This window comes from Pseudorasbora parva, chromosome 14 (genome assembly GCF_024679245.1).
Source record: "Pseudorasbora parva isolate DD20220531a chromosome 14, ASM2467924v1, whole genome shotgun sequence".
Taxonomy (NCBI): domain Eukaryota; kingdom Metazoa; phylum Chordata; class Actinopteri; order Cypriniformes; family Gobionidae; genus Pseudorasbora; species Pseudorasbora parva.
The window spans coordinates 14,788,116-14,860,204 of record NC_090185.1 but is presented as its reverse complement, the minus strand read 5'-3'; the positions used below and the strand labels follow the sequence as shown (position 1 = coordinate 14,860,204).

Below are 72,089 nucleotides of genomic sequence, written 5' to 3'. Positions count from 1 at the left end.
AAAATTGGTATCTATGTTCTCGGCATGAGCCAATGAATGTATTATGACCAGTCTCATTACAATAGGCTAATTTAATCAAAAGTTATTAGCATTTTTGTACATTTTATTACAACTTTTGACCACAAGGTGGCGCTGCCCCGAAACTTTTTGAATATCTTCGGGACATAGAGCGGAAGACACATACCGAGTTTTGTAATGATACACTAGTGCATTCTTAAATTATAGCATTAGCATTTTAAACCGTAATACTGCATTGAAGTCAATGGGAATTTCATGTTTTGTTTTATTATAGCGCCACCAAGAGGCACAATCCCACCAATTTTTTTATGTGTCCTCGTAGTGAGCCCATACATATGTGTGTCAAGTTTGGTGAAAATATTTCATTTTGTTTTGGAGTTATAGACATTTATATGAAAAAACACGTAAAAAATGACTGACACCTGACTTTGATTGGATTTTACTACCCCTTACTATCAATATTTTGAGATTTGGGCATTAGCGTATAGCTATCGACCTATGTTTCCGAACTTCTGAGGCTGGTTTCGTCTCGATCGGACTAGCGGTTTCGAAGATATCAGCAAATGTTTTTTAAGCACTAAATTACAACTCTGCGCAAACCATATGCCGAAACCTGGCAAGTCTGGTATCGTTGGAGTCGGCAAGGATTCAGGAGACCAAAAAACACACTCCCATCAAAATATGTCAACCACACCCAAAGTTATAAGCGTTTGAAAAAAAAAATTCTCCACTAGGTGGCGCTGTTTCGAAACTTCTCAGGCTACTTCAGGGCATCGTGGTGATGACCCATACCAAGTTTCATAACAATCTGTTCATGCGTTCATAAAATACAGCATTTTTGCACATAATTCAAAATGGCCGACATCCAAAATGGCCGACATGGTAAAATTGGATATCAGTCGACTCGGCATGACGCCCTGAATCTAATGAGACCAATTTTATGATTTTTGGATAAACGGTTCAGAAGTTATAAGCCAAAATAGGCATTTTTCATATCTCCGGACAGGTAGGTGGCGCTGCGCCGAAACGCTGCATGTTGCTTCAAGTCATGCTTGTGATGACATGTACCAAGGTTGGTTTGAATACGATAAAGCGTTGCGGAGATATAGCCTTTAGTGTGTTTTTGCAACCTCCACGTAAAATTTGTTTGTGCGTTTATTGAAAACGATTGGACGAATCAACTTGAATTCCATAACTTTTTGTCAACATGCTCTGAAGATGATCTGTTTCAATTTTCGTGAAAATCGGAGCAACGGCCTAGGAGGAGTTCGAAAAAGTAGGTTTTTCAGAAAATTCAAAATGGCGGGAAAATTTGCATACCGGAAAATGACATCATAGGGTGAAATCGAATCGGCTTGAGCCAAGGAATCCGATGAAAAAAGAATTTTGTTTCTAGCCCTTAGGGGTCAAAAGTTATAAGCATAAATATGAGTGAAACTTTGGACAGGTGGTGGCGCTAGAGGGATTGAGTTAGAGGCACCAAATTTGCTATAGTGACAGCTCAGACTGGCCTCTATGAGTGTGCCAAATTTCACAACTTTTTACCATACGGTTCTATGGGCTGCCAGAGACTCCTATGGCGGAAGAAGCAGAATAATAACAAGCAGCCATTATCGGGGCCAAGCGCAAAGAAGAAGACAAGACATGCCAGCATGCCTGGAAGTCTCAAGCCAACTGCAACAATGAGCCATTAAGGACCTATTAAGTTGATTTTAGGCAAAATAGCAGTCAAATTTTAAATACAGTCAATAATAATGGTTTAATGGTTTATCACTTTCGACCAATAGGTGTCACTGTTACGAAACTGATGTGGTTTAGTCAGATTGAGATGACAATGACACATGCAAAGTTTGGTGTCAATATGTCAAAGCATTGCAGAGATACAGCCTCAAGAGTAATTTTTGCATCATGGCTCAACTCTGTTGCAGTGGTATATGAAAACTGTTTTGTCTATCAATCCGAAATCCATAACTATTTGTCAGCATGGTCTGAAGACGATACGGATCAATTTTGGTGAAAATCGGACAAACGGTCTAGGATGAGTTTGAAAAAGTAGGTTTTTAACAAATAACAAGACGGAGGACAGATAGGTTTGCAAAATATGGCACAATTGGTATCCATGTTCTCGGCATGAGCCATTGACTGTATTATGACCAGTTTCATTACAATGGGTTAATTTAATCAAAAGTTATTCGCATTTCTGTACATTTTATTACAACTTTTGACCACAAGGTGGCGCTACCCCGAAACTTTTTGAGTATCTTCAGGACATGGAGCGGAAGACACATACCGAGTTTTGTAACGATACGCTAATGCATTCGTAAATTATAGCATTAGCATTTTAAACCATAATACTGCATTGAAGTCAATGGGAATTTCATGTTTTGTTTTATTATAGCGCCACCAAGAGGCACAATCCCACCAATTTTTTTATGTGTCCTCATAGTGAGCCCATACATATGTGTGTCAAGTTTGGTGAAAATATCTCATTTTGTTTTGGAGTTATAGACATTTATATGAAAAAACACGTAAAAAAGGACTGACACCTGACTTTGATTGGATTTTACTACCCCTTACTATCAATATTTTGAGATTTGGGCATTAGCGTATAGCTATCGACCTATGTTTCCGAACTTCTGAGGCTGGTTTCGTCTCGATCGGACTAGCGGTTTCGAAGATATCAGCAAATGTTTTTTAAGCACTAAATTACAACTCTGCGCAAACCATATGCCGAAACCTGGCAAGTCTGGTATCGTTGGAGTCGGCAAGGATTCAGGAGACCAAAAAACACACTCCCATCAAAATATGTCAACCACACCCAAAGTTATAAGCGTTTGAAAAAAAAAATTCTCCACTAGGTGGCGCTGTTTCGAAACTTCTCAGGCTACTTCAGAGCATCGTGGTGATGACCCATACCAAGTTTCATAACAATCTGTTCATGCGTTCATAAAATACAGCATTTTTGCACATAATTCAAAATGGCCGACATCCAAAATGGCCGACATGGTAAAATTGGATATCAGTCGACTCGGCATGACGCCCTGAATCTAATGAGACCAATTTTATGATTTTTGGATAAACGGTTCAGAAGTTATAAGCCAAAATAGGCATTTTTCGTATCTCCGGACAGGTAGGTGGCGCTGCGCCGAAACGCTGCATGTTGCTTCAAGTCATGCTTGTTATGACATGTACCAAGGTTGGTTTGAATACGATAAAGCGTTGCGGAGATATAGCCTTTAGTGTGTTTTTGCAACCTCCACGTAAAATTTGTTTGTGCGTTTATTGAAAACGATTGGACGAATCAACTTGAATTCCATAACTTTTTGTCAACATGCTCTGAAGATGATCTGTTTCAATTTTCGTGAAAATCGGAGCAACGGCCTAGGAGGAGTTCGAAAAAGTAGGTTTTTCAGAAAATTCAAAATGGCGGGAAAATTTGCATACCGGAAAATGACATCATAGGGTGAAATCGAATCGGCTTGAGCCAAGGAATCCGATGAAAAAAGAATTTTGTTTCTAGCCCTTAGGGGTCAAAAGTTATAAGCATAAATATGAGTGAAACTTTGGACAGGTGGTGGCGCTAGAGGGATTGAGTTAGAGGCACCAAATTTGCTATAGTGACAGCTCAGACTGGCCTCTATGAGTGTGCCAAATTTCACAACTTTTTACCATACGGTTCTATGGGCTGCCAGAGACTCCTATGGCGGAAGAAGAAGAAGAAGAAGAAGCAGAATAAATATAGCTGCAAGCAGCCATTATCGGGGCCAAGCGCAAAGAAGAAGACAAGACATGCCAGCATGGCTGGAAGTCTCAAGCCAACTGCAACAATGAGCCATTAAGGACCTATTAAGTTGATTTTAGGCAAAATAGCAGTCAAATTTTAAATACAGTCAATAATAATGGTTTAATGGTTTATCACTTTCGACCAATAGGTGTCACTGTTACGAAACTGATGTGGTTTAGTCAGATTGAGATGACAATGACACATGCAAAGTTTGGTGTCAATATGTCAAAGCATTGCAGAGATACAGCCTCAAGAGTAATTTTTGCATCATGGCTCAACTCTGTTGCAGTGGTATATGAAAACTGTTTTGTCTATCAATCCGAAATCCATAACTATTTGTCAGCATGGTCTGAAGACGATACGGATCAATTTTGGTGAAAATCGGACAAACGGTCTAGGATGAGTTTGAAAAAGTAGGTTTTTAACAAATAACAAGACGGAGGACAGATAGGTTTGCAAAATATGGCACAATTGGTATCCATGTTCTCGGCATGAGCCATTGACTGTATTATGACCAGTTTCATTACAATGGGTTAATTTAATCAAAAGTTATTCGCATTTCTGTACATTTTATTACAACTTTTGACCACAAGGTGGCGCTACCCCGAAACTTTTTGAGTATCTTCAGGACATGGAGCGGAAGACACATACCGAGTTTTGTAACGATACGCTAATGCATTCTTAAATTATAGCATTAGCATTTTAAACCATAATACTGCATTGAAGTCAATGGGAATTTCATGTTTTGTTTTATTATAGCGCCACCAAGAGGCACAATCCCACCAATTTTTTTATGTGTCCTCATAGTGAGCCCATACATATGTGTGTCAAGTTTGGTGAAAATATCTCATTTTGTTTTGGAGTTATAGACATTTATATGAAAAAACACGTAAAAAAGGACTGACACCTGACTTTGATTGGATTTTACTACCCCTTACTATCAATATTTTGAGATTTGGGCATTAGCGTATAGCTATCGACCTATGTTTCCGAACTTCTGAGGCTGGTTTCGTCTCGATCGGACTAGCGGTTTCGAAGATATCAGCAAATGTTTTTTAAGCACTAAATTACAACTCTGCGCAAACCATATGCCGAAACCTGGCAAGTCTGGTATCGTTGGAGTCGGCAAGGATTCAGGAGACCAAAAAACACACTCCCATCAAAATATGTCAACCACACCCAAAGTTATAAGCGTTTGAAAAAAAAAATTCTCCACTAGGTGGCGCTGTTTCGAAACTTCTCAGGCTACTTCAGGGCATCGTGGTGATGACCCATACCAAGTTTCATAACAATCTGTTCATGCGTTCATAAAATACAGCATTTTTGCACATAATTCAAAATGGCCGACATCCAAAATGGCCGACATGGTAAAATTGGATATCAGTCGACTCGGCATGACGCCCTGAATCTAATGAGACCAATTTTATGATTTTTGGATAAACGGTTCAGAAGTTATAAGCCAAAATAGGCATTTTTCGTATCTCCGGACAGGTAGGTGGCGCTGCGCCGAAACGCTGCATGTTGCTTCAAGTCATGCTTGTGATGACATGTACCAAGGTTGGTTTGAATACGATAAAGCGTTGCGGAGATATAGCCTTTAGTGTGTTTTTGCAACCTCCACGTAAAATTTGTTTGTGCGTTTATTGAAAACGATTGGACGAATCAACTTGAATTCCATAACTTTTTGTCAACATGCTCTGAAGATGATCTGTTTCAATTTTCGTGAAAATCGGAGCAACGGCCTAGGAGGAGTTCGAAAAAGTAGGTTTTTCAGAAAATTCAAAATGGCGGGAAAATTTGCATACCGGAAAATGACATCATAGGGTGAAATCGAATCGGCTTGAGCCAAGGAATCCGATGAAAAAAGAATTTTGTTTCTAGCCCTTAGGGGTCAAAAGTTATAAGCATAAATATGAGTGAAACTTTGGACAGGTGGTGGCGCTAGAGGGATTGAGTTAGAGGCACCAAATTTGCTATAGTGACAGCTCAGACTGGCCTCTATGAGTGTGCCAAATTTCACAACTTTTTACCATACGGTTCTATGGGCTGCCAGAGACTCCTATGGCGGAAGAAGAAGCAGAATAATAACAAGCAGCCATTATCGGGGCCAAGCGCAAAGAAGAAGACAAGACATGCCAGCATGGCTGGAAGTCTCAAGCCAACTGCAACAATGAGCCATTAAGGACCTATTAAGTTGATTTTAGGCAAAATAGCAGTCAAATTTTAAATACAGTCAATAATAATGGTTTAATGGTTTATCACTTTCGACCAATAGGTGTCACTGTTACGAAACTGATGTGGTTTAGTCAGATTGAGATGACAATGACACATGCAAAGTTTGGTGTCAATATGTCAAAGCATTGCAGAGATACAGCCTCAAGAGTAATTTTTGCATCATGGCTCAACTCTGTTGCAGTGGTATATGAAAACTGTTTTGTCTATCAATCCGAAATCCATAACTATTTGTCAGCATGGTCTGAAGACGATACGGATCAATTTTGGTGAAAATCGGACAAACGGTCTAGGATGAGTTTGAAAAAGTAGATTTTTAACAAATAACAAGATGGAGCACAGATATGTTTGCAAAATATGGCAAAATTGGTATCTATCTTCTCGGCATGAGCCAATGAATGTATTATGACCAGTCTCATTACAATAGGCTAATTTAATCAAAAGTTATTAGCATTTTTGTACATTTTATTACAACTTTTGACCACAAGGTGGCGCTGCCCCGAAACTTTTTGAATATGTTCGGGACATAGAGCGGAAGACACATACCGAGTTTTGTAATGATACACTAGTGCATTCTTAAATTATAGCATTAGCATTTTAAACCGTAATACTGCATTGAAGTCAATGGGAATTTCATGTTTTGTTTTATTATAGCGCCACCAAGAGGCACAATCCCACCAATTTTTTTATGTGTCCTCGTAGTGAGCCCATACATATGTGTGTCAAGTTTGGTGAAAATATTTCATTTTGTTTTGGAGTTATAGACATTTATATGAAAAAACACGTAAAAAATGACTGACACCTGACTTTGATTGGATTTTACTACCCCTTACTATCAATATTTTGAGATTTGGGCATTAGCGTGTAGCTATCGACCTATGTTTCCGAACTTCTGAGGCTGGTTTCGTCTCGATCGGACTAGCGGTTTCGAAGATATCAGCAAATGTTTTTTAAGCACTAAATTACAACTCTGCGCAAACCATATGCCGAAACCTGGCAAGTCTGGTATCGTTGGAGTCGGCAAGGATTCAGGAGACCAAAAAACACACTCCCATCAAAATATGTCAACCACACCCAAAGTTATAAGCGTTTGAAAAAAAAAATTCTCCACTAGGTGGCGCTGTTTCGAAACTTCTCAGGCTACTTCAGGGCATCGTGGTGATGACCCATACCAAGTTTCATAACAATCTGTTCATGCGTTCATAAAATACAGCATTTTTGCACATAATTCAAAATGGCCGACATCCAAAATGGCCGACATGGTAAAATTGGATATCAGTCGACTCGGCATGACGCCCTGAATCTAATGAGACCAATTTTATGATTTTTGGATAAACGGTTCAGAAGTTATAAGCCAAAATAGGCATTTTTCGTATCTCCGGACAGGTAGGTGGCGCTGCGCCGAAACGCTGCATGTTGCTTCAAGTCATGCTTGTGATGACATGTACCAAGGTTGGTTTGAATACGATAAAGCGTTGCGGAGATATAGCCTTTAGTGTGTTTTTGCAACCTCCACGTAAAATTTGTTTGTGCGTTTATTGAAAACGATTGGACGAATCAACTTGAATTCCATAACTTTTTGTCAACATGCTCTGAAGATGATCTGTTTCAATTTTCGTGAAAATCGGAGCAACGGCCTAGGAGGAGTTCGAAAAAGTAGGTTTTTCAGAAAATTCAAAATGGCGGGAAAATTTGCATACCGGAAAATGACATCATAGGGTGAAATCGAATCGGCTTGAGCCAAGGAATCCGATGAAAAAAGAATTTTGTTTCTAGCCCTTAGGGGTCAAAAGTTATAAGCATAAATATGAGTGAAACTTTGGACAGGTGGTGGCGCTAGAGGGATTGAGTTAGAGGCACCAAATTTGCTATAGTGACAGCTCAGACTGGCCTCTATGAGTGTGCCAAATTTCACAACTTTTTACCATACGGTTCTATGGGCTGCCAGAGACTCCTATGGCGGAAAAAGAAGAAGAAGCAGAATAATAATAGGAACACTAACGATTTCAATAGGTGCCTCCGCACCTTCGGTGCTTGGCCCCTAATAATAGGAACACTAACGATTTCAATAGGTGCCTCCGCACCTTCGGTGCTTGGCCCCTAATAATAGGAACACTAACGATTTCAATAGGTGCCTCCGCACCTTCGGTGCTTGGCCCCTAATAATAATAACAAGCAGCCATTATCGGGGCCAAGCGCAAAGAAGAAGACAAGACATGCCAGCATGGCTGGAAGTCTCAAGCCAACTGCAACAATGAGCCATTAAGGACCTATTAAGTTGATTTTAGGCAAAATAGCAGTCAAATTTTAAATACAGTCAATAATAATGTGGTTTAGTCAGATTGAGATGACAATGACACATGCAAAGTTTGGTGTCAATATGTCAAAGCATTGCAGAGATACAGCCTCAAGAGTAATTTTTGCATCATGGCTCAACTCTGTTGCAGTGGTATATGAAAACTGTTTTGTCTATCAATCCGAAATCCATAAGTATTTGTCAGCATGGTCTGAAGACGATACGGATCAATTTTGGTGAAAATCGGACAAACGGTCTAGGATGAGTTTGAAAAAGTAGATTTTTAACAAATAACAAGATGGAGCACAGATATGTTTGCAAAATATGGCAAAATTGGTATCTATCTTCTCGGCATGAGCCAATGAATGTATTATGACCAGTCTCATTACAATAGGCTAATTTAATCAAAAGTTATTAGCATTTTTGTACATTTTATTACAACTTTTGACCACAAGGTGGCGCTGCCCCGAAACTTTTTGAATATCTTCGGGACATAGAGCGGAAGACACATACCGAGTTTTGTAATGATACACTAGTGCATTCTTAAATTATAGCATTAGCATTTTAAACCGTAATACTGCATTGAAGTCAATGGGAATTTCATGTTTTGTTTTATTATAGCGCCACCAAGAGGCACAATCCCACCAATTTTTTTATGTGTCCTCATAGTGAGCCCATACATATGTGTGTCAAGTTTGGTGAAAATATCTCATTTTGTTTTGGAGTTATAGACATTTATATGAAAAAACACATAAAAAAGGACTGACACCTGACTTTGATTGGATTTTACTACCCCTTACTATCAATATTTTGAGATTTGGGCATTAGCGTATAGCTATCGACCTATGTTTCCGAACTTCTGAGGCTGGTTTCGTCTCGATCGGACTAGCGGTTTCGAAGATATCAGCAAATGTTTTTTAAGCACTAAATTACAACTCTGCGCAAACCATATGCCGAAACCTGGCAAGTCTGGTATCGTTGGAGTCGGCAAGGATTCAGGAGACCAAAAAACACACTCCCATCAAAATATGTCAACCACACCCAAAGTTATAAGCGTTTGAAAAAAAAAATTCTCCACTAGGTGGCGCTGTTTCGAAACTTCTCAGGCTACTTCAGGGCATCGTGGTGATGACCCATACCAAGTTTCATAACAATCTGTTCATGCGTTCATAAAATACAGCATTTTTGCACATAATTCAAAATGGCCGACATCCAAAATGGCCGACATGGTAAAATTGGATATCAGTCGACTCGGCATGACGCCCTGAATCTAATGAGACCAATTTTATGATTTTTGGATAAACGGTTCAGAAGTTATAAGCCAAAATAGGCATTTTTCATATCTCCGGACAGGTAGGTGGCGCTGCGCCGAAACGCTGCATGTTGCTTCAAGTCATGCTTGTGATGACATGTACCAAGGTTGGTTTGAATACGATAAAGCGTTGCGGAGATATAGCCTTTAGTGTGTTTTTGCAACCTCCACGTAAAATTTGTTTGTGCGTTTATTGAAAACGATTGGACGAATCAACTTGAATTCCATAACTTTTTGTCAACATGCTCTGAAGATGATCTGTTTCAATTTTCGTGAAAATCGGAGCAACGGCCTAGGAGGAGTTCGAAAAAGTAGGTTTTTCAGAAAATTCAAAATGGCGGGAAAATTTGCATACCGGAAAATGACATCATAGGGTGAAATCGAATCGGCTTGAGCCAAGGAATCCGATGAAAAAAGAATTTTGTTTCTAGCCCTTAGGGGTCAAAAGTTATAAGCATAAATATGAGTGAAACTTTGGACAGGTGGTGGCGCTAGAGGGATTGAGTTAGAGGCACCAAATTTGCTATAGTGACAGCTCAGACTGGCCTCTATGAGTGTGCCAAATTTCACAACTTTTTACCATACGGTTCTATGGGCTGCCAGAGACTCCTATGGCGGAAGAAGAAGAAGAAGCAGAAATATAGCTGCAAGCAGCCATTATCGGGGCCAAGCGCAAAGAAGAAGACAAGACATGCCAGCATGGCTGGAAGTCTCAAGCCAACTGCAACAATGAGCCATTAAGGACCTATTAAGTTGATTTTAGGCAAAATAGCAGTCAAATTTTAAATACAGTCAATAATAATGGTTTAATGGTTTATCACTTTCGACCAATAGGTGTCACTGTTACGAAACTGATGTGGTTTAGTCAGATTGAGATGACAATGACACATGCAAAGTTTGGTGTCAATATGTCAAAGCATTGCAGAGATACAGCCTCAAGAGTAATTTTTGCATCATGGCTCAACTCTGTTGCAGTGGTATATGAAAACTGTTTTGTCTATCAATCCGAAATCCATAACTATTTGTCAGCATGGTCTGAAGACGATACGGATCAATTTTGGTGAAAATCGGACAAACGGTCTAGGATGAGTTTGAAAAAGTAGATTTTTAACAAATAACAAGATGGAGCACAGATATGTTTGCAAAATATGGCAAAATTGGTATCTATCTTCTCGGCATGAGCCAATGAATGTATTATGACCAGTCTCATTACAATAGGCTAATTTAATCAAAAGTTATTAGCATTTTTGTACATTTTATTACAACTTTTGACCACAAGGTGGCGCTGCCCCGAAACTTTTTGAATATCTTCGGGACATAGAGCGGAAGACACATACCGAGTTTTGTAATGATACACTAGTGCATTCTTAAATTATAGCATTAGCATTTTAAACCGTAATACTGCATTGAAGTCAATGGGAATTTCATGTTTTGTTTTATTATAGCGCCACCAAGAGGCACAATCCCACCAATTTTTTTATGTGTCCTCGTAGTGAGCCCATACATATGTGTGTCAAGTTTGGTGAAAATATTTCATTTTGTTTTGGAGTTATAGACATTTATATGAAAAAACACGTAAAAAATGACTGACACCTGACTTTGATTGGATTTTACTACCCCTTACTATCAATATTTTGAGATTTGGGCATTAGCGTATAGCTATCGACCTATGTTTCCGAACTTCTGAGGCTGGTTTCGTCTCGATCGGACTAGCGGTTTCGAAGATATCAGCAAATGTTTTTTAAGCACTAAATTACAACTCTGCGCAAACCATATGCCGAAACCTGGCAAGTCTGGTATCGTTGGAGTCGGCAAGGATTCAGGAGACCAAAAAACACACTCCCATCAAAATATGTCAACCACACCCAAAGTTATAAGCGTTTGAAAAAAAAAATTCTCCACTAGGTGGCGCTGTTTCGAAACTTCTCAGGCTACTTCAGGGAATCGTGGTGATGACCCATACCAAGTTTCATAACAATCTGTTCATGCGTTCATAAAATACAGCATTTTTGCACATAATTCAAAATGGCCGACATCCAAAATGGCCGACATGGTAAAATTGGATATCAGTCGACTCGGCATGACGCCCTGAATCTAATGAGACCAATTTTATGATTTTTGGATAAACGGTTCAGAAGTTATAAGCCAAAATAGGCATTTTTCATATCTCCGGACAGGTAGGTGGCGCTGCACCGAAACGCTGCATGTTGCTTCAAGTCATGCTTGTGATGACATGTACCAAGTTTGGTTTGAATACGATAAAGCGTTGCGGAGATATAGCCTTTAGTGTGTTTTTGCAACCTCCACGTAAAATTTGTTTGTGCGTTTATTGAAAACGATTGGACGAATCAACTTGAATTCCATAACTTTTTGTCAACATGCTCTGAAGATGATCTGTTTCAATTTTCGTGAAAATCGGAGCAACGGCCTAGGAGGAGTTCGAAAAAGTAGGTTTTTCAGAAAATTCAAAATGGCGGGAAAATTTGCATACCGGAAAATGACATCATAGGGTGAAATCGAATCGGCTTGAGCCAAGGAATCCGATGAAAAAAGAATTTTGTTTCTAGCCCTTAGGGGTCAAAAGTTATAAGCATAAATATGAGTGAAACTTTGGACAGGTGGTGGCGCTAGAGGGATTGAGTTAGAGGCACCAAATTTGCTATAGTGACAGCTCAGACTGGCCTCTATGAGTGTGCCAAATTTCACAACTTTTTACCATACGGTTCTATGGGCTGCCAGAGACTCCTATGGCGGAAGAAAAAGAAAAAGAAGAAGAAGAAGAAGCAGAATAATAAATATAGCTGCAAGCAGCCATTATCGGGGCCAAGCGCAAAGAAGAAGACAAGACATGCCAGCATGGCTGGAAGTCTCAAGCCAACTGCAACAATGAGCCATTAAGGACCTATTAAGTTGATTTTAGGCAAAATAGCAGTCAAATTTTAAATACATTCAATAATAATGGTTTAATGGTTTATCACTTTCGACCAATAGGTGTCACTGTTACGAAACTGATGTGGTTTAGTCAGATTGAGATGACAATGACACATGCAAAGTTTGGTGTCAATATGTCAAAGCATTGCAGAGATACAGCCTCAAGAGTAATTTTTGCATCATGGCTCAACTCTGTTGCAGTGGTATATGAAAACTGTTTTGTCTATCAATCCGAAATCCATAACTATTTGTCAGCATGGTCTGAAGACGATACGGATCAATTTTGGTGAAAATCGGACAAACGGTCTAGGATGAGTTTGAAAAAGTAGGTTTTTAACAAATAACAAGACGGAGGACAGATAGGTTTGCAAAATATGGCACAATTGGTATCCATGTTCTCGGCATGAGCCATTGACTGTATTATGACCAGTTTCATTACAATGGGTTAATTTAATCAAAAGTTATTCGCATTTCTGTACATTTTATTACAACTTTTGACCACAAGGTGGCGCTGCCCCGAAACTTTTTGAATATCTTCGGGACATAGAGCGGAAGACACATACCGAGTTTTGTAACGATACACTAGTGCATTCTTAAATTATAGCATTAGCATTTTAAACCGTAATACTGCATTGAAGTCAATGGGAATTTCATGTTTTGTTTTATTATAGCGCCACCAAGAGGCACAATCCCACCAATTTTTTTATGTGTCCTCGTAGTGAGCCCATACATATGTGTGTCAAGTTTGGTGAAAATATTTCATTTTGTTTTGGAGTTATAGACATTTATATGAAAAAACACGTAAAAAATGACTGACACCTGACTTTGATTGGATTTTACTACCCCTTACTATCAATATTTTGAGATTTGGGCATTAGCGTATAGCTATCGACCTATGTTTCCGAACTTCTGAGGCTGGTTTCGTCTCGATCGGACTAGCGGTTTCGAAGATATCAGCAAATGTTTTTTAAGCACTAAATTACAACTCTGCGCAAACCATATGCCGAAACCTGGCAAGTCTGGTATCGTTGGAGTCGGCAAGGATTCAGGAGACCAAAAAACACACTCCCATCAAAATATGTCAACCACACCCAAAGTTATAAGCGTTTGAAAAAAAAAATTCTCCACTAGGTGGCGCTGTTTCGAAACTTCTCAGGCTACTTCAGGGCATCGTGGTGATGACCCATACCAAGTTTCATAACAATCTGTTCATGCGTTCATAAAATACAGCATTTTTGCACATAATTCAAAATGGCCGACATCCAAAATGGCCGACATGGTAAAATTGGATATCAGTCGACTCGGCATGACGCCCTAAATCTAATGAGACCAATTTTATGATTTTTGGATAAACGGTTCAGAAGTTATAAGCCAAAATAGGCATTTTTCGTATCTCCGGACAGGTAGGTGGCGCTGCGCCGAAACGCTGCATGTTGCTTCAAGTCATGCTTGTGATGACATGTACCAAGGTTGGTTTGAATACGATAAAGCGTTGCGGAGATATAGCCTTTAGTGTGTTTTTGCAACCTCCACGTAAAATTTGTTTGTGCGTTTATTGAAAACGATTGGACGAATCAACTTGAATTCCATAACTTTTTGTCAACATGCTCTGAAGATGATCTGTTTCAATTTTCGTGAAAATCGGAGCAACGGCCTAGGAGGAGTTCGAAAAAGTAGGTTTTTCAGAAAATTCAAAATGGCGGGAAAATTTGCATACCGGAAAATGACATCATAGGGTGAAATCGAATCGGCTTGAGCCAAGGAATCCGATGAAAAAAGAATTTTGTTTCTAGCCCTTAGGGGTCAAAAGTTATAAGCATAAATATGAGTGAAACTTTGGACAGGTGGTGGCGCTAGAGGGATTGAGTTAGAGGCACCAAATTTGCTATAGTGACAGCTCAGACTGGCCTCTATGAGTGTGCCAAATTTCACAACTTTTTACCATACGGTTCTATGGGCTGCCAGAGACTCCTATGGCGGAAAAAGAAGAAGAATAATAAATATAGCTGCAAGCAGCCATTATCGGGGCCAAGCGCAAAGAAGAAGACAAGACATGCCAGCATGGCTGGAAGTCTCAAGCCAACTGCAACAATGAGCCATTAAGGACCTATTAAGTTGATTTTAGGCAAAATAGCAGTCAAATTTTAAATACAGTCAATAATAATGGTTTAATGGTTTATCACTTTCGACCAATAGGTGTCACTGTTACGAAACTGATGTGGTTTAGTCAGATTGAGATGACAATGACACATGCAAAGTTTGGTGTCAATATGTCAAAGCATTGCAGAGATACAGCCTCAAGAGTAATTTTTGCATCATGGCTCAACTCTGTTGCAGTGGTATATGAAAACTGTTTTGTCTATCAATCCGAAATCCATAAGTATTTGTCAGCATGGTCTGAAGACGATACGGATCAATTTTGGTGAAAATCGGACAAACGGTCTAGGATGAGTTTGAAAAAGTAGGTTTTTAACAAATAACAAGACGGAGGACAGATAGGTTTGCAAAATATGGCACAATTGGTATCCATGTTCTCGGCATGAGCCATTGACTGTATTATGACCAGTTTCATTACAATGGGTTAATTTAATCAAAAGTTATTCGCATTTCTGTACATTTTATTACAACTTTTGACCACAAGGTGGCGCTACCCCGAAACTTTTTGAGTATCTTCAGGACATGGAGCGGAAGACACATACCGAGTTTTGTAACGATACGCTAATGCATTCTTAAATTATAGCATTAGCATTTTAAACCATAATACTGCATTGAAGTCAATGGGAATTTCATGTTTTGTTTTATTATAGCGCCACCAAGAGGCACAATCCCACCAATTTTTTTATGTGTCCTCATAGTGAGCCCATACATATGTGTGTCAAGTTTGGTGAAAATATCTCATTTTGTTTTGGAGTTATAGACATTTATATGAAAAAACACGTAAAAAAGGACTGACACCTGACTTTGATTGGATTTTACTACCCCTTACTATCAATATTTTGAGATTTGGGCATTAGCGTATAGCTATCGACCTATGTTTCCGAACTTCTGAGGCTGGTTTCGTCTCGATCGGACTAGCGGTTTCGAAGATATCAGCAAATGTTTTTTAAGCGCTAAATTACAACTCTGCGCAAACCATATGCCGAAACCTGGCAAGTCTGGTATCGTTGGAGTCGGCAAGGATTCAGGAGACCAAAAAACACACTCCCATCAAAATATGTCAACCACACCCAAAGTTATAAGCGTTTGAAAAAAAAAATTCTCCACTAGGTGGCGCTGTTTCGAAACTTCTCAGGCTACTTCAGGGCATCGTGGTGATGACCCATACCAAGTTTCATAACAATCCGTTCATGCGTTCATAAAATACAGCATTTTTGCACATAATTCAAAATGGCCGACATCCAAAATGGCCGACATGGTAAAATTGGATATCAGTCGACTCGGCATGACGCCCTGAATCTAATGAGATCAATTTTTTGATTTTTGGATAAACGGTTCAGAAGTTATAAGCCAAAATAGGCATTTTTCGTATCTCCAGACAGGTAGGTGGCGCTGCGCCGAAACGCTGCATGTTGCTTCAAGTCATGCTTGTGATGACATGTACCAAGGTTGGTTTGAATACGATAAAGCGTTGCGGAGATATAGCCTTTAGTGTGTTTTTGCAACCTCCACGTAAAATTTGTTTGTGCGTTTATTGAAAACGATTGGACGAATCAACTTGAATTCCATAACTTTTTGTCAACATGCTCTGAAGATGATCTGTTTCAATTTTCGTGAAAATCGGAGCAACGGCCTAGGAGGAGTTCGAAAAAGTAGGTTTTTCAGAAAATTCAAAATGGCGGGAAAATTTGCATACCGGAAAATGACATCATAGGGTGAAATCGAATCGGCTTGAGCCAAGGAATCCGATGAAAAAAGAATTTTGTTTCTAGCCCTTAGGGGTCAAAAGTTATAAGCATAAATATGAGTGAAACTTTGGACAGGTGGTGGCGCTAGAGGGATTGAGTTAGAGGCACCAAATTTGCTATAGTGACAGCTCAGACTGGCCTCTATGAGTGTGCCAAATTTCACAACTTTTTACCATACGGTTCTATGGGCTGCCAGAGACTCCTATGGCGGAAAAAGAAGAAGAAGCAGAATAATAATAGGAACACTAACAATTTCAATAGGTGCCTCCGCACCTTCGGTGCTTGGCCCCTAAATAGCTGCAAGCAGCCATTATCGGGGCCAAGCGCAAAGAAGAAGACAAGACATGCCAGCATGGCTGGAAGTCTCAAGCCAACTGCAACAATGAGCCATTAAGGACCTATTAAGTTGATTTTAGGCAAAATAGCAGTCAAATTTTAAATACAGTCAATAATAATGGTTTAATGGTTTATCACTTTCGACCAATAGGTGTCACTGTTACGAAACTGATGTGGTTTAGTCAGATTGAGATGACAATGACACATGCAAAGTTTGGTGTCAATATGTCAAAGCATTGCAGAGATACAGCCGCAAGAGTAATTTTTGCATCATGGCTCAACTCTGTTGCAGTGGTATATGAAAACTGTTTTGTCTATCAATCCGAAATCCATAAGTATTTGTCAGCATGGTCTGAAGACGATACGGATCAATTTTGGTGAAAATCGGACAAACGGTCTAGGATGAGTTTGAAAAAGTAGATTTTTAACAAATAACAAGATGGAGCACAGATATGTTTGCAAAATATGGCAAAATTGGTATCTATCTTCTCGGCATGAGCCAATGAATGTATTATGACCAGTCTCATTACAATAGGCTAATTTAATCAAAAGTTATTAGCATTTTTGTACATTTTATTACAACTTTTGACCACAAGGTGGCGCTGCCCCGAAACTTTTTGAATATCTTCGGGACATAGAGCGGAAGACACATACCGAGTTTTGTAATGATACACTAGTGCATTCTTAAATTATAGCATTAGCATTTTAAACCGTAATACTGCATTGAAGTCAATGGGAATTTCATGTTTTGTTTTATTATAGCGCCACCAAGAGGCACAATCCCACCAATTTTTTTATGTGTCCTCGTAGTGAGCCCATACATATGTGTGTCAAGTTTGGTGAAAATATTTCATTTTGTTTTGGAGTTATAGACATTTATATGAAAAAACACGTAAAAAATGACTGACACCTGACTTTGATTGGATTTTACTACCCCTTACTATCAATATTTTGAGATTTGGGCATTAGCGTATAGCTATCGACCTATGTTTCCGAACTTCTGAGGCTGGTTTCGTCTCGATCGGACTAGCGGTTTCGAAGATATCAGCAAATGTTTTTTAAGCACTAAATTACAACTCTGCGCAAACCATATGCCGAAACCTGGCAAGTCTGGTATCGTTGGAGTCGGCAAGGATTCAGGAGACCAAAAAACACACTCCCATCAAAATATGTCAACCACACCCAAAGTTATAAGCGTTTGAAAAAAAAAATTCTCCACTAGGTGGCGCTGTTTCGAAACTTCTCAGGCTACTTCAGGGCATCGTGGTGATGACCCATACCAAGTTTGATAACAATCTGTTCATGCGTTCATAAAATACAGCATTTTTGCACATAATTCAAAATGGCCGACATCCAAAATGGCCGACATGGTAAAATTGGATATCAGTCGACTCGGCATGACGCCCTGAATCTAATGAGACCAATTTTATGATTTTTGGATAAACGGTTCAGAAGTTATAAGCCAAAATAGGCATTTTTCGTATCTCCGGACAGGTAGGTGGCGCTGCGCCGAAACGCTGCATGTTGCTTCAAGTCATGCTTGTGATGACATGTACCAAGGTTGGTTTGAATACGATAAAGCGTTGCGGAGATATAGCCTTTAGTGTGTTTTTGCAACCTCCACGTAAAATTTGTTTGTGCGTTTATTGAAAACGATTGGACGAATCAACTTGAATTCCATAACTTTTTGTCAACATGCTCTGAAGATGATCTGTTTCAATTTTTGTGAAAATCGGAGCAACGGCCTAGGAGGAGTTCGAAAAAGTAGGTTTTTCAGAAAATTCAAAATGGCGGGAAAATTTGCATACCGGAAAATGACATCATAGGGTGAAATCGAATCGGCTTGAGCCAAGGAATCCGATGAAAAAAGAATTTTGTTTCTAGCCCTTAGGGGTCAAAAGTTATAAGCATAAATATGAGTGAAAATTTGGACAGGTGGTGGCGCTAGAGGGATTGAGTTAGAGGCACCAAATTTGCTATAGTGACAGCTCAGACTGCCCTCTATGAGTGTGCCAAATTTCACAACTTTTTACCATACGGTTCTATGGGCTGCCAGAGACTCCTATGGCGGAAAAAGAAGAAGAATAATAATAATAGGAACACTAACGATTTCAATAGGTGCCTCCGCACCTTCGGTGCTTGGCCCCTAAATATAGCTGCAAGCAGCCATTATCGGGGCCAAGCGCAAAGAAGAAGACAAGACATGCCAGCATGGCTGGAAGTCTCAAGCCAACTGCAACAATGAGCCATTAAGGACCTATTAAGTTGATTTTAGGCAAAATAGCAGTCAAATTTTAAATACAGTCAATAATAATGGTTTAATGGTTTATCACTTTCGACCAATAGGTGTCACTGTTACGAAACTGATGTGGTTTAGTCAGATTGAGATGACAATGACACATGCAAAGTTTGGTGTCAATATGTCAAAGCATTGCAGAGATACAGCCTCAAGAGTCATTTTTGCATCATGGCTCAACTCTGTTGCAGTGGTATATGAAAACTGTTTTGTCTATCAACATGAAATCCATAACTATTTGTCGGCATGGTCTGAAGACGATACGGTTCAATTTTGGTGAAAATCGGACAAACGGTCTAGGATGAGTTTGAAAAAGTAGGTTTTTAACAAATAACAAGACGGAGGACAGATAGGTTTGCAAAATATGGCACAATTGGTATCCATGTTCTCGGCATGAGCCATTGACTGTATTATGACCAGTTTCATTACAATGGGTTAATTTAATCAAAAGTTATTCGCATTTCTGTACATTTTATTACAACTTTTGACCACAAGGTGGCGCTACCCCGAAACTTTTTGAGTATCTTCAGGACATGGAGCGGAAGACACATACCGAGTTTTGTAACGATACGCTAATGCATTCGTAAATTATAGCATTAGCATTTTAAACCATAATACTGCATTGAAGTCAATGGGAATTTCATGTTTTGTTTTATTATAGCGCCACCAAGAGGCACAATCCCACCAATTTTTTTATGTGTCCTCATAGTGAGCCCATACATATGTGTGTCAAGTTTGGTGAAAATATCTCATTTTGTTTTGGAGTTATAGACATTTATATGAAAAAACACGTAAAAAAGGACTGACACCTGACTTTGATTGGATTTTACTACCCCTTACTATCAATATTTTGAGATTTGGGCATTAGCGTATAGCTATCGACCTATGTTTCCGAACTTCTGAGGCTGGTTTCGTCTCGATCGGACTAGCGGTTTCGAAGATATCAGCAAATGTTTTTTAAGCACTAAATTACAACTCTGCGCAAACCATATGCCGAAACCTGGCAAGTCTGGTATCGTTGGAGTCGGCAAGGATTCAGGAGACCAAAAAACACACTCCCATCAAAATATGTCAACCACACCCAAAGTTATAAGCGTTTGAAAAAAAAAATTCTCCACTAGGTGGCGCTGTTTCGAAACTTCTCAGGCTACTTCAGGGCATCGTGGTGATGACCCATACCAAGTTTCATAACAATCTGTTCATGCGTTCATAAAATACAGCATTTTTGCACATAATTCAAAATGGCCGACATCCAAAATGGCCGACATGGTAAAATTGGATATCAGTCGACTCGGCATGACGCCCTGAATCTAATGAGACCAATTTTATGATTTTTGGATAAACGGTTCAGAAGTTATAAGCCAAAATAGGCATTTTTCGTATCTCCGGACAGGTAGGTGGCGCTGCGCCGAAACGCTGCATGTTGCTTCAAGTCATGCTTGTGATGACATGTACCAAGGTTGGTTTGAATACGATAAAGCGTTGCGGAGATATAGCCTTTAGTGTGTTTTTGCAACCTCCACGTAAAATTTGTTTGTGCGTTTATTGAAAACGATTGGACGAATCAACTTGAATTCCATAACTTTTTGTCAACATGCTCTGAAGATGATCTGTTTCAATTTTCGTGAAAATCGGAGCAACGGCCTAGGAGGAGTTCGAAAAAGTAGGTTTTTCAGAAAATTCAAAATGGCGGGAAAATTTGCATACCGGAAAATGACATCATAGGGTGAAATCGAATCGGCTTGAGCCAAGGAATCCGATGAAAAAAGAATTTTGTTTCTAGCCCTTAGGGGTCAAAAGTTATAAGCATAAATATGAGTGAAACTTTGGACAGGTGGTGGCGCTAGAGGGATTGAGTTAGAGGCACCAAATTTGCTATAGTGACAGCTCAGACTGGCCTCTATGAGTGTGCCAAATTTCACAACTTTTTACCATACGGTTCTATGGGCTGCCAGAGACTCCTATGGCGGAAGAAGAAGAAGAAGAAGAAGCAGAATAATAATAGGAACACTAACGATTTCAATAGGTGCCTCCGCACCTTCGGTGCTTGGCCCCTAAATATAGCTGCAAGCAGCCATTATCGGGGCCAAGCGCAAAAAAGAAGACAAGACATGCCAGCATGGCTGGAAGTCTCAAGCCAACTGCAACAATGAGCCATTAAGGACCTATTAAGTTGATTTTAGGCAAAATAGCAGTCAAATTTTAAATACAGTCAATAATAATGGTTTAATGGTTTATCACTTTCGACCAATAGGTGTCACTGTTACGAAACTGATGCGGTTTAGTCAGATTGAGATGACAATGACACATGCAAAGTTTGGTGTCAATATGTCAAAGCATTGCAGAGATACAGCCTCAAGAGTAATTTTTGCATCATGGCTCAACTCTGTTGCAGTGGTATATGAAAACTGTTTTGTCTATCAATCCGAAATCCATAAGTATTTGTCAGCATGGTCTGAAGACGATACGGATCAATTTTGGTGAAAATCGGACAAACGGTCTAGGATGAGTTTGAAAAAGTAGATTTTTAACAAATAACAAGATGGAGCACAGATAGGTTTGCAAAATATGGCAAAATTGGTATCTATCTTCTCGGCATGAGCCAATGAATGTATTATGACCAGTCTCATTACAATAGGCTAATTTAATCAAAAGTTATTAGCATTTTTGTACATTTTATTACAACTTTTGACCACAAGGTGGCGCTGCCCCGAAACTTTTTGAATATCTTCGGGACATAGAGCGGAAGACACATACCGAGTTTTGTAACGATACACTAGTGCATTCTTAAATTATAGCATTAGCATTTTAAACCGTAATACTGCATTGAAGTCAATGGGAATTTCATGTTTTGTTTTATTATAGCGCCACCAAGAGGCACAATCCCACCAATTTTTTTATGTGTCCTCGTAGTGAGCCCATACATATGTGTGTCAAGTTTGGTGAAAATATTTCATTTTGTTTTGGAGTTATAGACATTTATATGAAAAAACACGTAAAAAATGACTGACACCTGACTTTGATTGGATTTTACTACCCCTTACTATCAATATTTTGAGATTTGGGCATTAGCGTATAGCTATCGACCTATGTTTCCGAACTTCTGAGGCTGGTTTCGTCTCGATCGGACTAGCGGTTTCGAAGATATCAGCAAATGTTTTTTAAGCACTAAATTACAACTCTGCGCAAACCATATGCCGAAACCTGGCAAGTCTGGTATCGTTGGAGTCGGCAAGGATTCAGGAGACCAAAAAACACACTCCCATCAAAATATGTCAACCACACCCAAAGTTATAAGCGTTTGAAAAAAAAAATTCTCCACTAGGTGGCGCTGTTTCGAAACTTCTCAGGCTACTTCAGGGCATCGTGGTGATGACCCATACCAAGTTTCATAACAATCCGTTCATGCGTTCATAAAATACAGCATTTTTGCACATAATTCAAAATGGCCGACATCCAAAATGGCCGACATGGTAAAATTGGATATCAGTCGACTCGGCATGACGCCCTGAATCTAATGAGACCAATTTTATGATTTTTGGATAAACGGTTCAGAAGTTATAAGCCAAAATAGGCATTTTTCGTATCTCCGGACAGGTAGGTGGCGCTGCGCCGAAACGCTGCATGTTGCTTCAAGTCATGCTTGTGATGACATGTACCAAGGTTGGTTTGAATACGATAAAGCGTTGCGGAGATATAGCCTTTAGTGTGTTTTTGCAACCTCCACGTAAAATTTGTTTGTGCGTTTATTGAAAACGATTGGACGAATCAACTTGAATTCCATAACTTTTTGTCAACATGCTCTGAAGATGATCTGTTTCAATTTTCGTGAAAATCGGAGCAACGGCCTAGGAGGAGTTCGAAAAAGTAGGTTTTTCAGAAAATTCAAAATGGCGGGAAAATTTGCATACCGGAAAATGACATCATAGGGTGAAATCGAATCGGCTTGAGCCAAGGAATCCGATGAAAAAAGAATTTTGTTTCTAGCCCTTAGGGGTCAAAAGTTATAAGCATAAATATGAGTGAAACTTTGGACAGGTGGTGGCGCTAGAGGGATTGAGTTAGAGGCACCAAATTTGCTATAGTGACAGCTCAGACTGGCCTCTATGAGTGTGCCAAATTTCACAACTTTTTACCATACGGTTCTATGGGCTGCCAGAGACTCCTATGGCGGAAGAAGAAGAAGAAGAAGAAGAAGAAGAAGAAGAAGAAGCAGAATAATAATAATAGGAACACTAACAATTTCAATAGGTGCCTCCGCACCTTCGGTGCTTGGCCCCTAATAATAGGAACACTAACAATTTCAATAGGTGCCTCCGCACCTTCGGTGCTTGGCCCCTAATAATAGGAACACTAACAATTTCAATAGGTGCCTCCGCACCTTCGGTGCTTGGCCCCTAATAATAGGAACACTAACGATTTCAATAGGTGCCTCCGCACCTTCGGTGCTTGGCCCCTAAATATAGCTGCAAGCAGCCATTATCGGGGCCAAGCGCAAAGAAGAAGACAAGACATGCCAGCATGGCTGGAAGTCTCAAGCCAACTGCAACAATGAGCCATTAAGGACCTATTAAGTTGATTTTAGGCAAAATAGCAGTCAAATTTTAAATACAGTCAATAATAATGGTTTAATGGTTTATCACTTTCGACCAATAGGTGTCACTGTTACGAAACTGATGTGGTTTAGTCAGATTGAGATGACAATGACACATGCAAAGTTTGGTGTCAATATGTCAAAGCATTGCAGAGATACAGCCTCAAGAGTATTTTTTGCATCATGGCTCAACTCTGTTGCAGTGGTATATGAAAACTGTTTTGTCTATCAATCCGAAATCCATAACTATTTGTCAGCATGGTCTGAAGACGATACGGATCAATTTTGGTGAAAATCGGACAAACGGTCTAGGATGAGTTTGAAAAAGTAGGTTTTTAACAAATAACAAGACGGAGGACAGATAGGTTTGCAAAATATGGCACAATTGGTATCCATGTTCTCGGCATGAGCCATTGACTGTATTATGACCAGTTTCATTACAATGGGTTAATTTAATCAAAAGTTATTCGCATTTCTGTACATTTTATTACAACTTTTGACCACAAGGTGGCGCTACCCCGAAACTTTTTGAGTATCTTCAGGACATGGAGCGGAAGACACATACCGAGTTTTGTAACGATACGCTAATGCATTCTTAAATTATAGCATTAGCATTTTAAACCATAATACTGCATTGAAGTCAATGGGAATTTCATGTTTTGTTTTATTATAGCGCCACCAAGAGGCACAATCCCACCAATTTTTTTATGTGTCCTCATAGTGAGCCCATACATATGTGTGTCAAGTTTGGTGAAAATATCTCATTTTGTTTTGGAGTTATAGACATTTATATGAAAAAACACGTAAAAAAGGACTGACACCTGACTTTGATTGGATTTTACTACCCCTTACTATCAATATTTTGAGATTTGGGCATTAGCGTATAGCTATCGACCTATGTTTCCGAACTTCTGAGGCTGGTTTCGTCTCGATCGGACTAGCGGTTTCGAAGATATCAGCAAATGTTTTTTAAGCACTAAATTACAACTCTGCGCAAACCATATGCCGAAACCTGGCAAGTCTGGTATCGTTGGAGTCGGCAAGGATTCAGGAGACGAAAAAACACACTCCCATCAAAATATGTCAACCACACCCAAAGTTATAAGCGTTTGAAAAAAAAAATTCTCCACTAGGTGGCGCTGTTTCGAAACTTCTCAGGCTACTTCAGGGCATCGTGGTGATGACCCATACCAAGTTTCGTAACAATCCGTTCATGCGTTCATAAAATACAGCATTTTTGCACATAATTCAAAATGGCCGACATCCAAAATGGCCGACATGGTAAAATTGGATATCAGTCGACTCGGCATGACGCCCTGAATCTAATGAGACCAATTTTATGATTTTTGGATAAACGGTTCAGAAGTTATAAGCCAAAATATGCATTTTTCGTATCTCCGGACCAGTAAGTGGCGCTGCGCCGAAACGCTGCATGTTGCTTCAGGTCATGCTTGTGATGACATGTACCAAGTTTGGTTTGAATACGATAAAGCGTTGTGGAGATATAGCCTTTAGTGTGTTTTTGCAACCTCCACGTAAAATTTGTTTGTGCGTTTATTGAAAACGATTGGACGAATCAACTTGAATTCCATAACTTTTTGTCAACATGCTCTGAAGATGATCTGTTTCAATTTTCGTGAAAATCGGAGCAACGGCCTAGGAGGAGTTCGAAAAAGTAGGTTTTTCAGAAAATTCAAAATGGCGGGAAAATTTGCATACCGGAAAATGACATCATAGGGTGAAATCGAATCGGCTTGAGCCAAGGAATCCGATGAAAAAAGAATTTTGTTTCTAGCCCTTAGGGGTCAAAAGTTATAAGCATAAATATGAGTGAAACTTTGGACAGGTGGTGGCGCTAGAGGGATTGAGTTAGAGGCACCAAATTTGCTATAGTGACAGCTCAGACTGGCCTCTATGAGTGTGCCAAATTTCACAACTTTTTACCATACGGTTCTATGGGCTGCCAGAGACTCCTATGGCGGAAGAAGAAGCAGAATAATAATAATAGGAACACTAACGATTTCAATAGGTGCCTCCGCACCTTCGGTGCTTGGCCCCTAATAATAGGAACACTAACGATTTCAATAGGTGCCTCCGCACCTTCGGTGCTTGGCCCCTAATAATAGGAACACTAACAATTTCAATAGGTGCCTCCGCACCTTCGGTGCTTGGCCCCTAATAATAATAGGAACACTAACGATTTCAATAGGTGCCTCCGCACCTTCGGTGCTTGGCCCCTAATAATAGGAACACTAACGATTTCAATAGGTGCCTCCGCACCTTCGGTGCTTGGCCCCTAATAATAGGAACACTAACGATTTCAATAGGTGCCTCCGCACCTTCGGTGCTTGGCCCCTAATAAACTGTAACATCACGAACGTACAGTATACACTCCAAGCTAATGCTTACAAAAGTTAATAATACCAGTTCTCTTGTGGTTTAATGTGGTAATGCCAGACTGTCAAAACAAAGAGAGCGAGATTAAAGAGCTCACCGATTTATATCAAAGTTCCATTGAAAGTCAAGGAGATTCTTCAGTAGCATGGCGACGTGTCTCAAAAGACTTCTTCTGGACGATCATACCGTTCTTCTTGGAGACAACCTTGCCCCTTTTGGCCTTTGTCCCTTTCTCTGGATTTATACCAACAAAGCACCTGAAATCAAAATAGTCTAAGATCAGAGTGTTGCAACAACATGCTTTCAGTTAAATGCAATAAATTGTTTTGTTTTTTGTCTTTCTTCATTGCACAAATAGAGTGGACTTGAATGACACATAAAAGTGACAATGTGAATGATTATATTAAAGTCAAGTCAACTTTATTTCTATAGCACTTTTTCCAATGCAGATTTTTTCAAAGCAGTTACACAGTGTTAAACATGAAAATAATGCAACAGAACTTGATTTGGCTGTACAGCCACTCTGGAGAAAAAAAGTGATGTCATCAGCTCATTTCAAATATCATATAGTGACAATGTGGGCAGATCAGTAATTTAGTTTATAATAGTTAATTTAGTTTAGTAATTACATTTATTTGGATATTTAGTTAAAAAAATTATATACATACATATATATTTTTAATTATTACAATTTAGTATATAAAGCCTGTATAGTCAAGCAAAATACCATGTGTCGGGCTTGAAATGTACAGTACTAATACCATTTTATGCGGAAAAAAATACAAACAAATTAATTTAATTGTATATATCCATATAATGATGACAAGTAATGAAGAATTTTTACCTCTAAATGAATTCCAGAGAGCAGGGTCCCTCATCTTGAAACTGAAGGTTGAATGTAGTTGCAAATACAGCAGCAAGCCCCATTGCAAATGTTGGTGTGATGCCCTAAGAGATTACACGGTCCTCAAAGATGACCGGACTTGCCCAGTTGCACCTGAAACTTCAAGTCAAAGCATACATATTACCTTGTGTAAATGATATACAATGTGTCTATCAATGAATCTAAATGAAATATACTAGGCAGTATCAGACTAGGACTTGCAGGAAGACTAAATTGTCTCAAAGTCAGCTGAAGTAGCAGACACCTGTAGGGAACAAATACATTATTCTTACCATGGTAAGATTTTTAAGAAGAAAAATTATAAAAGGTCAATAATTAGTAAACATTAGTTGAGAGCAACCTACAGGCGAATGAGGTAGGCTAAGTACCTACAGTTAAACTGCTAAATAGATTTGGCAATCAAAAAATTATGGGTAGCAATTTAATTTTTTACAGGTGTTGGGGGAGTTCTACTGCAAATGTTACCAAATTTAAACAAAAAAACACCCAAAAGTAATATTGTTTTGGCTATTCAAATCTGAGCCTCACTGTTAAATGAAATGTTCAAATACCAAGCAAGATAAGCTCCTGAGCATCAGTTTGATATCAAAAATTATTTGCGAAATGAAAAAGATTTCAATTACCGTTTATTTTGTAGATGCAAGACCCGATAGAGGTTGATGAAGAACACTCGATGATATGCAGCACGTTCTCTAAACTGTGTGTCCTCTTCTGGAAAATCTCCTATCCAAATAACGTTTCCTGAAGTCTCCCCAGGAGTTAATGGCAAATTATTTCTAGGTTTTATTAAAGAAAATTGTCCAAAAGCAGTAGCCTCGATTTGTTGTATCAAACTTCTGAACGTACTCCAAACTCCACAGTCAACACTCAGTTTCCAAAAAAATACTGTCGTGTACTGTAATTTAAAACATTAGCATACTGTTTAGGGCCTCTTTCCTGTTCCTCCAAATTAAGCAGCCCACAATGCATTGCTAACTACAGTATTAAACTGTTTAACAAGAAAACAGCATTTTAGTGTTGAAAATTGGCTGTAAATTTACAGCAATTGCTTACAGTGTATAGCTGGACTGATGTCTATTGAAAGAAAGTTAGAGAGTCAGATAGAGAGTGTTAGCTGAACAGAATACAGAGAACTGCTGTTGGACCAGTGAAAAATAAAATCCAATTAATTCTGCCAAGCGGTCTCTGTAGTGATCATTGTAAAGGTATCACCTGTGTCCACTTAAGAAAGGATGAAGTCCTTCTGCTCATGTCATCGATCATTTGAGCTGACTGGGCTGCAGTTTTGAGTGTTTCCCTCCTCATCCGTTGCATCTGATGACATTCAAAGGCTTGTGCCATGGTGTGACAGTGGTTTCACTCTTGATACTGTTGTCCTTTTGCCTCTCCTCAGTCTGACTTTTGATCAAGCCACAGAGGATGCAGATTGCATAATAATAGCATGGTATCTTGGTCATTTCTGCATTGACTTTGTCTTTGTCCATATCAGCCCCTCAGAAGTTGCCTTTCTTTTTCAAGGTGGATGAAGGCCCATTAACCAATGCCTCTTCTTGTCTCTGCAGCCATGTCCTTCACTTCTTGCACAGTCCAGTTGCTTTCATTTAGTATGTCAAGACAGCTGTCCCAGAAGTCATCTGGTGCAATCTGGAAATTGAACACTCAGAGATCCGCGTTAATCAAATTTATTCTTTATAGCTTAATTATCATCTGGTTGATAACAACAGTTTCCCCATGCTATTTTAATAAAGCAAGTTCTTCTTTGCAGAAAATAGCAAGCATTTTTCTTCATTGCAGAATGCAGGAAATAGCAGCTTTTCAGTCTGTCTGGGTTGCCTTGTTTTCAGTCCCATATATACTGTAATATTTTATCATTCATTATATGGATCCCTATACTCTCTCAAACCCTGTTAGGATTAAATCAATGACTCATTATTTTAAAACGTGTATTATATCTATTTTTTTTTAATGTCTGTTTGCTTCACAAAGGTCAATTTAAAATACATATAGTACACATCTAGCTTGTCTCTCTCTCTCTATTTATTTCTGCATATTAGATGTTTCTATGGTCTTTTGTCAATTATTTGGATTTCCTCAGGGAACTGCACAAACCACTTATGCTAAGGAGAAAACTCCAGTTTTTTGGTGGCCACCAGTTTGTGCAATCCTCCGATTCAGTTCCTGTCAGCAGGCCTGCTTATTAACTCAAATTCCTTATAGACCGGTCATCTAACATTTATTCAGTTTTATTATTTTCTTTCAGGTTAATATCTTATCAAATCTTTATTGGTGTTTTCTTGGTAATTGTTCAGTTGGCCTTTTTTAATTCTAAATAATTTATATTTTTCTTATACTGTAATTTTTCTTATACTTATACTGTATTTGTTTTTCCATTTCTCTTGGTACTTCAACTGATGTTTTTATTTTTTATGTAATACATTTTTTTTTTTTTTTTTAAGATTGTCTATGACTTCCCATTTAATTCTTTCCCTCACTTGTTTCATCATTGGTCCTAAATATTTTAAGTTTTATCCTCTACTTACATACAAATTAACGTGAAATTTTATTTAATTTTAACCTTTTTTTCAATTCAATTCATCCTTTTTCAACCTTCATTGCTGCCCCGTATAGGCCCATTATTACATATTATGCAATTAACAGGACTTCATTCCCTTTTTGTATCATTTAGCTTCTTCCTTTGTAGTTCTGTGGCCATACATAAGTCATATATAATTATATTGGAATTATATTTTGAAAATCTGCGGAAACTGGCAAATACACAATGGCTCAACAAATGACCTTCAAACAACCATCCCCATTTAAAAAGTGCAAATCCTCACCCAAAATGAAAAATGTATTTTACTGAACACCTCCAACTGTCCACAGTCAATCCACCAAGTTGAAGTAAAAATCTGTTTTTCCAAAAAAGTCAAAAACAAAGAACAAAAGACTGATAAGTTTGTCCCTTGGGACAGAGAGATAACATTTCTACAACACGGTTTAGCAAACCCAAACTCTTCTGCCAGTTCAACACACCACTTCAGACCAAGCCCGGTAGAAGAGGAGAAACAGACTTTTGCCACAATTGACTTGGGGCCTGTTGTGAAATGATTATAATATATTGTTTATTATATTAACAACTAACAATGACAACAAATGTTTAATTAATTGTCTTCAATAATAACATAAAAAATTTAAACTGCTGTTTATTAGGTTGTTCAACTTTAAGAAAAGTCTACCCAAAATGCTTAGGGGTAGAGAGCACAGAACAGAGAAAGTAGGCAGTTTCTCAGTAACAATTTGTAATCCTGTTCCCAATCTTCAGTAAACAGTTAGTTTTATTTGAATTTAAGTCATCAGTGTCATTATTGCCTTGCTAAGAGGAAAAGACACAACAGGGCCTGCTCTCTGGCTCCTGCTCTCTGGCTCCTGCTCTCTGGCTCCTGCCCTCTGGCTCCTGCCCTCTGGCTCCTGCCCTCTGGCTCCTGCCCTCTGGCTCCTGCTCTCTGGCTCCTGCTCTCTGGCTCCTGCTCTCTGGCTCCTGCCCTCTGGCTCCTGCTCTCTGGCTCCTGCTCTCTGGCTCCTGCTCTCTGGCTCCTGCTCTCTGGCTCCTGCTCTCTGGCTCCTGCTCTCTGGCTCCTGCCCTCTGGCTCCTGCTCTCTGGCTCCTGCCCTCTGGCTCCTGCTCTCTGGCTCCTGCTCTCTGGCTTCTGCTCTCTGGCTCCTGCTCTCTGGCTCCTGCTCTCTGGCTCCTGCTCTCTGGCTCCTGCTCTCTGGCTCCTGCCCTCTGGCTCCTGCCCTCTGGCTCCTGCCCTCTGGCTCCTGCTCTCTGGCTCCTGCTCTCTGGCTCCTGCTCTCTGGCTCCTGCTCTCTGGCTCCTGCTCTCTGGCTCCTGCTCTCTGGCTCCTGCTCTCTGGCTCCTGCTCTCTGGCTCCTGCCCTCTGGCTCCTGCTCTCTGGCTCCTGCTCTCTGGCTCCTGCTCTCTGGCTCCTGCCCTCTGGCTCCTGCTCTCTGGCTCCTGCTCTCTGGCTCCTGCCCTCTGGGCTTCTTTACTCTGGCCCTTTCGCTCTACACTTCTTCCTAGCCAATATACTTTGTGCCAGTTAAAAAAAAAAAGTTTTAATAGACATAGAGGTACACGCAAAGCGGGACGGGTGGTCACCCTAAAATGCAGGTTAAACTCGCAGTGCAGCATTCTGAACGGAACCGCTGTGTATCACGAGCTGCTCGCGTGATTAGTGCAGGCGCTTTGCTTGCATATTTATTTTCATTTCAAATGGTTTCGTTTAAAAGTGGACATTTCAAGCTTTCTATAGCCAACACGATGTCGTGTCTCATGTCTGTGAGGCAAGTAGCCTGCTGAGTTTTGGTTTATTTACAATGTTGTTTTACCGCTGAGCAGCTCAAATGAGTGAAGCGCGTCTGTGAGCTGAGGGTCCGTCACACCGCTCAGCTCCGCTCGTTCTCGTCGGTCGTCAGATTCAGAACCCAAAAGCGGAATGTAGCTTTTGGTCGTGCTACTCCGCTACTTGCTGTATAATGTAGTTAGCTACTGGAAAAGCTACACTGTTTTAAAAGTAACTGAGCTACTGACAAGCTACTGAAAAATTTAGTAAAGCTAGTAGCATGGCTACTTGTAGCTCGCTAGTGCCCAACACTGTTTATGTACATATGAGAAGGAAAGACAGTGATGTGGAAACTTTCTAAAAGGAAAAAGAGGTTGTCTTGTGACCAGAGTAGTTTGTATTAATTTGTTTACTTGGTGAGATGAAAATGAAGGCCCCTTATTTCTGTGCTTCTCATTCTGTAATAGATTTTCCATAGCTTTAACATTTGGGGTTTTAATGGATAATTTTTATAAAAAATGTTTTGATAAATTTGTGTTTTTATAGTATTAGGCCTAAGCCATATTATTGGAAAACTTTCTTAATCTATTTAATCTAACAGTTTTGAGCTGCAGTTTCTAGTGATCTTAATTCAAATTCGCCTAATTTAAATAGGGACATGAGACCGTTGGTTTCAATGCAAAGTGTGTGTGTGTGTGTTTGTGTGTGTGCTTCAACCTGAATGCACACTAACTCATGGGGACTTGTGTCACCATGGGGACCTAAATTGGGGTGTTGATGGAAACCCCTGCTTTAGCCTAAAAAAATCGCATGTCAGTCTTCAGACGGTCTGTATTGAATAAATAAATAAATAAATTAATATATATATATATATATATATATATATATATATATATATATATATATATATATATATATATATATATATATATATATATATATATATAATATATAAAATCATCATCATTAATGATTAGTTCCAAAAGTTGGTCACTTAAAGGGATAGTTCAATCTAAAATTAAAATTCTGTCATTTACTCATCCTCAGGTTGTTCCAAACTGAGAAGAACCAGTTTGGAACAACCTGAAAACATTTTCCATTTCCTCTGTCGGTCTCGCCTTCAGTCAAAGGCGTGGCATGAGTCGACCATCACTCAACCTGCTCGGTTCACACCGTATGTAGCAAGTCTAAGGCCATGCAGCTGATTTTAACTGTGTGTGTGTGTGTGTGTGTGTGTGTGTGTGTGTGTGTGTGTGTGTGTGTGTGTGTGTGTGTGTGTGTGTGTGTGTGTGTGTGTGTGTGTGTGTGTGTGTGTGTGTGTGTGTGTGTGTGTGTGTGTGCGTGCGTGCGTGCGTGCGTGTGTGTGTGCGTGTGTGTGCGTGTGTGTGTGTGTATGTGTGATGTGTAAAGTATGTCTCTCTGCTCTCTGACTCACTGCTTTTGAAACAGGTGTTTATCTGTAATTGTTTATCTCTCAAGATTTTAATTTTATTTTTATTGTTTAACTATTTATTACTTATACTCCAAACAATATAATGATGTAAAGACATGACATTTTCTATATCTATATTCTTCAATTTTTGAATTCAGCCCCATTTCCATCTCCACTGATGTAATAAAAACTGACATTGTTTTGTCACTTCAATGTTCAAGTCACATATATTTAATCTCTTCACTGAAAATATGAATATATTTTCAATTGTTGTTAAGAGTGGTTCACATGGTTTTTGATTCACTGTCATATGGAAGGACATTTAGGTGTGGCACAGCTGTGGCTTGAGAGGGGAACCGTTGCTTCAGGGCATGCTTATTTTTGGCAGATGAATTTTGTTCAACCAGTTGAACCTCTTTATTTGACAAATTGTTGCTTGTTAAATTGTTTCCTTTTTCCTTGTTGCCAGAGCCTTGAGTGCCCCGGTGACAATTAAACATTTTCCCTTACTATTACTGCAGAATTAATCTACACCTACAATCTTTTAAAAACTTTATTTTTTGCGGTGCCATGTGTATTTAATTTTGTTAATGTATCTATATATTTAGGTTGATCCAGTGATGTTTTAGAGATAAAATCAATGTTTATTTGTTTACAGGGGTTGTGCACATTTATAAACACGAATGTAAATGTGCTAGAATTAGCCCAAAGGGCTATTTCTCATCTGCAGACCCTTGACAGAAATGTTAAAAACTCAACCGTAAAACAAGAACAGAGCATCATATTTTACACACACGAGAGAGAGAGAGAGAGAGAGAGAGAGAGAGAGAGAGAGAGAGAGAGAGAGAGAGAGACTTTACTACCTTGTTCCTTAACATAGCAAAAAAAAAAGAAACTTGTCTATCATGACTTAACTTTAACCTATCCGCTGTTTTTAAAGCAAGATCCCATTCTTTCATCAGTTTCAGTATATCTGAATTTATCTATTTTTTTATTTCTATGACTAAATTTGCATCTAAAATCTTTAATAGTGTGCTCTAATGTTTTATAGAATATTTGACTGTCTTCCTCCTGATCTTTTTCCATTAAAAAATCACACCATTTAATCTGATGAACCATACTTCTAAAATGATCTAATGCTTGTTTTGGATATGTTAACAACCGCTAAATAAACAAGCTACCGTAACCATCATAGCCACTAAGGGAGACAAGTAAACAATTACAAGAGGCACACCTTACACATCTCACACACCCAGTCACTCACTCTCACACTGCAGACGCATTATAACACACCCAAAGATAAAATCAGCGGCACGACAATTGGCATCTTCCGGATGACAGAAGCACACTGTGTCTGCTCAAGTTACTTCATTGTTTTGTGTGGAAAACTGCTGAGCACTGTAGGACAGATCATCTTTGAGTATTGGTGATGTCAAAAATGTGTATTCAAAAGTCTCGGTGTGTAAAGTGTTCATGCGGTTCATAAATCAGGCTCAATCTAAAACAAGAGATTTTGCATGTTCACCGAACTGGTTTCAGTTTTCCAAGACTTAAAGGGATAATTCATGTACGATCAAAAAAGGAAACTCCAAACCGAGGAGTTTCTCTCTTCTGCTGAACCCAAAAGTAGATATTTTGAAGAAACAGTTGATGGGCCCCTGTTGAAAATACTATGGAAGTCAATAGGGCCCATGCATTGTTTGGTTACTGACATTCTTCAAAATATCTTCTTTTGTTCCGTTTTTGATTGAACTATCCCTTTAAGTGACCAACTGTTGGAGTTTAACACATTTATAATAATTGTTAAAAAATAAAATTGGTAGAAAACTGTTCGCGTCACACGAATTCACAAATCATGGAGGATTTGGAATGCGATGTTTAGGCTTCAGCAGGGGTTACACCATAGAACAACACCATAGAAGAAACAACCGCTAAATAAATAAAAACAGTTTGATGTACAATAAAATCATGTTAAAATCAGAACAGAGTAAACCTAACATAATAGGCTTGATGTGTTGTTGATCTGAGGTGATACAGATTTGAACAAAAGTATTCTCAAACCCAGAGCCAAACAGTTTTCAGAATGGGTCAGAGTCTGAGTGTGTCTTTTCTAAAGTATTTCCTGTGCTATTGGGGGAAGGTCTGCTACTAAGCATAGCATTACAGCATATTTATTACATGTAGCAAGTCATTATGTCTGATTTGTCTCAATCGCTAAACACAAAAAAAAAAAAAATTTGCAAGCAAAACAAAAACTCTGATGACTGTTGAATAGAGTAGACTAACGTTCGGTATATGTTTGATACTTAAATGGGATTTTGTTGTCTGTGTTTCAGGTGTGTTTGCAACAGATGAAATTAAGACAGTGGAAGTGATAGAGGGTCATTCTGTCACTCTCTCAACGCAAAGTGAAATACCAAAACCTTGTGTGATTCTATGGAAATGTGGACCTGAAAGTTCTGCCACTCCTGTTGTTAAAATGTCCACGGGAAAGTCATATAGAGAATATGAGAAATTCAGAGGCAGACTGCAGCTGGACAATAAGACTGGATCTCTCACCATCACAAACGCAAGAATCACAGACTCTGAATTTTACACACTACAGATCACCACCAGCAAAAGTGGGAACAAAGAAATAAAATACAGAGTTATCGTATATGGTGAGCGGTCTCAAATTACTATCAAGGTCATTCTGTGAATACTGAAATAAATGTTAGCTTGTTTTACAAATTAAATTAAATTTAATTAGTTTGAAATACTTAAAAATTGCTTATGTGTGGGCTCTAAACACACTCACAAAAATCTCTAGAGGAATTACAAGAGAGTATTTGGATAAAAGCCTGAATGTTTATTCATTTTTTCATCTTTCATCTTTCCAGCTCGTCTGCCCATTCCTGTTATCAACAGAGAGTGTCCTTCATCCGAGAGATCAACCGATTCAAAATGTGTGGTGGTGTGTTCAGTGATGAATGCGACACACTGTGACAAAGTGACTCTCTTCTGGTACAAAGGCAACACTTTACTGTCATCTCTAAGGGTGACTGATCTCAACAGAAGCCTTTCTTTAGAGGTGGAATATCAGGATGAAAACGTCTACAGCTGTGTGCTCAACAATCCCATCAGCAACCAGACCACACATCTGGACAACACTCGACTCTGTCACACATGTGCCGGTACGGCAGTGCTGATATGAATATTTATTTACAGAGTTTCTATATTTTATTTGCAGGTCTCCATTGTGAAGCAGGTTTTGTAACACCTTAGGGGTCACTTTTTTTGAGTGACTTCCCATACACATTATATTGCATGTACAATGTTACAAATAAATGGGCCTACACAGATCAGGCATAACATTATGACAGGTGAAGTTAATAGCACTGATTATCTCTTTATCACGCCTCGTGTTGGTGGGTGGGATATTAGGCAGCAAGTGAACATTTTGTCCTCAAAATTGATGTGTTAGAGGCAGGAAAAATGGGCATTGTGGGCAAAATTGTGATGGCTAGCCGACTGGGTCAGAGGATATGCAAAACTGCAGCTCTTGTGGGGTGTTCCCTGTCTGCAGTTGTCAGTATCTATCAAAAGTGGTTCAAGGAAGGAAGAGTGGTGAACCGGTGACAGGGTCATGGGCGGCCACGGCTCATTGGTGCACGTGGGGAGTGAATGTTGGCTGACCCGTGTGGTCCGATCAAACAGACGAGCTACTGGAGCTCAGATTGCTCAAGAAGTTAATGCTAGTTCTGATAGAAAGGTGTCAGAATACACAGTGCATCACAGTTTGTTGCATATGGGGCTGCATAGCCACAGACTAGTCAGGTGACCCCTGCTGACCTCTGTCCATTGCCGAAAGCGGCAACAGTGGGCACGTGAGCATCAGAACTAGATCACAGAGCAATGGATGAAGGTGGCCTGGTCTGATGACTCACGTTTTCCTTTACATCTCGTGGAAGTTTGGGTGCATGTGAGTCGCTTACCTGGGGAACACATGGCATCAGGATGCACTATGAGAAGAAGGCAAGCCAGCAGAGGCTGTGTGATGCTTTGGGCAATGTTCTGCGGGGAAACCTTCGGTTCTGCTATCCATGTGGATGTTACTTTGACACATACTATCTACATAAACATTGTTGCAGACCATGTACACCTTTTCATGGAAACTGTATTCTGTGGTGGCTGTGGACTCTTTCAGCAGGATAATGCGCCCTTCCACAAAGCAAAATGGTTCAGGAATGGTTTGAGGAGCAAAACAATGAGTTCGAGGTGTTGACTTGGCCTCCAAATTCCCCAGATCTCAATCCAATGGAGCATCTGTGGGATGTGCTGAACAAACAAGTCCGATCCATGGAGGCCCCATCTCGCAACTTACAGGAATTAAAGGATCTGCTGCTAACATATTGGTCCCAGATACCACAGCACACCTTCAGGGGTCTAGTGGAGACCATGCCTTGATAGATCAGGACTGTTTTGGCAGCAAAAGGGAGACCAACACAATATTAGGTCATAATGTTTTGCCTGATCAGAGTGTATTCTTTAAGAGTTTAAATTATTTTATGTGATTTACATTTTGTCCACAGTTTATCACAATTAATCACTTAAAGCAGCATTGGTACCACCTCTGTCTGACATGTCACTATTTTAACCTGGACAAGTTAACAAGACATTAATGTCATTTATATTTTTAAAGTTTTACACAAATATATTCCAGTGTTGACTCTTTTGAAAGTACAGTTTGTTACACATCATGTTTTTTTAAGTACACGTCACTTGTTAGTTTTGTATAAGGATAAATAGTTAACATCAAAGTATGTCAGAGTAATATTTAAATGCTATTTAACCATTTTATCCAGAGTTTTTCTTTTTCTTTCTAGAAATGGCAGTCTTAATTGAGATCAAATCCGTTTCAGGCATACTGATTCTAATGACTGCTCTTTTTCTATATTACAGATAAACGCCTATATTTTCTCTTTTTACTACTGATACCTACTACCGTGGCTGCGATATGCCTCAGGAAACGGCTCTTTACAGGTACACTAAAATACATCTAGAGATAAAATATGACCATACATACAGTCATAAAACCATAAAACTACTAATGGAATTTCAAATATGATTTTCTGACCCCCATATTTTTTCCAACCCGTGTTACTTTCTTACATTAAACACAAAAGGGAGTAGCTTGGGTCAGCATTTTACATTTTCTTTTCACAAGTACTAGTGTGTTTCATTAATGAATAGTGGGCTATTATTTCATAACTGCATAATTTTAACTATAAAAATATATTTTTTCAAGCTAGCATTCGTCTTATTATTGAGCCAGTAATCAGACAAAGACTAAACAGATTACTTTTTAATGTTTTCTTTAAGAAATTATAATTTCAATACACCATATAAAGTACTTTGGTTGTGTTAGTCCTATGTAAGTGATTCATCAGAATAATCTCAACATGAATCAGAGGTATGCAGAAAACAACAAACCTGTCACCCTACAATCGTCTTTATTAGATTGTCTGAACGATTTTATTTCTTATGATTTCATCGCTGGTTTCATGGTTGGCAACCATCACACAGTGGCCATTATTAAAGCTACACTGTGTAACTTTTTTTTGTTTATTCTTAGCTAAAAACACTTAGTTCTTTCAAAAATATGTGCTCATTAATGTATATTTACTTCTATCAAGTAATAAAGTATTCTTGTAAGTTTATAATTTGCCATTGAAAATACATCGGGTGAGGGGTTCGAATGCTGGTCACCATGTTGCCCCTCCATCACGAAAGTACATTAGCCAAAGAGGGACATACCTGTAAATTCAAGCTTTGCCTTTCGCGTTTAACACTCGATGGCACCACGTCGAATGCATAGACAGTAAAAGAAATGGACAGAGCTATCCCATAGACTTCAACGGCGGAAAGTGAGGTCAACTAGAAGCTTCCTGATGGCTGAGCGAACTGCGCAGGCTCAGACTGAGCTTGAGGACGTAGATGTGACGTGAGCAACCTGTCTGACAGCTGTAGGTCTTCTAGTAGATGTGGAAAGTGAAATCTGAATCACGTTGTTTAAATGTTTTGTCTCGTTGCTTTTGGCTCTCTCCGGGCTTGTCCCCATTCTTCCCCCTTGACTTTATCAGACTTTGTCTCCACGTCCCCCCGACTGTCTCATAGACAGTAAAAGATTGCCTGCGAGCGTCTCCTCAGGTCTATACGGTAATTTCTCAACTGTGCGACAGAGTCGCGTTTGTTATGACGCAATCTGTGGTTCGGGTCAAGGATGTAAGGAAGAAGGCGGGGTCGGCGTTACTGGGACTCGTCACTTTTATTACTCTTTTACTTTCAAACAAAACACGTGCTCGAGGGCACATCAACTCATTAAACTTCACACACAGGTTTCAACACTCTGCACTGCTATCACTCTCCAGACAGGCTGCGCTCCGAGTCCCAGTCCAAACTCTCTCTCTCTCTTCTCTCTCTGCTGTGGCTTATAAGCCGTCTCTCCACGCCAACTACTGCAATCAGAGACAGGTGTTAGTCATTTGCACTTAACCCACTTACGCCCCGCTCGGCTCCGCCTCCTCTCTCCCTCTGCCGATCCCGCAAAACCACGCCTCCCCTGCCACATACCCCCACCGCCCGACTCAGGCCGGGGAGCCATCCGGCCTGCAGCCTCCCCCCCCCCCCTCCGGGAGAGGAAGTCAGCCACAGCCATCTGAGCACCCGGCCTGTGGACCACCTTGAATTTAAATGGCTGTAAAGCTAGATACCACCGGGTGATCCGCGCGTTGGTATCTTTCATGCGGTGGAGCCACTGCAGAGGGGCGTGGTCCGAACAGAGGGTGAACTCCCGCCCCAGGAGGTAGTAGCGAAGGGTGAGGACGGCCCACCTGATGGCTAAACATTCTTTCTCTATGGTGCTGTACACCGCCTCCCTCTTAGAGAGCTTACGGCTGATGTACAGCACCGGCCGTTCCTCACCCTCCACCTCCTGGGACAGGACGGCGCCCAACCCCCTGTCCGACGCGTCGGTCTGCAGAATAAAAGGGAGAGAAAAATTAGGAGCCTGTAAGAGCGGACCACCACACAGAGCAGCCTTTATCTGGGTAAAAGCCTGCTGGCACCGCTCCGTCCACTGAACCGTATCTGGTACCTCTTTTTTAGTTAGATCAGTCAGCGGGCTAGCGAGGTCCGAATAATTAGGCACAAACCGTCTATAATATCCCGCTAGCCCCAGGAACTGTCTAACCTCCTTTTTGGTCTTGGGTCTCGGAGAAGTCGCAACTGCCGCTGTCTTATCAATTTGGGGACGCACCTGCCCATGACCCAAGTGGAAGCCCAGATACTTTACTTCTACCCGCCCAATCGCACACTTCTTCGGGTTGGCGGTTAGCCCCGCCCTCCTCAGCGACTTCAGTACAGCACGCAGATGCTGCATATGGCGCTGCCAGTCCGTACTGTAGATGATAATGTCATCTAGATAGGCAGCGGCATATGCAGCGTGCGGCCGGAGAATCCTGTCCATCAGTCGCTGGAAGGTTGCTGGGGCCCCGAACAACCCGAACGGAAGCGTGACAAATTGGTGCAATCCGAACGGCGTGGTAAAAGCGGTCTTTTCTTTAGACATTGGAGACAAGGGGATCTGCCAATATCCCTTCGTTAAGTCCAGCGTCGAATAAAAGCGAGCGGTCCCTAGCCGATCAAGCAATTCGTCCACCCTTGGCATTGGATACGCATCGAATTTTGACACCGCGTTGACTTTCCGATAATCTACACAGAATCGCACGGAGCCGTCCGTTTTGGGCACCAAAACTATCGGGCTCGCCCAATCACTGTTAGATTCTTCTATTACCCCCATGTCCAGCATCGCCTCTAATTCGTCCTGCACTACCTTCTTTTTATGTTCCGGTAGTCTATATGGCCGACTGCGAACCACCACGCCCGGCTCCGTCTCAACGTGGTGTTGGATGAGGTCAGTCCGCCCCGGTAGGGGCGAGAACACGTCGGCAAACTCGGCCTGTAGCTGTTTCACGTCAGTGAGCTGCGAGGGTGAGAGGTGATCCCCCCCCGGGGCCAGAGCGAGAGAATGAGGCTTTTGGACCGCCTCCGGCCCGAGATCCTCCTCCCCGCCCACTACCGTCGCTAGCATCACTGACTCCGCCTCTGACCATTTTTTTAAGAGGTTGAGGTGGTAGATTTGACGTGCCCCGTCCCTATCTGACCGGCTCACCTCATAGTTGAGTTCTCCGACTCGCCGCGTGACCACAAAGGGTCCTTGCCACTTTGCGAGCAATTTCGAGCTGGACGTGGGCAGCAATACAAGCACTTTATCTCCCTGTGAAAATTGTCGCAGCTTCGCACCTCTGTTGTAGAGCTGTTTCTGTCTGTCCTGAGCCTGGAGCAAATTCTCCATGGATAGCCGCCCCAACGTGTGGAGTTTTGCTCTTAGGTCCAGGACATACTGAATTTCGTTCTTACTCGCTGAAGGCCCGTCCTCCCAAGCTTCTCTAAGGACGTCCAGCACCCCCCGCGGCTGGCGCCCATAGAGCAGCTCGAAGGGGGAAAACCCCGTGGAGGCTTGGGGGACCTCGCGAACAGCGAACAACAGAGGCTCAAGCCATTTATCCCAATTCTTGGCGTCTTCGTGAACGAACTTACGAATCATGGTTTTTAACGTGCGATTAAAACGTTCCACCAGACCATCTGTCTGTGGGTGATAGACGCTGGTACGGATCGCCTTAATGCCCAATAATTCGTATAGTTCGCGGATCGTCCGTGACATAAACGCCGTGCCTTGATCGGTGAGAATCTCTTTCGGGATTCCCACCCGGGAGATTAATGAAAACAGAGCGCTCGCCACACTTTTCGCCGAAATCGTGCGGAGAGGAACTGCTTCGGGATATCGCGTTGCGTAGTCCACGAGCACCAACGCAAAGCGATGTCCCCGTGCGGACCGTTCCAATGGCCCGATGAGGTCCATACCAATTCTTTCGAAGGGGGCCTGCATTAATGGGAGAGGGCACAACGGTGCTTTTGGGGTGGCCGGTGGGTTCACCAACTGACATTCCCGACAAGACGCACACCACCGGCGTACATTCTCGTGAATGCCCGGCCAAAAGAATCGGGCCATGAGACGGTTTAATGTGGCCGTTTGACCTAAATGCCCCGCCATTGGATTAGAATGAGCCGTCTGGAAAAGCATTTCCCGGCGGCTTTTTGGTATTAACAATTGCGTTGTATCTTGCTTTGACTGGGTGTCTTGGACCACCCGATACAAGCGGTTGTTTATTACTGAGAAGTACGGATAGGAGAGCGGTTGTTCAGGGTGGACGCGGTGGCCGTCGATGGAGCGGACCTGAGCAAAGGCATTTTTGAGCGTCTCGTCCCGGGACTGTTCCAAGGGAAAGTCATCGCGCTCTGAGAAGATGGGCGGACCCATTGCGCTCGGTTCCCCTGGAACTGCCCCCGGCGGTCCCGAATCCACCTCGCCCGCCTGCGCAAGCGCTATCCTCCCACCTCCGTTCTTCCCCCAAGAGGCATCCACACATAAGTGCCCTAATAATTTATTAAACGCTGGCCAATTCGTCCCCAGAATTATGGGATGCCGGAGGCGCGGGTTAACTGCAACCTCAACACTATGCGTTTGACCCCTAAATTGGATATCCACGGGCACCAACGGATAGTCCACCACTTCCCCGTGCACACACCTCACCTTAACCATGCGGCTGTTATCCAATGCCCTAGGTGAAATCAGGCTTTGATGGATGGAGGTTTGGTTACACCCCGAATCCACCAAAGCCTGATAAGTACCCCCCTTGATACTCACGGGTATCTGGTACAGGCCAGCTTGATCGGGGGCGGCTTGTGGCGCGTCGGGGACCCGGACCAGCGTCCCCACCTCCATCATCGGACACCGATCAATAAAGTGTCCCGGGTCCCCACAGCGCCAACAAGCCGGCCCAGGCCTCCCCGCCGCCCTAGTGGCTGGAAGTGGGTCCAGCCCTTGGCGTGGAGAGAGGGACGGAGATAAGGACCCCGGGAAGGGATCGAGGCTCCCTCCTCCCCGGGCCGCCGGCCGGGGAGTCGCCGCTGTCTCGGCCGCGGGCCCCGTTCTCCACCTCGGCGCCGGCCGGGGCGGCACTCCAGCTCTGGACCTGGGAGCGGGGACAGGTTTAGAGAGAGACGGGGCGGGGTTAGGAGGAGAGAGAGAGAGAGAAGAGAGAGAGAGAGAAGCCGCTGGCAAGGGCTCGCCGACCCCGTGGCACGCCACCATCTGGTCTTCCGCCAACTGGATGGCCTGGTCCAGCGACGCCGGGCGGTGGCACTGGACCCACTGCGCGGTCTTCTTCGGAAGCCGCGCGACGAACTGCTCCAGCACCACGCGATCGATGATCCCCTCGGCGTCGCATTCTCCGGCCATCAGCCACTTGCGGCACGAGTCCCGGAGCTGGTGCGCGAAGATGAAGGGCCGGCCGGACTCTTCGAGCGCCAGTGTCCGGAACCGCTGGCGGTGCTGTTCCGGTGTCCGGCCGACCCGCTGCAGGATGGCGCGCTTGAGGTCGTCGTAGACCAGGAGGTTCTTGACTGGCAGTTGGTGGGCGGCTACCTGCGCCTCTCCCGATAGCAGGGGCAGGAGCCGCATTGGCCAGTCCTCCTTGGGCCAGTCCCGAGCGGCGGCGGACCTCTCGAAGAGGTCGATGAACGCCTCCGGGTCGTCCATCGGTCCCATCTTCGAGAGCGCGATGGTGGCGGCTGAGTCGCTGGTGGGTTTGGGACTGGCCTGAACCTCCCGGTCCATACAGCTCGCGGTCCTCATGCTGGGCCTGGAGGAGCGCCTCAAATCTTTTTTGCTGCTCCTCCCTGACGGCCCGCAGATCTTGATGAGTCTCCTGGTGGAGGCCCGCGAGCGATTGCACCAGGTCCGCAAGTGGGTGGCGGGATGGAGTTTCCATGGCGGCGTGCACACTTCTTCCTCCCGGGTTTCGGCACCAGTGTGGTTCGGGTCAAGGATGTAAGGAAGAAGGCGGGGTCGGCGTTACTGGGACTCGTCACTTTTATTACTCTTTTACTTTCAAACAAAACACGTGCTCGAGGGCACATCAACTCATTAAACTTCACACACAGGTTTCAACACTCTGCACTGCTATCACTCTCCAGACAGGCTGCGCTCCGAGTCCCAGTCCAAACTCTCTCTCTCTCTTCTCTCTCTGCTGTGGCTTATAAGCCGTCTCTCCACGCCAACTACTGCAATCAGAGACAGGTGTTAGTCATTTGCACTTAACCCACTTACGCCCCGCTCGGCTCCGCCTCCTCTCTCCCTCTGCCGATCCCGCAAAACCACGCCTCCCCTGCCACACAATCGTTAGCCTATTTTTACAAAAACAGCTTCTGCGGGGCGATAGTGTAAGCTACAAGGTAACGGAGCCTTTTATGCATTGTCGTGTTTCTTTAGAAATAAACAATGGACAAATAGAGTCTTTAAACGTCTCAGATGTAAAGTTATTCACTGTCAAAGTGACTCAAAAATGAATGGGAGTCAATGGGATGCTAACAGCAGGTGATGGCTTGGTTAGTAATGGCAGCCCCTAGGGGTGGAACGCTTTCCGAGCGCTAGATCCTTGGTCGAATGTGAAGAGGGGGATTGCCATGTTAAAGGGGTACTTCAGCGCTGGGAAGATGAATCTGTATTTAAACTGGGTCATCAATGCAGTAGAAATGTGAAATTATTTTTGAATTTGGTGCCTTCTAGACTGAGAAAAGACAGAAAATGTATTTTTGTCTCATGGGGATGAAAGATTACAATTCCCAGAATGCTTTGCTGCCCTGTGAGGCCATTCCCAACGCCACCAACTTCATTACTGTGACTGAGTTGGAGAAGACACTACAATTAAAAACTGAACGTGTGTGTTCAATATAATGAGTGAGTCACCGCGCGAGTATCACAGCACTGAGCACTAACTGCAGGAGTGATGAGAGCTGAGGTAATCGCGACTACACTCGCGGCATACATTCACAACGCGAGTTCAGTCTGGCGCGTTTTAGTTCATGCCTTTGCAAGCTTAACTTTCATAGAAATGAATTTGAGAAGTTAAAAGACTTACATTGCTCACCATAGCTCCATTTAAATGATGCTGTAGCTGCAAACTGAGCTCTCCCTGCAAGCTGAGCATAATCTCCCATACCTCATGCGCGGATTCAAAACATGCGGAAATGGCTCCCTCTGCTGGCTGTAGTCTTTAGCCTCCGGGCAAACATTCCTCCTATGATGCAAAAATCGTCAATTTGCATCATAGGAGGAATTTTTCCAGAAATAAAATGCATAAATCTCTCGTCTCAGGGAGATATGAGGGGGGAAAGCACAATAATTTGAATATACTCCAGGGTTTCTACTGATACAAAGCCATATGCTAATCGCTGAAGTAACCCTTTAATCTTGGACTAAATCAGCCACCATAGGAGTTTAAATGAAATTACAATTGAGAGGAACAGAAACTATTATTCACTGGATGGTCATATACCTTTACACCGCTAGATGGGGGAAAATATCACACAGTGTAGCTTTAAATAAATATAACCGAACTGAATGATGAATTCGCAGTTATTACAATATTTGTAGTATTATGCCATATGTGGCTAAAGCATTACCATTGATCTGTTGCTTTTTCTTTTTGACAGGTGCAGTGTGGAGATGCAACAATTCTCAATGGTTAAAAACAAGTACTGAAGATCCCAGTTGACAGGCACACGACTTAAATAGTTGTGGAGGAGATTTTTTAAACTTTTTACACGGACCACGAAAATAGCATTTGTCATTATTTCTTATGTCGAGTTGGTCTTGTTACAATATATGGAGGAGTTTGTATAGGGTGCGTATATTCCAAAGATTAACGAGATAAACCATTTCAAATGATTCCAAATTCAGATTGAGTGAATTCACTGATTTGGTTTAATGTGCTTTTGAAGTGACATGTCAGAAATTCTGTAGACAGAATTTACATCAATGCGACTAGAATCAGTTTAGTATCACTTGAGTGTTTCGGTCCGTTTCCTGTAGCGCAGCCGGACATCCGGTGAAAACTACTTCTATCTTTCAGACACTATAACACGGTATGCTTTTTGCTTTTCTCTTTTTATTTGCCGGTGGAAAAAGTTATGTGAATGCTTCTTGTTTGCTGACTGGCTGCAGTTCGTAATGACCTGTAATCAACGTTTCATTGCCAATTTTCTAAAGCGTTAAAGATGTAAATTAGGACCGCACTAAATTGGGAATTCAATGTATTCTTAAAAAACAGGATATTTTCTAAAACTAAGGAATAAATATGATTCTTTTTCACTGAAAGGCAATTTAATTGTCCCAAAATCTAGAGATAAAATCACAGTATTGTTAAAAAAAAAAAAAATTCAAGACAAAAATTTCTCATTGCATTTCAAGGGTTTCAGTAAAAGAAGAACAAACTGAAATATCTTATATATATATATATATATATATATATATATATATATATATATATATATATATATATATATATATATATATATATATATATATATATATATATTACATTAAACCTTTTTTAAGGTTTATATAATAAACTGAATAATGATTGTGCTGTTCTCTGTGAACATTTAGTCCATGACTCTATTAATAAGTTGTAGTAAAGTGATCCCTCCTTATGTTCAAGTTGGGTATTGCTTATAATAGTTTATAATTGTTTGAGCCCTTATGATGACATCACAAAATGTGAGCCTGGTAGGCAGCAGGGAAGAGCATTCTGTCATGGCTAGTATTTGATCTGGAGGCACTTTTACATTATAATTTATATGCATATTTATTTTAAATTATATCTTATATGCTAAATGTTGATTTATTCTTTATTTTTTGTGAAATGTGAATGTACAATCTTTTTCTGATATAGTTTATGCTAACTATATGTGATATATGAACATGTAGACGCTGAAGAATTCCGTGTTTCTACAGTTTTACGTTTTCCTTCGGCAACAGTAAAGATTGAAAAGCAGTCCCCGTGTCTGTTGTCTTTGAGAGGCGTTTTCTGACTGCACACTCAAGCAAGAAGTTTGAGATTAAGGTTTGCAGAACAATAATCAACATTAATATTAAGGGGTTGACTGGTGTTAAGGGACCTAGATAATGCAGTGTTGGCCCAAAGAAAAAAGTTTGAGAACCACTGGCATTCAAGTTCACCCATTCAATGGATAAATTAACAGCTAGTTAAAGATGTGAAATACTTTTAATGAAAAATAAACTGACTCTTACAATCAATCTACTTGTGTGTTTCTATATGTGTGTTAACATAATTCAGCAGCAAGCCAAAATCCATTCAAATAAAGACTGCAGCTGGGATGTGGTTATAACATTACATAAACCCACTACACTCACACTTATATCAGATAACTCACTCATATTACACTGCTCACATGTATCACATAACTCACTCATATTACACTGCTCACATATATCACATAACTCACTCATATTACACTGCTTACTTATATCACATAACTCACTCATATTACACTGCTCACATATATCACATAACTCACTCATATTACACTGCTCACTTATATCACAACTCACTCATATTACACTGCTTACTTATATCACATAACTCACTCATATTACACTGCTTACTTATATCACATAACTCACTCATATTACACTGCTCACATATATCACATAACTCACTCATATTACACTGCTTACTTATATCACATAACTCACTCATATTACACTGCTTACTTATATCACATAACTCACTCATTACACTGCTTACTTATATCACATAACTCACTCATATTACACTGCTTACTTATATCACATAACTCACTCATTACACTGCTTACTTATATCACATAACTCACTCATATTACACTGCTTACTTATATCACATAACTCACTCATATTACACTGCTTACTTATATCACATAACTCACTTATATTACACTGCTCACATATATCACATAACTCACTCATATTACACTGCTCACATATATCATAACTCACTCATATTACACTGCTCACATATATCACAACTCACTCATATTACACTGCTTACTTATATCACATAACTCACTCATATTACACTGCTTACTTATATCACATAACTCACTCATATTACACTGCTCACATATATCACAACTCACTCATATTACACTGCTTACTTATATCACATAACTCACTCATATTACACTGCTTACTTATATCACATAACTCACTCATATTACACTGCTTACTTATATCACATAACTCACTCATATTACACTGCTTACTTATATCACAACTCACTCATATTACACTGCTTACTTATATCACATAACTCACTCATATTACACTGCTTACTTATATCACATAACTCACTCATATTACACTGCTTACTTATATCACATAACTCACTCATATTACACTGCTCACTTATATCACATAACTCACTCATATTACACTGCTTACATATATCACATAACTCACTCATATTACACTGCTCACATATATCACAACTCACTCATATTACACTGCTTACTTATATCACATAACTCACTCATATTACACTGCTTACTTATATCACATAACTCACTCATATTACACTGTTTACTTATATCACATAACTCACTCATATTACACTGCTTACTTATATCACATAACTCACTCATATTACACTGTTTACTTATATCACATAACTCACTCATATTACACTGTTTACTTATATCACATAACTCACTCATATTACACTGTTTACTTATATCACATAACTCACTCATATTACACTGCTTACTTATATCACATAACTCACTCATATTACACTGTTTACTTATATCACATAACTCACTCATATTACACTGCTTACTTATATCACATAACTCACTCATATTACACTGCTTACTTATATCACATAACTCACTCATATTACACTGCTTACTTATATCACATAACTCACTCATATTACACTGTTTACTTATATCACATAACTCACTCATATTACACTGCTTACTTATATCACATAACTCACTCATATTACACTGCTCACATATATAACATAACTCACTCATATTACACTGCTTACTTATATCACATAACTCACTCATATTACACTGCTCACTTATATCACATAACTCACTCATATTACACTGCTCACATATATCACATAACTCACTCATATTACACTGCTTACTTATATCACATAACTCACTCATATTACACTGCTTACTTATATCACATAACTCACTCATATTACACTGCTTACTTATATCACAACTCACTCATATTACACTGTTTACTTATATCACATAACTCACTCATATTACACTGTTTACTTATATCACATAACTCACTCATATTACACTGCTCACATATATCACATAACTCACTCATATTACACTGCTTACTTATATCACATAACTCACTCATATTACACTGCTTACTTATATCATATAACTCACTCATATTACACTGCTTACTTATATCACATAACTCACTCATATTACACTGCTTACTTATATCACATAACTCACTCATATTACACTGCTTACTTATATCACATAACTCACTCATATTACACTGCTTACTTATATCACATAACTCACTCATATTACACTGCTCACTTATCACATAACTCACTCATTACACTGCTTACTTATATCACATAACTCACTCATATTACACTGCTTACTTATATCACATAACTCACTCATATTACACTGCTTACTTATATCACATAACTCACTCATATTACACTGCTTACTTATATCACATAACTCACTCATATTACACTGCTTACTTATATCACATAACTCACTCATATTACACTGTTTACTTATATCACATAACTCACTCATATTACACTGCTTACTTATATCACATAACTCACTCATATTACACTGCTTACTTATATCACATAACTCACTCATATTACACTGCTTACTTATATCACATAACTCACTCATATTACACTGCTTACTTATATCACATAACTCACTCATATTACACTGCTCACATATATCACATAACTCACTCATATTACACTGCTTACTTATATCACATAACTCACTCATATTACACTGCTCACATATATCACATAACTCACTCATATTACACTGCTTACTTATATCACATAACTCACTCATATTACACTGCTTACTTATATCACATAACTCACTCATATTACACTGCTCACTTATATCACATAACTCACTCATATTACACTGCTCACATATATCACATAACTCACTCATATTACACTGTTTACTTATATCACATAACTCACTTATATTACACTGTTTACTTGTATCACATAACTCACTCATATTACACTGTTTACTTATATCACATAACTCACTTATATTACACTGTTTACTTATATCACATAACTCACTCATATTACACTGTTTACTTATATCACATAACTCACTCATATTACACTGCTTACTTATATCACATAACTCACTCATATTACACTGCTCACATATATCACATAACTCACTCATATTACACTGTTTACTTATATCACATAACTCACTCATATTACACTGTTTACTTGTATCACATTACTCATGCACTCCACAAAACGCTGATTTGACCATATCCAGAGACAATTAAAAAATCTAGAAAAGTGACAGCTATAAGACTGTGATAGAAAAATCCCGCCTCTTCACACTTGTGTTAACCGACCCTGACTGCTTATCTCAATCTTGTGGTGGCAGGAAACTCCCAGAGCTCATTGGCTTACTTTTTAAATTTTGTTTATTTTATTTTCCATTTATTTAACCAGGTGAAGTAACATTGAGATATATGAATGTCTTTTACAAGGGAGCCCTGTGAATTTTAACCTTTCACTTCAAAATAGTCTTTTAGGCCTAAGAACAGGCCCTATAGAGCTGCAATCACCTGCTAGTACCACAGTATCTGAGGAATATTTAGCCTACATATTCCTAAGCAACAGAATATTTAATATGAGTATCCAGGCACCTGGCCCACATGAAAAAAAAAATACTATAGTATATTAAAGGTAAAATTATAGTAAAATTACTCTGTAAATACAGTTTTTGAACCATTCTATAGATACGACAGTAAATTGTAGTATATTATAGTATTTACTAGACTTTAATTTACTGTATATTTACAATAGTATGGTTCAAAAACACTATACTATTTACTAGAGTAATTTTACTATAATTGTTACATGTATGCATGTCTTGTCTGTGTTAGTTTAGCCTGTGTTTCTCCCGGTTAGTTAATCAGTCATGTCAATCACCTGTTTGTCTTTCACCTGCCCCTCGTTATCCTGTGTATTTATTCCCTCAGTTTGCCCTCAGTGTTTGTCGGTACTAGTTTGTGTAGCTGTGTTGTATGTTTACCTGCGTTTGCTATTAAAAGCCGTGTTTATCGGTCTCCTTCGTCTCCGTGAGCTTATCTACGAGCACAGTACGTAACAATAATATACTATAATTTTTTTTTTTTATGTGGGCGTGTAGAGGAAGTGATGCAAAGCAGTACATCTGTGGAAACTAAAAGTGGTTGAAAGTAATGCAATCCTTAGCATCTGACAACCAGCTTATAATTTGTTGTGTTCAGTGAAGGATCTGATGCACTAACAATGTGCATGTACTTTGTATGAATGAAAAGGTTTAAAAGTGTGTGTGAACCGTTTGCCATCGAAGCTGATGAGGAGTGAGAGACTTGAAGGCCATGTATGGTTAACCATACATTTGTCCTCTGCATGTAACCATTCCAAGTTAGTGCACACACATAAGAAGTAGAGAACACACACACAGTAGCCATTTTTGCTGTGGTGATACCTTGCTCAAGGCCACTTCAGTTTTTTCCTGCCGATTTTAGAATGAAACCTGCCACCTTTGGATTACCACCTAACCATAAGGCCACGACTGTTCCAAAGAAGTGCCGGATGTCATGAAAACAGGGAAAAGGCCAATCATTGTGTAAAAGTACTCATCTATTTATTAGGTTTTATTCACCAAATATTACCCTACATCAAAATGATGTGTAACCTTGTTGATTAAATCAGATCACTAAAGGATGAATAGTACTGAAGGGGAACATCCTGTATTATTAGAAGAACTAGTTTGATCCTTTAGTTAAAACTTGACTTCTGACAGTGGGAATTTTAAAGTGAGATACATACTATACACACATACATACATACATACTATTAAAATGCATTTTCTTAATTCACATTTTTAGGAGAGAAATCAAAATAAAACATTTCAGAAAGAGAGAGCCCGTCTCTACTTGTTTATGGACACATGGTCTTCTGTTCTCTGCTGTCCTGTTCAGCTCTTCTAGATCTGATGTCAAAAACAAGAAAAGCAACAGTAGCCAGACCCACCACGGCAGCCATGACCAATCGGATCACTGCTTCAGTGAAACCACAACAGTTGACAAAGTCTGAGGAAAGATGAGCAAAAAACACTTCACTAAACATCAGAGAACTGACAGTCAGATGTCAATTAATCTGAACGATTAACATGCAACAGGACATATTTGTGTAAAATTCTCAGACATTGACATACCTGTAGACATCTGACAGAGATCCGTGATGTCCAGATGTGTGGTCTGGTTGCTGAAGGTATTGTTGAGCACACAGCTGTAGGTGTTTTTATCCTGATATTCCACCTCCAGAGGTAGAGAGAGACTGATGCTGAGATCAGACACACTGATGCTGGACAATAAACTGTTTCCTTTGAACCAGGAGAGAGTCACATGACTCACATTCACAGCTGAACACGCCAGTGAACATCTGGACTCTGATGATGATGAAACCTGTAGATTGTCGCTTAAAATGACAGGACTGGGCAGACGAGCTAAAAACACATGGGAGAATACAGAGAGAGAAAGGCAGTTTTGTAGTAAACAGTGTTGACTACACTATTCACTATTTCATGAAATTAATTTATGGATAGTATAATTTGAAGATTTGGCAGGATCCCCAACCTGGCAGAGTGATGTTTTTCAGCATGTTTGAAGTGTTGCCAAGTCTGCGTTTTTTTTCCCACCTTTATTTAACCAGGAAAGTACTCATTGAGATTAATAATCTCTTTTTCAAGAGTGTCCTTGTTTTCTCACAGGAATTAAGCTATGTACTTTTAAGATGTTTAATTTCAACCCTGTTAGTATGCTCAATGGAAGAAGGTCAAGTCAAGTCAAGTCAAGTCAAGTCAACACCTTAAACTTGTTGTTGTGCTTCTCAAACCATTCCTGAAAATGTTTTGCTTTGTGGCAGGGCAAAAGTAAAAATTAACATCCACATGGATGTCAGGACCCAAGGTTTCCCAGCAGAACATTGCCCAAAGCATCACACTGCCTCCTCCGGCTTGCCTTCTTCTCATAGTGCATCCTGGTGCCATGTGTTCCCCAGGTAAGCGACGCACACACACCCGGCCATCCACATGAGGTAAAAGAAAACGTGATTCATCAGACCAGGCCACCTTCTTCCATTGTCCAGTTCTGATGCTAACGTGCCCACTGTTGGTGCTTTCAGCAGTGGACAGGAGTCCGCATGGGCACCCTGACTGGGCAGCTGTGATGCACTGTGTATTCTTTTTTTTAATTAATTTTTTCCAGGTCTATTCAATACAGTCAGTGATGATACCTGTCATGCTTCTCATTAAGCCATCAGCATATGTATATTAATAATCCATAAAAGCATCACAGGTTCGATAAACAGTATCAAAGTAAGCAGGGACCCATTAGGCCTTCATTCTACATTACATTCACATAACCATTTTTTTAGACATAGTAAAATCCGACCTGATGCACTGTATATTTTGACACCTTTCAGCATTAATTCTTGAGCGATTTAAGCTACAGCAGCTGACCGGACCACACGGGCCAGCCTTTGCTCCCCACGGGCATCAGTGAGCCTTGGCCGCCCGTGACCCTGTCGCCAGTTTACCACTGTTGCTTTCTTGGACCCATTTTGGTAGATACTGGCCACTGCACCCAGCTTATTGAACACTAGAGCTGTAGTTTTGGAGATGGGCTAACCCAGTCATCTAGCCATCACAATTTGACCCTTGTCAAACTTGCTCAAATCCTTATTCTTGCCCATTTTTTCCTGCTTCTATGCTCTCAGAAAAAAGGTGCATTGCTGTCACTGAGGCGGTACCTAAATGTACAAAAGTGAAAAGGTACATCTTTGTACCCCTAAAAGGTACATAAAGGCGAATTAGTCCCTTAAAGGTACATAGTAGTACCTTAAACGTACATATTAGTACCTTTTTGTTTTTTTTACCTTAGGCTACCACCCCAGTGACAGTGTAACACATCAACTTTGAGAACAAAATGTTCAGTTGCTGTCTAATATACCCCACCCACCAACAGGTGCCGTGATGAAGAGATAATCAGTGTTATTCACTTCACCTGTCAGTGGTCATGATGTTATGGCTGATCGGTGTATATTTAATTTTTATTATAAATGTATTTTTTTTAAAAAAGTCATACTCACCATAGACAGTAACATTAAATCTCTTGTATGAGATCCCTTTGCTGCTGATGATCTGTAGTTTATAAAGTCCAGTGTGTTCGGATCTGATGTTTGTAATGGTTAGACCTCCTTTTTGTCTGTCCATCTGGAGTCTGTCTCTGAATCTTCCATCAGCAACATCATGTAATACAAAGTCATTGGTCTTTCCATCCATTTCAACAATGAGAAAGCCTTGCAGTCCAAACATCCACAGTATGTGATCGTCTCTCAGCACATCAGTATCAGAGTTTAGAGTGACAGAATCTCCCTCAGTCACTGACACTGACTTCACTTCATCTGTATCAGCAAACACACCTGAAAAAACTTAATGGATACAAATACAGATAAACCTTCAGATACATGCAGGAAATGGGCACCAGTTAAGCAGGAAGTGGCTTTATTTTCTCAGAGTTTTAACTATGTAGCTTAATGAAAAATTAAAAAAACACAGCTAGAGTCTTCATGTGTGTTTATAATGTAAAATGTGTAGGCAGGATAAGTTAAAGTAGATTACCTTGTAAACAGAGGGCAAGAAAAATGAAACTCCTCATGCTGCTGAAGATCGAGCATTACTGTGTTCAGTCTCTTTAAAGCTTCAGCTGAGCAGAGGAAGCTTCAGCCAATGACTGGTGACCTCATTTCTGGTTATGAGTCAAAGCTCATCAGGAATTGAAACGTTGGCTTATGTCTTAGTATCTATTTGCTAAAGATCACATTTTTGTATGGACATTTTTATTATTGGCTAAAGCTGCATTTGAATCTGTATTTTCAATTGTTCTACTGCTAGTTGCATTGACTTCACAATTCATCTGCGGTTTGTGACACACTATAATCCCGTAAACATGGTGATGTTGGTGTGTGACGTGGAATGGAAACATTTTGACTTTTTTGAAACAGAAAGTTAAAAAACTTAATATGAGTTGAATTACAACATATTGGAAACAGAAGATTAAAATATAATGTATTCTGTATTCACTGATGTACAATTGTTTCTAGAAATAAGGTGTTGCCATATTTTTTACTGCATAAGCCTATTCATAAATCTTACCGTTATTGCTATTGCTGTGTAACACAAATATAGCCAAGATTCATCAATGTACCTTTTCAATAAACACAAAACACATTTACACAAAACGCATTTACATTTACACTGCTTCTAACACATTTTAATAATAAATATAAAATAATAAATATATTTTAAAAAAATACACTCACCATGAACATACATAAAACAAGTCAAAAAAAGGTCCACAGGAACATTTTTGAAAGACTGACTGTGTAGGCTACTGTCTTCAGCAGAGCACAGAATAGATAAAGCTGGTAATCCAGTCTTCAACAATCTCTTAGTTACACAGATTAGTAGGCTATCAGAATAAGGGTGTATTCACACACTGCAACTGAAACTACAGTAGCGTTGTTTTGAGCAACTTTTGAAAGAAACTTGATACTATTACTTATATGGGAGTTAAAGGTGCAATGTGTGGTATTTAAGGATCTATTGACAGAAATGCAATATAATATACATAACTATGTTTTCAGTGGTTTATAAAGACCTTACATAATGAACAGTTATGTTATTTTACTTTAGAATAAGCGATTTCTATCTACATACACCGCGGGTCCACTTACAGTGAAGTCTCCATTTTGCGGCGTCATGTTTCTGCAGTAACGCTAAACACAGAGCGTTAGTTACTCTCTTATCTCTCCTATGGCAACATTTTTCTCCTTTGTCGGCCCCCGTTAGCCTGAAAATCCAGACCCACATCAAGATGACTTCAGTGAGAGAAGACTTCAGTGCCGTTCTTTGTTCTTTTCTCAGAGAAAAGCTTCTCAAGGTCAAAGCTGATTCAAAAGACCGCCACCGTTCGCCAGTTTCTGTGTTTACTAGACTACTACTAACTCTGCCGTCATTATGTTAAGCCCCGCTCACCGACTCTATACACGATGTGATTGGCCTGACCAGAGTTTGCCGTTTACAGCTCAGAAGTGTATTGAGAGTTGCTAGACGACGCTCGCGGCAGATTAGATTTGCTCCCGCTAGGGTGCGTCTAGATTTCTAGGCTAGGCCCCTGTAGCTTCTCTATGTTGCGAGCCCAAACAGGCAGATGTAGACAGACCGGTATGGCTGCAAACTGAAATTCAAAACAGGGTTTGACTGCTTCCCACACTTTTAAACATTATACTGTGAGTGGTTCACAGTATCCACAACAGTCAAAGCAGAAGACAGGATACTGAACAACAGTGCTGGAGGAATACTTCCAACAAACCAGGTATGTAATCTGCTGAGATATAGGGACAAATAGGAGAGATAGTATGAACATAATAACCTGGGCTCCAGACTCCAGATTTTTCATGCTGTTATCTTGTGTAGTGCTGAGAAAGAATCATATCAGGCGTTCACTGTTTGACTATAGATATTTATTTTGTGTCGATACTTATTGGTTATAACAGGGTTTTTTTTTTTTAACCCCCAAATCTATGAACTTAACTTTTTAGGTAAATTAAGTTTGACACTTAATGTGAATGATATTTGGTAAGAAATTGTTTGTCTCTGCATTCATAAAGTGTGACTGTTTTGACAGAACTAAGATGATAAAGTTTAAGACCTGAATAAATCCACAAACACACCTCAGTTAAAGGGTTATTAGCGAGGCAGGCTCTGGTTGTTAAGGAACAAAACCTACTAGTATAAAAAGTGAAGCCTTAAAATGTACCCTTAAGGGTACCACCCCAGTGACGGCCACTTGTACCTTAAAATACTACCTTAGTCATTACTCTTAGCAATGACTTATACTCGTGCAAATGATTTGTGTTTGGTGTGCACACACCTTTAGACGAAGTACTACATGGTCACTAGATGTGTATGTGCCATATGCAGCACAATATAATTAACAGCCAAAATGCATAGGCTACACATGGAATATCCCAAAATATTAAAAAGTATTTAAGGGACTGATGGTGACGTTTCTGCTCTCGATCTGAAGTGATCAACTAATAGAGCAAAAGTAGCCACGCCCACCACAGCAGAGATGACCAATCGGATGACAGCTTCAGTAGAACCACAACACTGAGTTGAGTCTGAGGGAAGAAAAACAAAAACGAAACAGAAATGTCATTTTCAACAAGCTTTTTCTCTCAGGTTTTCTAAACTACAGATTAGTTAAGTAATGACCAGTAACATCACTGCTGCAGCACCTGCACATGTGTGACAGAGTTGACTGATGTTGTCCAGAAGTCTGGTGTGGTTTCTGATGGGATTGTTGAGCACACAGCTGTAGGTGTTGTTATCCTGATATTCCACCTCCAGAGGTAGAGAGAGACTGATGCTGAGATCAGACACACTGATGCTGGACAATAAACTGTTTCCTTTGAACCAGGAGAGAGTCACATGACTCACATTCATAGCTGAACACACCAGTGAACATCTGGACTCTGATGATGATGAAGAAGTACATTTTGAAGAGTCTCTGGTGATGTTGGGAACAGCCAGGCGTGCTGGAAAACAAAGTTCACAGTTGAAGTTTTTTGTAGACTTAATAAAATTTAGGGATGCATTTGACCTATTGTTAAACTAGTTCTCTCAAAGTTGCTGACCTTCTTACGCACAGGATAAATCGAAGTATTTTTGTAATGCAGTAAGAGAATTGACATCCTTCATGATGGTGATCTTTCATTGCTATCTGGGTCATGGGCTGAAGGACGGCAATTTAGCAAATGATAATTTGGATCCTTTATCCATAGTGCATCGGGAGAAGATTTATACCCGCATAGCATTTCTGTTTAATAATATAAGCTACATTTTGGGGGGAAGTATTTACGTCTGTTTTCTTGTCAGTCTGCAATTCATTTGATGTTGGACACAGGCATTCCCTCCAGGTTTGCTGGTGGTGAAGGTACACTACATTGCCAAAAGTTTTGGGACACTTGCCTTTACATGCACATGAAATTGAATAATTTGTTACATTTATAGGGCGTTTTTCTAGGCACTCATAGCGCTTTACATATAGAAGGGGGAATCTCCTCAACCACCACCAATGTGCAGCACCCACCTGGATGATGCGACGGCAGCCATATTGCGCCAGAACACTCACCACACACCAGCTGATCGGTGGAGAGGAGACAGTGATGAAGCCAATCAGGATATGAGGATGAATAGGAGGCCATGATGCGCAAATTTGGCCAGGATGCCGGGGTTACACCCCTACTCTTTATTGAAGGACATTCTGGTATTTTTAACGACCACAGAGAGTCGGGACCTCGGTTTAACATTTCATCCGAAAGACAGTGCTCTTTGACAGTACAGTGTCCCCATCACTATACTGGGGTGTTAGGACCCACACAGACCACAGGATGAGCACCCCCTGCTGGCCCTACTAACACCTCTACCAGCAGCCACCTTTCCAGGAAATCTCCCATCCAGGTACTGACCAGGCTCAGCCCTGCTTAGCTTCAGTGGGACACCAGTCTTAGGCTACAGGGTGATATGGCTGCTGGTAATGACATCCCATTCTTAATCTGGAGGGTTTAATGTGGAGTTGGCGCACCCTTTGCAGCTATATCAGCTCCAACTCTTCTGTGAAGGCTTTCCACAAGGTTTAGGAGTGTGTTGGTGATGTTGAACCAGAAGGCCTGGCTCGCAGTCTCCGCTCTAATTCACCCCAAAAGTGATCTATCGTGTTGAGGTCAAAACTCTGTGCAGGCCAGTCAAGTTCCTCCACATCAAACTAGCTCATTCATGTCTTTATAGACCTTGCTTTGTGCACTGGTGCGCAGTCATGTTGGAACAGAAAGGGGACATCCCCAAACTGTTTCCAAAAAGTCAGTAACATGAAATTGTCCAAAATATATTGGTATGCTGAAGTAGTAAGAGTTCCTTTAATTGGAACTAAGGTACCTAGTCCAACCCCTAAAAAACAACCCCACACCATAATACCCCCTCCACTATTGACCCCACTCTGTGATTTTACGTGGACTAACTTTGTGACTGAGTTGCTGTTGTTCCCAATTGCTTCCACTTTGCTATAATAGCACTAATCTAACAGTTGACAGCGGAATATTTAGTAGGTAAATTTCATAAATGGACTTATCACAGTACCACGCTTGAATTCACTGAGCTCCTGAGAGCGACCTATTCTTTCACAAATGTTTGTAGAAGCATCTGCATGCCTAGTGATTGATTTTACACACCTGTGGCCATGGAAGAGATTGGGACATCTGAATTCAATGATTTGGAGGGGTGTCCCAATACTTTGGCCAATATAGTGTATATACTTATCATATACATTTATTTAGCTTTTGGTAGGTCTCAAGACTAATTTATACCTCTGCATGAAAAATTAAGAAATGAAGGCTATTTTAGTGAATAAAACACTGAAACTCTTATATGAGATCCCAACACTGATGATGGTTAGGTTGATGTACTCACCATAAACAACAACTCTAAACCTCTTGTCTGAAGTCCCTCCATTTCTGATGATGGTCACTTTGTAAAGTCCAGAGTGTTTTATTCTGATGTTTTTTATAGTGAGAGATCCAGTTTGATTATTCATCTTCAATCTGTCTTTGAATATCTCATTACTGTCATATGTTGGAAGGTTCTGCTTGTAGATTTCAGCAATCCGAGAGTTTTCAGGTCCAAACCTCCAGAGTATCTGATCATCTCTCTCTATCGCAGAAACACTGTTGTGTAGAGTGACAGAATCTCCCTCCATCACTGATATTACATCGTCTGCAATCGAAGCCCCAAACGCACCTGAAACATGATGCAGATATGCAGTTTCCATGCAACTTAGTAAAACTTAGTGCAAGCTCAGTAGTTATTTGTCTAATGTGTTTTAAAAGACCCACAAAGATTCCTACAGGAAATTGCACTCTTATAAATAACCTTGCAGTGATCACGTTTACACCACAGGATTAGAAATGTTGTCAGTATGATGTTCAGGGTAACTGCAGTCTGTGCAATTGCAACAAATGCTAGATCGCCTGAAAGGGGGTTTGGATTATCTATTAATCAACTTCATCAATAAAAACAAAATTCACTTTTAGTCATAGTATAAGGAAATATATAGTACATGTGATTGTCAAATCTTACCTAGTGCAGAGATCAAAAATGAGATGAAACTCCAAATGGACATGTTTGTTTCTGTAGAGGTTGGTGGCTTGAGTAGAGCCGATTCAACAACAGTTCTTTCCTGCTGTAAGGTGGTTTCTGAAATCACCGTGAGAGCAGACTCAGACCAGTGGGTGTTATACTTCAGCAAGACAGTGTCACACACTCTGTCAAACTCTGTCACATTGTCACACTAAAACTGAAAGACAGTTTATACCTCTGAGCACATTTCAAAAACAACTTTAAAAAAAACTAAAAACAGGAGGGAACAAAGAAGTTACGTTTTCGACAAAAAAAATGTATGTTGACTTTGTCAACAATATATGTTGCTGTTGATATTTTATTATGCTTCAAATTTTAATTTAGCATGAATATAGCATGAATTTCAATTAAACTCTGTTCTGTAATATTTTGCACTAGTTTGTTAGGCTCTAAGTGAAAGTAGTCGTTGAGGGCTTATATGTGCGTGAGAGAAGAAACAACATCCCCCACAACTGTGGTTAGAGTTCTCATCTGCCTTTGACCATTTGTGAGACAACATTTTCCACAAGTTCTCTTGTGAAAATGACTCAATTTGGATTTACTGTTTATATTCATTGTTTAGTTTAGGTTTTTTAATCCATATGTATATGTATATATATATATATATATATATATATATATATATATATATATATATATATATATATATATATATATATATATATATATATATATATATATACACACACACACATTTATAACTGTGATAATCCTCATATAGAGCAGTCTGTAGTACATCATATTTTAAAGAATTCAGGCATACCATCAGGTCTATAAACACAAAGATGTTGGCTTTGTTCTTTTTTAAGTTGTCACCACTTCCTGATTGCTGCGTAGGCGCGTGTTGTTGGGCTAAGTGCCACTGAATATGAGCTTCAGAATACTTTTGTTTACTTTTATACATTTTAACAACATGCAGTAACAAATTGAGAATTGAAGTTGTACAGTGATTAAATCAGAGTCCCCTCGATGAATCAATCCATGGCACCAGAAAGACATTTGATGGCCACATTAAGCAGACAAATGTCAATCTGTTGTGTCCTTGGCTGAATCCGAAATCGCCCCCATACCCCTATAGGGTGATCAGACCCGTTTTCAGGGGACAGTACCGGTTTGTGGTAGCCTAGAAATCTAGACGCACCCTAGCGGCAGCAAATCTAATCTGCCCGCGAGTGACGTCTAGCACCTCTCAATACCCTTCTGAGCTGTAAACGCCAAACTATTGCCGGGCAAATCACATCGTGTATAGAGTCGGTGGGCAGGGCTTAACATAATGACGCCAGAGTTGCGTTTGCGTGCTTCTAGTAAACACAGAAACTGGGGAACGGCGGCGGTCTTTCGAATCAGCTTTGACCGCGACTCTGGAAGACTTGGAGTTAAGCTTTTCTCTGAGAAAAGAACAAAGAACGGCACTGAAGTCATTCTTAAAAAGGGAAGATGTGTTCTGAGTTTTGCCAACCGGATACGGCAAAAGTTGAATCTATCAACGAGCTCTGTTTCACCTTCGTTGCTCTGGTTGGTTGTACTATCCTATCCCGTGCAGAGGGAGTTTGAAAGACAACCGTTTATCCCGCCCCTTGGATTGAGCCCTGTCAATGGTGAGTTTCCAGACCAAACATCTTGATGTGGGTCTGGCTTGTCAGGCTAGTGATTATGTCCATTCGTTTGCCCAAGAAGTCCTCGCTGCAGCCTGTAGCACGATGACGTACTGGATCAGATCCAACACGTACTGGACGCGCATGCGCGGTGGTTTCATTCACAATTTGATGACGTCATATACGCATGCGCAGGAGAGTTCTGGGGACATCATTGAATACATAGGAGAGTTTTGCTGGATAGATAAATACTCAAACCGCTCGCACAAAAATAATGATTAATAACATGCTCACGCCATCAGGACACACGTTTTGCATTTTCCCTTGAATGTGTTGGCTACTGGTATTTTAAGTTCTTTACAGATCGTGTTGCATTGTACCTTGAGGATTAAATTAGAGAGACAATTGCTTGACTCATTTTTCCTTCCACTCAACAGCAAGTATGATCAGAATATATTCAAATTTTAACTGTTTTGCATGCATGTAGAGAGAAACTAGGATAATTTAAGCATCTATTTATTCATCAATTACTTAATAGGCTACTATTGATCAGTACTACAACTACACAGTATAGAACATCATCTACAATGATGATAATGCATTAAGACTAGCGCATATGCATTATAAATTAACACAGAGATAGGTAGGCTATGACAATAGGCTTGTTTGAGATGAGCAAAATCTGCGCAGAACCGATCACCGGTGATCAGCGCGTGATGCATGCCGGTTAGAAACATAGATTACGTAGATGCCCCATGATGTGCTGGAGCGTGATCCAGCGTCGCCGCCATATTGGTTGGGTCTCTCCACTCAATGCTAGCATTCAGAGTCAATGGAGAGCGAGCAATTATGCCCGTATTTTATACAGCTTACGGTTGCAATAACGCAATATTGATACCAGATCGCATGGGATTACACAAGTAAGATTGAACAATAATTTAGGTTATTTTACAATTTATGCATCATTATCATTTCATGCTTGTGCCATTTGTGGTGTCTGTAGGCTGCACCACATCGCAAAATTAACTACCCTGGAGTTACAGAGTGCAAGCATACGCAAGAAGCTGTGCAAAACAGTTCTTTTGAAAGGATTTTAGCTCCCCAGTCCCAGTTGCAAGCCTGACGGTAATGTAAGATGCTGGAATGACCTGGAATTATAACGTTTACTTTAGGCCTTTACAAAAATAATAATTCTGAGCTGGTACAGTATATATGGGAGCTTGTATGTGTTACAGAAGGTGAGTGAGTGTATGTGTGTGTGTCGTGTGTGTGTGTGTAACTAACTAATAGGAAGAGCCCTGCTCAATTAAAAATGCCCTGCTTGAGATAATAATGATACCTGATGATTCAGCAATACATTAATGAAACTGAGTGACTTGATTTAAAAGCTTTGTAAAAAGGGGGTATTTGTGGTGAGAAATAAATGTAACAAATTTCATTTAGTGTCAGAATGCGAGCGAGGACTCAGTTGTGAAGAGATTAGCTCTTACTGTGAAAGACACAGGTAAACTGCTATTGTACCATAGTGTGTGAATAAGCAAACATTATCACTGAAATGTTTTTTTCTTACTTGTTTCCAGTTCAAATATCTAAATATTCTTAATTCAAGATACATACTAGACAGGTGAAATGACATAAGAAATTGACTTGTTTTCTGAAGAAGAAAATAATAATAATAAGCTTTTCTTCATTTCAATTTTTGGATATTTATGAATACTAATTCTTAAAAAAACGAGATTCTGATACGTTCCTGTTATTTACTGTTCTAATAAATCTTCACTGTGAAGCAAAACTTAAGCTACCGTTTTGCACTGTATTGAAAATTATATTTGTCAAAAAATACAGAGAATTATAAGCTGGCTCCAACCTTACCTTATGTTCTGAGGTTGGAATCACATTAATAGTCTGTCGTGAACTAAAGTGGGCCGGTCTAAGGCATGAAACTCCAGGGCTGAAAATGAGTCTCAATCCGGCCCTGGTCTTGTTCATAATATTTATTTTCATATAAAAGCAACAGAACTTAAATGACATACAGTTTATCAGCAAAGAGCGCACGAGCGTGAATCCCGCGATATCCGCAACTGATCACGCAGTCGAAGGCTATGGTCGCAGGTGTCTGATCCACTACGAGAAGAGTAGCCTACTTTCTTATGTCAAAATAGTTTTTTTTACTCTTACATCTGCTATGATTGCCACAGAGCTCAACTTTATCACATGTGGAATAAGGACTAAACTGAGCATGTGTGAAGTGAATTAAAAATTTCTCTAAAATTTTTGCAATAAACGGTAAATTAGAAATTGGCCTAAAATAAAACCAATTTCTAATAATAAATAAATAAAACATAAAAACAAAGTTGAACCATGGCTAAACAGTGAAACTCGTAGTTTAAGACAAGCCTGCAGAAGAGCAGAACGCAGGTGGAAAAAGGATAAACTTCAAATATCCTATGAAATCCTACGGGAGTCATTAATTATATATCAAAAAGCGGTGAAAGTTGCCAAATCTACATATTTTTCTGAGATAATTTCAAATAACACAAATAATTCCAGGACTTTATTTAAAGTATTGAATTCTGTTTTTAATCCAACAAGTAATAATTATTTAGTGGAGTCTTCTTCTTTGTGTGAAGACTTTTTGAGATTTTTTGTGGATAAAATAGATTCAATTAGACAGTGCATTACTCCCTGTACTGATGACCCTGCAGAAGTTTTGATTCCCACTAAGTTTATAAATTCATTTGAGCCGATTACTATGCTGGGTTTAATGGATTCAGTTGTTAAGCTGAAGCCTTCTACCTCTGCTGTCGATATTGTTCCCACCCAATTTTTTAAACAGGTATTTGATAGTGTCGGGGTCTGGATAGTAGTAATTATAAATAAGAGCCTTCTTTCTGGGTCTGTTCCTGCTTTTTGTAAACATGCTTTGGTTAAACCTCTGTTGAAAAAGCCAAACCTGGACACAACTGTCCTATCACATTTTAGGCCAATTTCTAATTTACCGTTTATTGCAAAAATTTTAGAGAAAGCTGTGTTTTTGCAATTAAATAGTTTTTTGGCCACTAACAGTATTCTAGAAAAATTCCAGTCTGGTTTTATGAAAAATCATAGTACTGAGTCTGCACTTCTAAGAGTACTGAATGATATTTTATTACTAGTTGATTCTGGGAACTCAGTAATTTTAGTACCCTTAGATTTGAGTGCAGCTTTCAATACAGTGGACCATAGCATTCTTTTATCACGCCCTGAAAAGTGTGTGGGAATCCTAGGAACTGCCCTGAGCTGGTTCAGATCATATCTTAGTAATAGAACCTTTTCAGTAGGTATTGGTCATGCTACTTCATCTGTAGCATCTCTTACCTGTGGTGTTCCTCAAGGGTCTATTTTGGCTCCCATTTTGTTTTCCCTTTACATGCTTCCACTAGGTTCAATTTTTAGGAAGCATGGAGTGTCTTTTCATTTGTATGCAAACGACACCCAAATCTATTTACCCCTAAAACATAATGACAAGCATGGCTTATAGAAACATTGCTTGCATTGCATGCTTAGCGGATGTACAATCTTGGATGTCTTTGAATTTTTTGCATCTAAATGAGTGTAAGACTGAAGCAAGTGTCTTTGGGCCTTCAGTAAAAAAAGGAAATCTAAATCTTAACTGTGGTAAACTAATCTCTTATATCAAACCAACGGTTAAAAATTTGGGAGTTGTTCTTGATTTGTCCCTTAAATTTGACAAACATAAATTCGGTAGTAAAATCATGTTTTTTCCATCTTAAACTACTGTCTAAAGTCAGATCTTTTTTATCTTTAAAAGACCTCGAAAGAGTTATACATGCCTTTGTTTTATCTTGCTTGGACTATTGTAACTCTTTGTATATCGGATTACCCCAATCTTCGATTGCAAGGCTTGAGATGGTCCAAAATGCCGCGGCTAGGTTTTTAACTAAGGTTCGTAAACGCGAACACATTACTCCGGTATTAGCGTCTCTTAATTGGTTGCCAGTGCATTATAGAGTTGAATTTAAAATTTTGTTGTTTGTTTATAAGTCGTTAAATGGTTTGGCACCTGCATATCTGTCAGATCCAGTAGCGTACCGTGGGGTTTCAGTCAGGGCCTTCACCAAGCCTGCAGTCTCCCTCTCATTTACTGAAGCTTTCGCGCCTCGATCGCCCCCCGGTGACGGGTCCCAGTATAGCCGCCCCTCTGTGATTTCTAATGGACGCAAGGCAAACTAAATAATAAAATTACACTTCAAAATTTTCCCCCCAAAGTTAGTTTATGTCACTGAAGGCAGTTATCATCACGATGATTTCATTTCAGGTGTTCGTTTTAAAATAAGTTTAGTTTGAGTTCGTTATTTGATGCTATAAAAACGGGGGTGTGACGTCATGATTGACAGCTGAGACTGACGGCTTCTCTGAGTGAAGTTGTCACTGAGGCACTAACGGACTTTTTTCGAAATTTTTGGGAGCAGATTGGAGCTTTAGCTTTAATTTCTACATTTCCATACCTGTTTATTTCACACCAACATAATTAATTGTTCTGCATCTGCGAGAGTGTGGGCGGGCTTTTGATATCGCGGCTGTGCTTCCTGCGCTCTACTGCGCAACTCCTGTCCCGAAATCGCTACTGCGCAGACTCGGTCCCAAGATGTCCTCGCCGTGCAAGGCCGCCTGAAAGCTTCAAAAATGGCAAGCGGAAACGGATGATGTCGAGTCGTCCATATTTTTTTACGGTCTATGGCCTTCACTAACGATCAACACGCTCCACGCCATAACAACACACACACACACACACACACACACACACACACGATCAACAAGCCCCACGCCGTCGCCATAACAACACACCCACACGTCGGTTTTTGTGACATATGGGGACATTCCATAGGTGTAATGGTTTATACTGTACAAACCATATTTTCTATCCCCCTACACTGCCACTGCCCCTAAACCTACCCATCACCGGAAACATTCTGCATTTTTACTTTCTAAAAAAAAACTCATCCTGTATGATTTATAAGCATTTTGAAAAGTGACATGGCCAATGTCCTCATATTTCACCCTCTCCTGTGTGTCATAATACACACACACACACGCGCAAAATACAATAATGCACTGTACGCAATACTACTACGAACTTTGCTTTCATAGTGTTCGTTGGGAAGGGGGCAAGCAAAAAATGCACGCGAGACAAAAAGGCAATTTGACTATTTATTGACGATACTGCACTCACTTGTCACCGTTTAGGCAAATGGTGAAAAGAATCAAAATCAGCTGGCACAAATACTCTTAGGGTGCGTTCACACTTGTAATTCGGTTCGTTTGGTTCGTTTGGTCCGGACCAAAAAACAAAAACAAACATAATAGTCCTGGTCCGCTTAGCGTTCACACGGGCATTTTTAACAGCGAACCTAAAGTTACCGAACCAAAGGCCCAGGGAGACGCTCACAACCTGATTGGTCGGCTTATATGACGTAGGAGCTCGCTTACCTAACATTCAAAACAATGCTGTGTGCGGATTACACGCGCGGGCATTTTATGCGTGTACATGGTATTATTTTTTACCAGAGAACTCATGAAGAGCTCATGAAATGTTCAAAACATTCAAAACAACGCTGTGTGCTGGATTAAACGCGATCATTTTATGCGTGTAACACATTTGGCATTATTTCTTACCAGAGAACTCATGAAGAGCTCATGAAATGTTCAAAACAACGCTGTGTGCTGGATTAAACGCGATCATTTTATGCGTGTACATGTGGCATTATTTTTACCCGCTGAGAACTCATGAAGAGCTCATAAAATGTTCAAAACATTCAAAACAGCAGCAGGATTCCCTCCGTTGTGCAGAACAGAGACGGCCGCTGTCGTCTGTAACGTTACCTGCTAATAATGGGCAACACAGGAACTTTGATGAGAAGAGCCAGGTATGCTTTTTGTGTGTTTTAGCATTTTCGAGGCTCTTCCTCGTTGCTCCACGTTTGCCCTCTAATGTTAAAGTTACTCATTTTGGATACACCGATCTTTCCGCGTCATCAAATCAGCTGCATTATGCGTGGCATCTTGTGACATTACGTCCGGTTTTTGGTCCGTTCACATGTCTTTGGTCCATGTTGCGTTCATATATCAATCGAACCGCACCAGAGTTCGTTTGGAAGCGGACCGAGGCCCATCTTTTTAGCGGTCTCGGTCCGCTTGTTTGGTGCGCACCAGGGTTCAGATGGCAGCGTTCACATATGTTCAAATGAACCGCACTAAACGAGCAATCGCACCAGGGTTCGTTTTAATCGAACCAAACATGACAAGTGTGAACGCACCCTTAAACAAACAAAAATACGGACCAACAGAACATCCAAAGAAACAGAAAAAACACCGCTTGTTAGCTAACATTACCGGCTTGACATAAGGATCGATCATTCGCACGCAGCCCGTCATCCGCGGCGGCCATAGTTTATTTCACACAGAATTCTCACAACCCGCGAAAAGTTCAGACGGCTGATGACATCAGCAGGGGGTAGCACACCGACACATCGCTGGGCCTCTGGGCCGTTCTATCACTACACATCAAATTTTGATTGGCTAATGACCCACGTCAGTCAAAGCTATGGTCCAATGGAAAATAACAGCTTCAATGGAAGGCAAGCTATTCTACTAGTGCTGGTCCTCGGGGCTGTGATGCGTTTAGATGATGACATATGGAAAATACACCAAAAATAAATACATTCTTTCTGGAAATATAATCGTAACTATATATATATATAATATAATGATTTTGACAGCCCACCACTGGTCAGATCTTTTGATTGTAAATAAGTCGGTTAGATGTTTGCGATCCTCAGACAGTATTACATTGTCATATCCTAGAACAAGATTGAAGTTGCGAGGTGACCGTGCGTTTTCAGTGGCTGGTCCTAGGATATGGAACAGTCTTCCATTATCTGTGAGGTCTGCATCATCGATATATGAATTTAAATCGAAGTTACAGTCTTACTTTTTAAATCAAGCATTCCATTATTAGATAGAGTTATTATTATAACTCATGGTTTCATTTTAAGCTTAAATTTAGTGATGTATTATTATTATTTTTTTAATTATTTTTTTAATTCTCTTTTATTGTTGTGTTTATATTATTATTTATTATTCTTATTTTTATTACTGTTCTTTGTACAGCAGTGGTCAACTTTTGTTGCGTTTATTTGTGCTTTATAAATAAATAAATGAAATGAAATGAATAAATGAATTTGATGATTTGTAACTACTGATTGGACATTGAGTTGACCCGTGTTACAACCATCCCTGGTCTCCCTACCATATAAGTAGCTACCATTAACGAAACGATAAATAAGGACACATCGCCGGGCTGGGAGGACACACAATTAAGTTTTTTAACCGTTATATAGGCTACCTCTTTTTTTAAGGGATCAACCTGAATATTAGAGCCAATACCACGTAATATCAACCTCTACTTTGTAAATGAATCATATTAATGAGCATGTTAGTTCTGTACACCCACAAGAAAAACAAGTTCTGCTTGTCCGCAGGCTATGGTCGCAGGTGTTTGCAGGTGTCTGATCCACTACGAGAAGAGAGAACTGCCCGCCCGGCTTGCCTGCACTTTTTTCACTCCTCCCCTCACTGCGGCCGCCTAATCTCGCCTTTTTTTTCAGGCAAGGCAAGGCGCATCTCAAACAAGCCTATTCCATAACGATCCACCAAGTAGCCTAGGTATTGGATCTGATCCAGCTACGGCATCGTGCTACAGGCTGCAGCCGCTGCAGCGAGGGGTGTCTCCTGTCTTGTAAAACTTTACATAGGCTACTGTAAGAAATGATCAGTTTTGCTCGTCCTGTCCTGTGTAAACTCTTCCTCTACCTATAGTGGCTAATTTAAAATTAGATTTTCAAAAAATATAAAAGGCTGTGCTTTTATTTGGCTAGCCCATCTTTGATAGGATATTAAAATTAAACAACTGGTAGTCATGTTGAAACTTTTGCTTAAAAACATGTTGGTCAACTGGAACAGCATGAAGTCAAGCATGCCTGGGCTTGTGACAGCCAGCCAGGTAGGATCATGCGGTCACGCGTCCCTGTTGTACACCATGCATAGCCACTGCGCGGTGTAACGCAGTAGGAGTAAAATCTTTGCGTGGCAGGGGGAGCTGCCACAAAAACCTGCCAGGACTAAAGGCAGCTGTCACAGAACCCGTCACTGCTGGAGGCAGCTCCTCTAAAACCTGCCACTGCTGGAGGCAGCTGCCCGTCCGGTAGATGTCTGTGAATGACTTTCACTATGTAATTCTGCCGTTTTTACACAAACTACAGAACGCAAGAGCCACTACGGTACGCACATTAGGTCAATCGATTCACTAACCAGAAACGCTTTTCGCCTGCCTCAAGATCTCTGTTTTGTACAGCTAAATGAGGCACAGACTGAAGCACGAAAACAATAGACTGTAAAATAATGGCATTATTTTACTTATTTACGACCTTCCCATGTATTTTAATCCACTTATTTGTTTGTAATGGAGCGCGTCCGTCACCTTAAGGGTCGCGCCAGCCACAACTCAGCGTCACGCCTGCCTCGAGATCTCTGAGTGTTTTAATCAGCTTAGACCTAGATTGATACAGGAGAGCAACTAACAGTGTACTCATGACTTTTTTTTACCACCTTAATTTATATTTTATTCAGCTATTTGTGTTTGTAATGGAGCGCGCGTCCGTCACCTTTAAGCGTTGCGGCAGCCACAACTCAGCGTCGCGCCTGCCTCGAGATCTCTCAGTGTTTTAAGCAGCTTAGACCCAGATTGATACAGGAGAGCAACTAACAGAGCAATCGTGACTTTTTTTTTTACCACCTTATATAATTTATATTTTATTCAGCTATTTGTGTTTGTAATGGAGCGCGCGTCAGAGCGTTGCGCCAGCCACAACTCAGCGTCGCGCCTGCCTCGAGATCTCTCAGTGTTTTAAGCTGCTTAGACCCAGATTGATACAGGAGAGCAACTAACAGTGCAATAGTGACTTTTTTTTTTACCACCTTATATAATTTATATTTAATTCAGCTATTTGTGTTTGTAATGGAGCGCGCGTCCGTCACTTTTAAGCGTTGCGCCAGCCACAACTCAGCGTCGCGCCTGCCTCGAGATCTCTCAGTGTTTTAAGCAGCTTAGACCCAGATTGATACAGGAGAGCAACTAACAGTGCAATCGTGACTTTTTTTACCACCTTATATAATTTATATTTAATTCAGCTATTTGTGTTTGTAATGGAGCGCGAGTCAGAGCGTCGCGCCAGCCACAACTCAGCGTCGCGCCTGCCTCGAGATCTCTCAGTGTTTTAAGCTGCTTAGACCCAGATTGATACAGGAGAGCAACTAACAGAGCAATCGTGACTTTTTTTTTTTACCACCTTATATAATTTATATTTAATTCAGCTATTTGTGTTTGTAATGGAGCGCGCGTCAGAGCGTCGCGCCAGCCACAACTCAGCGTCGCGCCTGCCTCGAGATCTCTCAGTGTTTTAAGCAGCTTAGACCCAGATTGATACAGGAGAGCAGCTAACAGTGCAATCGTGACTTTTTTTTTTACCACCTTATAGGCTATAATTTATATTTTATTCAGCTATTTGTGTTTGTAATGGAGCGCGCGTCAGAGCGTCGCGCCAGCCACAACTCAGCGTCGCCTGCCTCGAGATCTCTGTGTTTTATGCCGGTGGTTTTCAAACCCTGGGTCCCGACCCTTGGGTGGGTCGCGACTTAAAAAATGAGTCGCCAGGACAATTAAGAAAAATGAGAGAGACTTTCATTCATAAGAGTTAGCTTAAATTAAAAATATATTTTTTTTCATAAAATCATTCTATAGGCCTAAATAAAAGTAATAAATACACGAAATATATATTGACTTAAATAATTAACAGATTAACAAACAAAACAAAGGAAAAGAAAAGAAATGTGTGACAGTTGCTGCTGACTGGTTCATTATCGTGAGGCGCGATGCTCCTCCAAACAAGTTCACGGAACGGAAACCCAGAAGACAGAAAGCAAATCGTGTTTTCTTTAGGCTATTTTATAGCACAGTGTAAGTAAACACTTTT

General features: G+C 40.2%; 2 protein-coding genes across 2 annotated transcripts; one reads left to right on the top strand and one right to left on the bottom strand.

The window, feature by feature from the left end:
- The first annotated feature begins 34,862 nt into the window (after positions 1-34,862).
- LOC137039742 (lymphocyte function-associated antigen 3-like) lies at positions 34,863-45,614 on the top strand. The gene is made up of 5 exons (XM_067415019.1): positions 34,863-34,866; positions 35,116-35,439; positions 35,659-35,952; positions 37,721-37,801; positions 45,437-45,614. Exons 1-5 carry the CDS (start codon positions 34,863-34,865, stop codon positions 45,496-45,498), a joined length of 765 nt encoding a protein of 254 aa, XP_067271120.1. The 3' UTR covers positions 45,499-45,614.
- Positions 45,615-52,023: 6,409 nt separating this feature from the next.
- On the bottom strand, positions 52,024-59,963 carry LOC137039741 (CD48 antigen-like). Its single transcript, XM_067415018.1, has 4 exons — positions 59,678-59,963; positions 54,235-54,567; positions 52,301-52,591; positions 52,024-52,175 (listed from the first exon to the last, which is right to left on the bottom strand). Exons 1-4 carry the CDS (start codon positions 59,961-59,963, stop codon positions 52,024-52,026), a joined length of 1,062 nt encoding a protein of 353 aa, XP_067271119.1.
- Positions 59,964-72,089: the final 12,126 nt, after the last annotated feature.

Bases quoted from the DNA above. Each gene is read 5' to 3' on its own strand.
- LOC137039742 (XM_067415019.1), top strand. The intron at 35,440-35,658 runs GTGAGCGGTCTC...TCATCTTTCCAG, and splicing joins ATACAGAGTTATCGTATATG to CTCGTCTGCCCATTCCTGTT. The intron at 37,802-45,436 runs GTACACTAAAAT...TCTTTTTGACAG, and splicing joins CAGGAAACGGCTCTTTACAG to GTGCAGTGTGGAGATGCAAC.
- LOC137039741 (XM_067415018.1), bottom strand. From the start codon at position 59,963: ATGGAGGGAGATTCTGTCACTCTACACAACAGTGTTTCTGCGATAGAG. The intron at 54,568-59,677 runs GTGAGTACATCA...AAGTTTTTTCAG, and splicing joins GTTTAGAGTTGTTGTTTATG to GTGTGTTTGCTGATACAGAT. The intron at 52,592-54,234 runs GTGAGTATGACT...ATGTGTTTTTAG, and splicing joins ATTTAATGTTACTGTCTATG to CTCGTCTGCCCAGTCCTGTC.